General features: G+C 35.9%; 1 protein-coding gene across 1 annotated transcript; it reads right to left on the bottom strand.

Annotated features, from left to right (window-relative positions):
• Positions 1–26,908: 26,908 nt before the first annotated feature.
• LOC120122376 lies at positions 26,909–28,632 on the bottom strand. Its single transcript, XM_039141500.1, has 3 exons — positions 28,261–28,632; positions 27,538–28,024; positions 26,909–26,976 (listed from the first exon to the last, which is right to left on the bottom strand). Exons 1-3 carry the CDS (start codon positions 28,630–28,632, stop codon positions 26,909–26,911), a joined length of 927 nt encoding a protein of 308 aa, XP_038997431.1.
• Positions 28,633–72,089: the final 43,457 nt, after the last annotated feature.

Genomic DNA, 72,089 nt, shown 5'->3' with positions numbered 1-72,089 from the left:
CTTTGTGTGTACTAGTCCACTATAAACCAAGAACTCCTGAGCAGAGCATGAAAGAAGAAAAGAAAGGTGTGAATGGAAAAAGGAGAGCACGTGGGGTGTTTGAAAAAAATAATAATGGGAAAAAGGGGGAATTCATCAAGGTAGTCATCGAGGGATGGTAAGAACTTAACCTTGTTTTCAAGTTTCCATGTAGTTATGTTTATGTATTAATAGTTTCAGTAAGATTAATTTAGTCCTTACCTTGGTAGCTAAATATTAAATTGGATCCCCAAATTATTAATTAGATCCTAACAAGTTATTTTTTTATGGCGAGGGAAATTATTTGGATACGAGTTAGAAATTTTGATGGTATGGATCGTGAGGAAAATATTGGAAGTTGATTTCAAAAACGAGGGCGTTCAAATGGAATTTAAATGGTTGATCGATATGACACAGAAAATTGAGGTAATACTTTACTACCTCTTTATGCTTTATGGAACATGTTGATATTGGTAAATGCATGGATAAGATAATGTTGGTCACTTTTGTGGAGTTGAATAATTTATTCACTCGATATGAATGTGGTAGAAATTATGTAACTGAATACGGATCGAATGACTAATATAAGATATTGAAAGATTGTTAGGATTAAATTACAAGTTTGTGAATAGTGATAAAGAAATCAGACATGGATTTATAAATTATATTTTATATCATCAAGGGTTAAATGTTAAAGGTACTTGGATGGGAAATTATGAGAATACTTCGGTATGGTAAAAATACGAAATTACCCTTATATTGGAAAATGATAAGAATTATCCCTGGAAGTGGATTAATATATCTGAAAAGACATATTGATACGATAAATATATTGATGTGCATAAGAAATGATAATTATACTTAGAAATTATGGATAACCGGTTTTTAACCCCAAGAGGGTTTATGCAAGATACTAGAAGTGTGTTAAGAGAATTATTTCAAGATCAGAGAGTGTTCAAGAAAGCAATTAATCATAGGATATCTAAATTATATTATTTTCGTTAAGAGCTAATATCGAAATTATATGGTTAAGAAATTACGAAAATGCCCTTGAGAGATAAAATAGTCTAAATTGACCCTGAATGAGAAAGTACTTTGAGGTTTTGTACTTAACTCGATTAAGTACAAATTCAATTGTTAAGATCCTGTCTTTGTACAGAAAATTCATGATATTCCATTTGTAAAATCTGAGAAGACACTTGACCCGAAAATATTCGAATAATGAGTAAATACTTGAAGAGTAATTTATCGAGGGTATTCTGCTGTCAGAATTGTTCGAAAGGACTGAAGTAAATGATAATATTGAATAAAATAATAAGACCGGATGGCAGGAAAAGATTGAAATACTGTAGATCTGTAAAATGACCAAAATACCCCTGTAATGGAAATGACCCAAGAATATCACCAAGCTCAGGAATGATTGGATATCCTCGAGCTCTGAAATAAATGGAATAAAATTGAACACCAAAATTACCAAAATAACCTTATGGCCTAAACTAAGTAAATACCTTGGATTAATTAAGGAATACAAATAAGCATAGGTATTGGACTACCTTTAAAAGTTATGGAACACAACTTAAGTGAGCCGATCAACCTTAATAATATGTCAGTACCTGAACGACATAGATATTACTTGAATGCATGTTTGTCTACTCAAGCTTGGCTCGATGATAATTTTGGAAGTATTCAGCTCAGCTCAATTCTAGATCGCGTTAAGCACTAAGATTTGGATGTTTGTTCGATAAATCAACCACGAATACCAAATTGAATGAAACGAAAGTACAACATGTATTTGAAATTCAAGAACGTTTGAATTACTCTGAAAATCCCGAAGTAACTGGAATGCACTTGAATGCTAAATAAATTAAGTAACCTCAAGGACTAAGGATTAAATAAGTGATTTGGATGAATCTGGAAATGTTAATGAACATACATGATGTAATGTTCTTATGGATCATGAATTACAAATCAAGCACGTCAGCATTTCATGTATAGTGAAAGTGAACATGAAATAAAGACATTGGAAGATTTATTTAATGATGATTCCGAAGATAATATATGGACTAGAAATTATGGTATTAAAGAGTAAATATCCTGGAAGACAAATGAATTGACCAGTCGACATAGATTGTTAAGGTTCTGAATCTTCGTTGTTAAGTTGTTCGATTATCCGCTCAATTGATATGGATGTAAAAGATCCTGAATACCCTTCTGATTACGTACAACTTCTGAAAACGGTCCGAATAAGATACGATCCTAATAATTCACATTCTGAATAACTGATGATTCCGTCAGTTATTGAACTTTTCCAACAGTGATTCTAAATTCTGACATTCTATCGGTATACTGAAGATCCGTGTTTCTCTACTTGCTAAGATTATCCAGTACCTCCGAATAATAATTGTAAACCCTGGTGTGTTCCCTAATCATATAATTATTTTATCTGATTTTCAACTTGAATTCTGTTATGATACATGACCTGAATTCTGTTCTGATTTCTGATATGGATTCTGTTCTAATATCTGTTCTGAATTCTGTTTTGATTTCTGATATCTCCGTTTAATGACGGAAAAATGTTTTAATTGGGGGGGTATTGTTGAAGGAAGAATTTTTGCAGGTTCCTCGGCTTTGTGCTTAGGGCCTTATATGTTGTGTTGGGTTGGGTGTATGGTTCTGGGGAACCTACACATTATGTTGTGTTAGGATGGGGGTATATATATATATATGTTTTAAAAAGATCTGAAAAGTTACATGGTTTTTGGGAATACACTAGAAAACCTATTCTGATCTCTTGAACTCAATCATCCGAAATATTTCTCTGAACTGAAAGCTCATTGTTCGTTACCACCTGAAATATCAGTAGGATCTTTGCTCAGCATAGAAATCTGTACATGTTCGGAATCAATAAGGAAATATATATTTATCTGTATCTGCACGTTCATCAGCATCATCTGGTAGTTCTGTATTACTGAGCTTTCCAAAGCTCACTCTATTACTCACCTTTTCAGGTTAAAAGAATTGTACCAGTGCATCTATCGACTTCAGTAAGGGAGTTCGTCCGGCGTTGTTGCAGAGTATGGTACATGTGATTAGGGGGCATGTAATTGTATTTTGATTTATATACGAGTTTGGAAATCTGTTTTATTTTTAAATAGTGAAAACTGATTTTATAAGTTTACATGTTTTAATAAAAGTTTTAAATTTTCCGCTATTTTTACAGTGGGTCGCTCCGGTGGCCCTAATGTGACTTCTCGGATCGGATCGGGCTACCCGCATCGGTCTGGGGGGTTACACGAGACCTCAAGGAATAACAACAATTCCTTTACTACGGAGGTCACTGTGGTTCATACTAAATTACAATCATGATGATTTGGGGCCAAACAACTTTCCTATCACTCTTGAATCTAATATCTTCAAGGCTTCTTTAGATTTAATACAACTAGGTCTCTTGTATTGCTTCAAAGAAGCTTATTTGGACAAATAGTAATCCAATAGTGCCTCAAAAGTTCCTTGATTTACAACCCTAATCTCCAAAGGTGCAATTATATTTTCTTGCCTATAGATTTTGTATGTATAATGCAATGACTCTTCCATTCTAAAGCAACATTCCACCATTATCTTTGGGTCAAGCTCTTTGGAATGATTGCCTTCTTTTTGCTTGAGCTCCCAAAATAAGACATAGTGACCTGGTGCTGAGGAAGTGTTAGCATAGCTAGTGTACTCTGTTAACACCAATCTGAGTGGATCGAGAAGAGCCTTTGCTTCTGTCACAACCTTTAAGAGTTCTACTTCGCTTGTTTTTTCCTAATCTACACTTATAGCAACATTTTGCCTCTCCATGAATTTAAATTGAGGTGCATTATTGTGAAAACCAGTCACCATAAGAACATCTCCTACTTTACATCGATAATCCTGAATGAAAGGAATGAATATCATCAAACAAAATTTTATCATTAACTAACTAGTTATTGTATTAGGAACTAGGTTGTATAATGCAATATTAGAACATAACATGAGATTAAATGGTTTGGCTCACAATCTAATTTCGGAGGAGAAAAGTTTAAATGTAGAAGTTGTAACAAGTAATTCATAACGATAATCGGGCTTCACAAGTACAAGATCAACAGGCTCAATATCTTTACTGTTTCTTCTCTTTTCAATAGATTCACCGTGGTCATTCTTCTTTTGAAGGAATTCAAAGTAAGCAAAGTTAGGGAGGATTATTTAAGAGACATTTGCAGGTTTGCTTAGAGGTTATAAATTAATCCCACACTGAGCTTCAGAGCAAACATATAACGCTAAAACTAAAGGAAGCCCGTTGCAATATAACTCGAGTTCTGCAGTATAATGTCTCATAAGACACGTATATATGAAACCAACATACCTTTCTTTAGGCCATAGTTTTCTAATTATTTGATGAGTGTTATGAATCGGTAATTTTTTCTCGTTATTTCTTCAATCTTATGGATTTATTGCTGCTAATTTGGTTGCGTTATGCTTATTTTCGTGCAGGGCCTTACTTTCCAGAATTAGTGGTAAAACGGGCGCATTCTGCATTTTTTTATTTGGTCACGGCTGGATACATGGGCATGACTCTGGGAATGAAACGATATGACGTGGCAGTTTCTAAAAGGTCCAGTCAGTGACAGTTTTCTAGAAGATCTTGTCAATACGCCTTCTGGAAGATGGATGGGCAGAGTTGCATTAGGAGATTTATTTTAAAGTTTGAATTTAGAAAACATTTATCTTTAGAATTATTTTTATTTTTATTTTTTTGTTTATCTCTAGGTTTTTAGAGGTTATAAATACCCTCTTAGGGTAAGCCTAAAGAAACAACTTAGATTACAATTTTTTTCTCCTTTCTAGTTTTATAAAAGTTATCTTCTTTATTTTATTTTGTTTTTCAAGTTTTCAGTTTTTTTCTTTTATTTTTAAGCTTTGTTTTTAGAATATGCTAAGTATGACTTTTGTCATGCTTAGCTAATTTTCTCATAAGCCTAGAGCTGAAGCCATGACTCAATTCCAACGGGGGAATTGAAAAAGGCCATTAATAACTTCATAATATCTCTATGCATCTCGGCGCTTATTTTTCAAAATCAAAATAGTTTTCAAAATCAAAGATTGACTTTGGTCAATATGTTGTTGCGATTAAATGTGTGGGAGGAAGGATCGACTTATTGAAAGCACATTCGACTTCTTGGGAACACACTTGGCGAGATAGCCTTGCTAAGAGGGAATTGAGATCGGAATTAATGGTTATTGGAACAACAATCTGAGTCGGTCATCACGAACTTAAACGATAATTGATCTAAGACAATTTATGTTGATTAGATTAGTTTTCGAAGCTGGAATCAAAGATTGCCTTGGGTATTCGGTATACAAAATAGAGTCACGAGGATTGCTCTGTTAGACAAAGTAACCGACGTGAATCCTGGAGGGAAAATCTAATTCGATAATCTGAAGGAAAATAAGTCAAAGCGAGGCTTGAGGCTATTTTTTACCATATTCATTTACAATCCTTATTTTCTTAATTTTACTTTAAATTTACTTTATTTATTTAATCTCTTTTTACTATTTAATCTCATTTTACCAAACCCCCCCATTTTACTACTTATCTCCTGGTTTAAACCATTCAAACTTAAATTTGGAATTTCATAAGTCCCTGAGGATCGACCCTTACTTATCTTTACCACGTATTTCCTTGATTTATTAATTGAGAAGAAGGAATTTATTTTGACATCAAAATGACAGTTGTCAAATTGGCGCCGTTGTCGGGGATCGAACCCGGGTCACCCACATGACAGGCGGGAATACTTACCACTATACTACAAGGACGACAAGGTTTTCCCTACCTCCAAATTCTATTACTATATGGGCTCAAATTACTCGTCTTTTTCTTGATAGGGTTTTCCCTGCGGCGAAAGTAAAAACTACGAAGGAGAATACTTGGAATCAAGCAACTTGATGGAGAGTCACTCTATGACTACTGGGAGAGGCTTAAAAAGTTATGTGCTAGTTGCCCATAACATGGGTTAACAGACCAAACGCTCATTCAATATTTTTATGAAGGATTAACTCCCCTAGAAATGAAGACGATCAATACTACCATCAGAGGAGCCTTGGTGAACATGACTTCTACTAAGGTTAGGGATTTAATTCCCACAATGGCCGTAAATTCCCAACAATTCCGCACAACTAATGAACCTCCTTGAAGGGTTCATGAGATAAGTTCATATTCTCTAGAAAGTAAGATAGATAAATTAACTGAAGTAATCAACTCTCTTGTTGCAGGAAAGACAAGACCAAACAGATTATGTGAAATATGTGCATTACCTGATCATCCAACAGATGGTTATCCACTGATCCAATATGACACAACGGCTCAAGTCAATGCAGTCGAGAACTTTCCAGGACCTCCCCAAAGAGCTTATAATCCCTACGATAATACTTACAACCCAAAATAAAGGGATCATCCGAATTTCAGTTATGCTCAAAACTCATGGCCGAATCAAGGTTGTCAAGCGAGACCACCTCCACCGCCATAACTGCCGCAGAAGACATCATTAGAGTTAATTGTCGAGAGGTTAGTGCTTTCATAGGAAAAATTACAGATTCATACTGAAGCCCACTTCCAAGAGATAGACAAGCAGATGAGCCAACTGGATCAAACCATAGGACGCTTGGAATCACAAGGTAAACTTCTATTTCAAACCAAGGTAAATCCAAGGGAAAATGTCAGTGACATCACTCTTCGGAGTGGTATATTAGTGGCGCAACCTGTTCAAAAAGATGAAGCAATCTAAAAAAGGAAGAAGACTGTTGATTCATGATCCCAAAATAAAAGTGACAAAGAACAAATGGATCCAACGCCATCTCCCTATGATATGTCACCACCTTTTCCATCGATGTTAGTAAAAAGGGATAAACACTAAGGAGAAGGAAATACTATATGTATTTCAGAATGTGGAAGTCAACATACCTCTCCTGGAGGTTATCCGAAAGGTTCCAAGATATGCTCAGTTTCTAAAGGATCTTTGTACGACAAAGATGAAGCCTTCTGGGGTCGAGAAGGTGATTTTGGGAGAACATATCTCATCCATCTTGTAACGAAAGTTACCGTCGAAACTAAAAGACCAATGTATGTTCGCAATACCCTATAAAATTGGTAAAGTTGGGATAAAATGAGCCATGTGTGACCTTGGCACCTCTATTAATGTAATTCATCTCTCAATTTACAATATGGTTACTAACGAGCCTTTGAAGGATACAAAAATATCAATTCAGCTTGTCGACGATCGGTGATCTATCCGGAAGGACTCTTAGAGAATGTACTGGTGGAGGTAAATGACTTAATATTTCCCGCTGATTTTTATATAATTGACATGGAGAATTATCGCACAAGCACATCCTCTGATATCCTATTGGAGTGTATTTTCCTAAGTATTGCACGCACGAATATTAATGTAAGAACTGGAATTTTAACAATGGAATTTGACGGTGAGATCGTTAAGTTTAACGTGTATAAGGCAATGAGGTATCCTAAAAAACTGGAGAGTATAAATTTTGTTGATATAATTGATCATTTGGCTAATGAATTTTTAAGGACTAATTTTCCTTTGATCTATGCAGGGAGCTAGAACATCATGATGAGAACATATATTATGATTATACCAAATTAAATTTGATTTCCTCTAAGCCTAAAGTTTTACCCACTGTTTGGCAGACGCTTGAAGTTGAACTGAAACCGTTGTCGGATCACTTGAAGTACGCCTTCCTCGGGGAAAATAACACTTTGCAAGTAATCATATTGAAAGAATTGTCCAATGAGGAAGAAAAAGATTTAATAATAGTTTTGCGAGTACACAAGAAGGCTATAGGATAGACCATTACCTACATAAAAGGGTTAAGTCCATCTACATGTATACACAAAATTAAAACTGAAGAAGGCGCAAAACCGATACGTGAAGGCCAACGCCGGCTAAAATCCACTAATAATGGAAGTGGTAAAAAATGACATACAAAAATTCCTTGATGCAGATATTATATATCCAATTTCGGATAGTAAATGGGTAAGTCCGATACATGTAGTTCCTCAAGAAACAGGAGTTACTGTGATTGAAAATTCTGAGGGATAATTTGTACCAATATGAGTTTAGAATGGATAGAGAGCCTGCATCGATTACAGGAAGTTGAATTCATTAACCTGAAAATACCATTTTTTCTCTTCCATTCATAGATCAAATGATAAAAAGATTAGCCAGTAAAACTCACTATTGTTATCTCGATGGATTTTTAGGTTTATTCTAAATTCCAGTAGCACCTAAAGGTCAAGAAAAAACACATTCACATGCCCCTTCGGCACCTTCGCTTACCGACGAATGCCTTTTGGACTTTGCAATGCACTTGTCACGTTCCAAAGGTGTATGATTAGTATTTTTCTGATTATATTGAGAAAGGTATTGAAGTCTTCATGGATGACTTCACTGTTTACGGTAATTCATTTAATGAGTGTCTATTAAACTTGACAAATGTGTTGCGTCAGTGTCTAGAATTTAACCTTGTTTTGAATTATGAAAAGTGTCATTTTATGGTTGATAAAAGTTTAATTCTAGGCCATATTGTTTCTTCTAAAGGAATTATGGTAGACAAGGAAAAAACTGATATAATACGTTCACTTCCTTACCCCACTACGGTTAGGGAAATTCGTTCTTTCTTTGGTCATGCAGGTTTTTATCGCAAAATTCATTAAGGACTTTTCCAAGGTGGCACAACCATTATACGAGTTGTTATAGAAGGATAAAACCTTCAATTTCAACAAACAATGCAAAGAATCATTTGACATTTTAAATGAAAAGTTGGTTTCGGCACCCATAGTCCAACCGCAAAATTGGGACTTTCCCTTCGAAGTCATGTGTGATGCTTCGCATGGAAGTGTTGAAGCCGTACTCGGACAAAGGATCGGGAAATAGCCTCATGTTATCGCCTATGCGTCCTGTACCTTAGATTCGACACAACAAAATTATTCAACAACCGAAAAAGAATTATTCGCTATCATTTTTGCATTAGATAAATTTAGATCATATCTTCTTGGCACTAAAGTTGTTGTTTTCTCTGATCATACAACCTTGAAGTACTTGCTTAGTAAAAAAGAGGCAAAACCACAACTAATTCGTTGGATCTTACTCCTCCAAGAATTTGATTTGGAAATTAATGATAAGAAAGGATGTGAGAATTTGATGGTTGATCACTTAAGTCGGCTTCCAATCACAACAGTTGATCATCCCATTTTTGAGGAATTCTCGAAGGAAAACTTGATGATGGAACAGAAGTCAATACTTTGGTTTGCAGATATAGTCAATTACTTAACTATAGGTAAATTACCATCTGATTTGACGAGAGCCGAAGTAAACCATATTAAATGAGAATCCCATTTCTTCATTTAGGATGATCTTTATCTTTGGAAACATTGTTCAGACCAGGTAATTCGACGATGTGTTGCTGAAAGCGAGGTAAGCTCAATTTTAATTTTTTCATTCTTATTCGTATGGTGGACATTTCAAACCAAAGTAGATTGCTCATAATATTCTGGAATATGGTTTTTGGCCTCATATTTTTGTAATGCTTACTTGTTTTGCAAATCCTGTGATAATTGCCAACGTGCATGTAATTTGACTCGAAGAAACGAAATGCCTCTTAATCCTATTCATATATGCAATATTTGATGTTTGGGGACTCGACTATATGGGTCCTTTTGTTTCTTTGTTTGGAAATTGATATATCATTCTTGCAGTTGACTGTGTTTTGAAGTGGGTAGAAGCTAAAGCCACTCGAAAAAACGATGCCAAAACTACTATTCAATTTCTAAAGATAATATTTTCTCCAGGTTTGGAACATCGAGACTGATAATAAGTGACCGCGGTGCACACTTCATCAATCGAGTAATTGACACACTTATGAAAAAGTATGGAGTAAATCACAAGATTACCACGACTTATCATCCGTAAACGAACGAATAAACAAAAATTTCAAACCGTGAAGTAAAGACAATTCTTGAAAAAATAGTCAAGCCAAATCACAAGGATTGGAGCTTGAAATTGATTGATACATTATGGGCTTATCGAACTGCATATAAAGGACCTATCAACATGTCACCATATCGCCTTGTATTCGGTAAGCCATGTCATTTACCAGTCGAGCTGGAACACAAGGCATATTGGGCTATAAAACAATGCAATATGGAATTGGAAGCAGTTGGTGAAACACGAAAGTTACATATACAGGAACTAGAGGAAATCCGGAGAGATGCTTATGACAATGTTGGGATATATAAAGACAAAACAAAAGAATTCCATGATCGAAAAATTACTTTTAAATCTTTTTCTGTCGGACAAAAAGTTCTTATTTTTAATTCAAAGTTAAAACTTTTTGCAAGTAAACTTCGATCGAAGTGGAGTGGACCTTATACGGTAACTGAATTTTTTTTATCTTGGCACAGTCGAACTTAAAGATGATTCGGGTACTCAATTTAAAGTTAATGGACACAAAATAAATTCGTTTTAGGTGAATAGCCAGGTCTGCTTAATTAGATATCTCGAGCTAGAAGAACCTGTAGTCTGAATCAGGTTGTCGAGATAACGACGTTATACAAAAGCGCTTCGTGGGAGGCAACCCTTTATTTTTAATTCTATACATTTTTATTTTTATTTTTATTTTATTTCGATTGAGCATGTTTCATTTAATCTTTATTATTATTTTGCAGGAACCAAATGTTTTTAATCGAACTTAAACGATAGAGATTTGTGAAATTATCATTCAAACAGTGCCAACTTTTGAACCTCAAGAGCAATGTAAATAACGCAGAACAGAGGAACAAGGAAAAACACATGCACACCATTTCATTAAATGGTGCACGTTAGCGCAACTCTTTGAAGGCCGACACATGTTAGCAAACCTCATATGAAGTATTCCCCCATTTTTATTATCTTTCTGCCGTTTACCTCACTCTATCCCCTCTTTCTTTTATTTTGACTATACCCCACCCCTATCCCTATCTCTATCACTTCTCATTTTAATTTTAAACTCCCCTTATTATAATAAAAAACAATTTCACTCAAATTCAAACACTTCTACCACACACAAATTAAACTCCTTTTCCTTATTATCCAAAGCCGATTGTTTCTCCAAAAAAAAACACCATCGTCTCTTCCCTTTCTTACCGTCACCAGCCTTACCGAACCACTACGCTCATGCTAATGTTCTTCAACCCTTTACTCCACGATGGTGTGCACAAGAAACCAATCGGGCGACGTTATTGCTCCTCTGCCCGCTGTCCTTGGCAGACGTCGCCGCTTCAATGTGCCGGCTTTTGTCGTCATACCAAGTGACTTCGAATCCGTTCCAACACTACCTTCTGTTTGCCCGACGCGAGGCCGGGGCCACGCACCAAATGCTTTATCTTCACCGTATCACTCGATATTTACACCGATCACCTCGTAAGGCCTGGGCCGAGCACCTCTCACCCTCTGTCACCACGATGCTCCCTTTCTCCATCGTTTCAGTCAATGCCGACTGTAGGAACGTCACTATCTCATCCGCAACCGACGGGCTTCCCATCGTGTTAGATGTATTCGGCGGCATCGGACGACACTCTAGAGGTAAACTCTACTCTTATTTTGGTTCAACCTTTATTAATGTACCATCCTGTTTATGGTTTTATAGGGGATTTCAATACTAGTTTTCCACCCTCAGATCCCTCTCCTACGACATCAATCTCTCGGCAACAACCCGAGCAACATACTTTGCCAGCTCATTCCTTTAGCCCGAGTGATGTCCCTGCTCCTGAAAGTCCACTGCCTGCCAACGATAATCTCGAGCACAACCAACAGTGTCGGTCGTATATTGTCCATACTGAAAAAACTCTGGTAGGTTACTTGCAGTTCTCGGACGAGGAATTGGTACGTTTTGAGTTGGTAAGACATCATTCTTTCGTGTAGGGAAACATATTCCGACTCAAACTTTAGAAACCTTGTATTTACGTGAATTTTTCCATACTTATTTTGCTAACATTGGTTGGCCTTTATATCCTATGATTAATTGTGGCACGTTTTATGAAATTGTCTTTGAATTTTACGCTACTTTTAATTTTTCGCCGAATCATCTTATTAATGTTAATTCGCCCTATGTCGTTACATTACGATTATGCGAAAACTATTTTTCAATGTCTATTTTTGAATTTAATCTTGTTATGAGGTTCGTGACGGATGTCACAAATCCTGCGTATCTGACTACTTTGCTTGAGATTCCACAGGACTTCCATGCCGATATGGCCTACGAGATACTTACCCGCCTGGCTGGCCATACGTTTAACGCTCGCTCTACTCGAGCTTATCTTATCCACGACCTGACCTTGCGCTACATACATCGTTTCCTCGCCTACAATTATTCTGGCCGAAATGACTCATTTTCCTCGTTGAACCGAGTTGAACTTTTCTTTTTATGGTGCATGTTAGCCGGCTAGTTGGTGAACTTGGGATTTTGGTTTGCTCGGGCCTTTGAGATCGTTATTCGATCTAATCACCCACTAATCCTTGGCTCTTACATTTCTCATTTAGCCTCTCGCATCACTAATTTTAATGTTACAAGGTTTACTTATGCTTTTTCTATATATGCTTTGGATAAGCGATGCTTGGATTTGATGGGCTTACTTACTGGAACCCCGAGTGCACCATACTTTGTTCCACCTGATGTTCTCACTCCATATAGCGAGCAAGTTTTTGTTCGCCGTAATGCGCCACAACCGCCATCTATAGCACCTCGCCCGGACATGCAGTCACAAATGGATGAAGTCCACAACCGTATCCACACCATTGAGATTAACATTACCGAAATTCTTTCAAACCTTCATCCCAACGCCTCTCACCGCGGCCGTGGCCGTGGTCGACATTAAATATGGGGAATACTCTATTCTTTCTCTAGTATTTTAATTTTACTTTTTGAGGCAAAACGCTTTAAGTGAAGGGGAGTAGAGTCTAGGTTGAATTTTCCTTTGCTTATCTTTATGTTTTGATGCTAGTATGAGTTAGTTGGATTTGCAGAAATTTCATTGAATTCATTTGCCTTGTTGAATATTTTTTTGGAATGACATGCTTGTTTGGGAACACATAATTGTTTAGGTTAGGATGTTCATGATAACAAATAACATGAATTATGAATAAGTTAGATTTCTTGTGATACTCCATGATTTTATTGGTCAAAATGTGCTTAGCTCAATGTATGAAAATAATTTGGTAAGATTTGAGCCTTTATGAGCATATTTTTGCTCACATTTTGTTTGATTGAGTGTGTCGAATTTGACATTTGTATTCTAGAACCTACATTTTAAATAATGTCGAGAATACATATGAACATGATGCTTAAAAATGATTTGGGCACTTTAGGATTAACCATTCTGTTTTTCCCACTAAAATTGCCTACCCATGCATTTTCCCCTAGTTAACCACTTTTGAGCCCATTCTCATTTCTTTGTTTTCACCATATTCATAAACCCAAGCCTTTTAATTTTATCCCTATTTTATATCCTTTTTAGGGAACGTGAACAGTTAATTCGATGTATGCTCCATAAAAAAGAAACAATAGCAGTTTGAAAGAAAGAAAGAAAAAAAGAGAAGAAAGAAGCTGTTTGAGAAAAAAGGAAAAGAAAAGAGAAAAAACATGAGAAAAAAATGGAAAATGAAACAACAACTAAGAGGAAAAAAATCAAATGCCGAAAAGAAGTTTGTTGTTTGATAGTTTGTCTTTTTATCTTGTTGTGCTTAATGTTTTGATGGAGTTGAACTTGTTACTTGTTAGTTCATTGCCTTGAATTTTTAGCCATATATTTAGTCTTTTCCCAACCTTTACCTAAGCCCCGTTACAACCAATAAAGACCCTTTGATTTATGCATAATGTTCTCATTAGTAGTGAAGATTTGATTTACTTGAAGGCTTATGGTAATATCGTGTCGGTTCTGACATTGAGCGCTTCTATACCCCAAACACATTGAGTGATTTGAGTGAATCCCGGTAAGGTGTTGAGTTATGGGAATTGAGATTAATGAATGAATGAATGGATGTTACAATTGCATTTAACTTGTTCCAATTGGTGATATTTAATTGATTGATATCTTGACTTGAATAAATCTTGTGGTTTCTACCTTGCTTCCTTGAATGTGAAACTTGACAAAGAATGGTAAATGGAATTTTTGACTGATTTGATTATACCATTCTTGAGGACAAGCATGAGATAAGTGAGGGGTATTTTATGAGTGTTCTGAATCGGTAATTTTTGCTCGTTATTTCTTCAGTCTTATGGTTTTATTGCTACGGATTTGGTTGTGTTATGCTTATTTTCATGTAGGGCCTTACTTTCCAGAATTAGTGGTAAAACGGGCACATTCTATATTTTTTTATTATTTGGTCATAGCTGTAGACATGGGCACGACTCTGGGCATGATATGGTCTGACGTGGCAGTTTCTAGAAGGTCCAATTAGCGGCAGTTTTCTTGAAAATCTAGTCAGCACAATCTTTTGGAAGATGGACAGACATAATTTCATTAGGAGATTTATTTTAAAGTTTGAATTTAGAAAACATTGATCGTTAGGATTATTTTTATTTTAATTTCTTTGTTTATCTCTAGGTTTTTAGAGGCTATAAATACCCTCTTGGGGTAAGCCTAAAGAAATAACTCAGATTACAATCTTTTTCTCCATTCTAGTTTTATAAAAGTTCTCCTCTTTATTTTATTTTGTTTTTCAAGTTTTCAGCTTTTTCTTTATTTTTAAGCTTTATTTTTTTAAATATGCTAAGTATGACTTTTTTCATGCTTAGCTAATTTTGTCATAAGCCGAAAGCTGAAGTGGTGACTCAATTCCAATGGGAGAATTAAAAAAGGCCCTTAATAACTTCGGAATATCTGTCTCAATCTCTGCACTTATTTTTCAAAATCAAAACAGTTTTCAAAATCAAAGATTGACTTTGGTCAAGATGTTGTTGTGATTAAATGTGTGGGAGGAAGGATCGGCTTATTGAAAGCACAATCGACTTTCTGGGAACACACTTGGCGAGATAGCCTTGCCAAGAGGGAATTGAGATCGAAATTATCGGTCGTCACGAACTTAAACGTTAATTGATCTACGACAATTGATGTTGATTAGATCAGTTTTCGAAGCCGAAATCAAAATTGCCTTGGGTATTTGGTATACAAAATAGAGTCAAGAGGATTGCCCTTGTAAACAAAGTAACTGGTGCGAATCCCGAAGGAAAAATCTAATTCGATGATCTGAAGGAAATTGAGTCAAAGCAAGGCTTGAGGCTGATTTTTACCATATTCATTTACAATCCTTATTTTCTTAACTTTTACTTTAAATTGACTTTATTTATTTAACCACTTTTTACTATTTAATCTCATTTTACCAAAATCCCCCCATTTTACTACTTATTTCCTTGTTTAAACCATGATGAGTGTTCAGAATCGTTAAAATTTGCTCGTTATTTCTTCAATCTTGTGGATTTATTAATACTAATTTGGTTGTGTTATGCTTATTTTCGTGCAGGTCCTTACTTTACAGAACTAGTGGTAAAACATACGTATTCTATATTTTTTTATTATTTGGTCACGGTTGGAGACATGGGCATGACTCTGGGCACACGTGGTCTGATGTGGCAGTTTCTAGAAGGTCCATTCAGTTACGGTCTCTAAAAGATCTACTCAGCACGCCTTCTGGAAGATGGACAAGCAGAGTTGCATTAGGAGACTTGTTTAGAGTTTGAATTTTTAAAAAAACAATTATCTTTAGGATTATTTTATTTTAATTTCTTTGTTTATCCTTAGGCTTTGAGAGGCTATAAATACCCTCTTGGGGTAAGCCTAAAAAAACATCTCAGGTTACAATCTTCTTTTCTTTCTAGTTTTACAAAAATTCTCTCCTTTATTTTACTTTTCAATTTTCGTTTTTACTTTATTTTTAAGTTTTATTTTTAAACATGCTAAGTATTACTTTTTTCATGATTAGCTAATCTTTTCATAAGCCGAGAGCTGAAGTGATGACTCAATTCCAACGGGAGAATTGAAACATGCCCTTAATATCTTCGGAATATCTATTTCAATTTCTGCACTTATTTTTCAAAATCAAAACAGTTTTTAAAATCAAAGATTGACATTGGTCAAGATTTTGTTGCGATTAAATGTGTGGGAGGAAGGATTGACTTATTGAAAGCATATTCAACTTCCTGGGAACACACTTGGCGAGATAGCTTCGCTAAGAGGGAATTGAGATCAGAATTGATGGTTATAGAAGCAACAATCTGAGTCGGTCACCACAAACTTAAACAGTAATTGATCTACCACAATTAATGTTGATTAGATCAGTTTCCGAAGCCAGAATCAAAGATTACCTTGGGTATTCGGTATACAAGATAGAGGGACGGGGATCGCCCTTGAAGACAAAGTAACCAACGTGAATCCCAAAGGGAAAATCTAATTCGATGATCTAAAGGAAATTGAGTCAAAGTGAAGGTTGAGGCTGTTTTTACCATAACCATTTGCAATCTTTATTTTCTTATTTTTTTTACCTTAATTACCTTTTTATTTAAACTCTTTTATTACTTTATCATTTTTTTTATCAAAACCCCCCATTCACTATATCACGCATGGCATAAATAATTCAGACAAAAATCCAGAATTTTCTAAGTCCCTGTGGAATCGACACCCTTACTTCTCTATACTACATATTTCCTTATTTATTAATTGAGAAGAAGGAATTTATTTTGACATCGAAATGATAGTTGTCAAATTGGCTCCGTTACCGGAGACTTCGCCAAAGTTTCTAATTTTTTGTTTGCTTTTGATTTATGACCAGGACTAATCCGGCGCATTAGTGGAGTAGGACCCGGAAATCAAAGAAAAAGCTAGGAGACTTCACATACAGACGCTTCGGGAAAGAAGGAGATAACAATCAAATCCAGAATCTGAATCAAATTCAGGTGAATCTGTTAATACAGAACTGATTTCGATGGCCGATCCTACTATCCGAGAGTTAGCCGTAACACCCAATGAACAAGAGCTTTGTGCATCGATTTTCCCCAAGTGGAAACTCCATACCAGTTAAAAACCGATCTTATTCATCTTCTCTCTACATTCCATGGATTGCCAAACGAAAATCCACACAAACATCTCACGGAATTTCACATGGTCTGCTCCAACATGAGACCATATGGAGTAACCGAAGATCAAATAAAACTTAGAGCTTTTCCTTTTTACTTAGTCGATTCGGCTAAGGAGTGATTATTTTATTTACCCCCTAATTTTATTACTACATGGGCTCAAATGATTCATCTTTTTCTTGAAAAGTTTTTCCCTGCGGTGAAAGTAAGTGAACTACGAAGGAGAATACTTGGAATCAAGCTGATGGAAAGTAACTTTACGACTACTGGGAGCGGTTTAAAAAATTATGTTTTACTTGCCCACAACATGGATTAACTGAACAATCACTCATTCAATACTCTTATAAAAGATTAACTCCCCTGGAAATGAAGATGATCGATGCTGCCAGTGATAGAGCCTTGGTGAACATGACTCCTACTGAAGCTAGGGATTTAATTTCCATAATGGTTGCAAATTCCTAACAGTTTCGCATAAATAATGAACCTCCTCGAAGGGTTTATAAGATAAGTTCATCTTCTTTGGAAAATAAGATAGATAAATTAACTAAAGTCGTAAACTCTCTTGTTGCAGGAAATACAAGACCAAACAGATCATATGGAATATGTTCATTACCTGATCATCCAACAGACGATTGTCCACTGATCCAAGAAGACGCAACAACTCAAGTCAATGCAGTCGGGAACTTTCCAGGACCTCCCCAAAAAGCTTACAATCCCTGCGGTAATACTTATAACTTAGGATAGAGGGATCATCTGAATTTTAGTTATGTTTAAAACTCAAGTTCGAATCAAGGTTATCAAGCGAGACCACCTCCACAACAGCCACATAAGACATTATTAGAGTGGATTGTCGAGAGATTGGCACTTTCCCAGGAAAAATTCTATACTTGTACTGAAGCCAACTTACAAGAGATAGACTAGCAGATGAGCTAACTGGCTCAAACCGTAGGCCGCTTGGAATCACAAGGTAAACTTCCATATCAAATCGAGGTAAACACAAAGGAGAATATCAACTCCATCACTCTTCGGAGTGGTACAGTAGTGGCGCAACCTGTTCCATCAAATAAAGCAATTCAAAAAGAGAAGAAGACTGTTGATTCTAGATCCAAGAAAAAGAGTGACAAAGAACAACAGGATCCAATGCCATCTCCCTGTGACGTAGGACCACCTTTTCCATCAAGGTTCGTAAAAAGAGATAAACAAGCTGAGGAAAAGGAAATACTAGACGTACTTCGGAAGGTGGAAGTTAACATACCCCTCATTGAGGTTATCCGAAAGGTTATGAGGTATGCCTGTTTTTTTAAAGAATCTTTGTACGACAAAAAAAAAAGCTTACCGGGGTCGAGAAAGTGAATTTGGGATAGCACATCTCAGTCGTCTTCCAACGGAAGTTACCACCGAAACTAAAAGACCAAGGTATGTTCGTAATATCCTGTAAAATTGGTAAAGTTAAGATAAAACCATCCATGTACAATCTTGGCGCATCTATTAATGTAATGCCTCTATCTATTTGCAAAATGATTACTAACAAGCCTTTGAAGGACACAAAGATCTCAAAACAGCTTGCCAACAGATCGGTGATCTATTCGGAAGGACTCTTAGAGAATGTACTGGTGGAGGTAAATGACTTGATGTTTCCTACTGATTTTTATATAATTGACATGTAAAATGATCGCACAAGCACATCCTATGATATCCTGCTGGGGCGTCTTTTCCTAAGTACCGCACACATAAAAATTGACGTAAGAAGTGGAATTTTAACTATGAAATTTGACCGTGAGATCGTTAAATTTGACGTGTATAAGGCAATGAGATATCCTAATAAAGTGGAAAGCCTAAATTATGTTGATATAATTGATTCTTTGGTTGATGAATTTTTAAGGACTAATTTTTCCTTTGATCTATGTAGGGAGCTAGAAGATCATGATGAGAACATGTATTTTGGTTATACCGAATTGAATTTGATTTCTTATAAGCCTAAAGTCTTAACCTCTATTTTTCAGGCGCCCGAAGTTGAGCTAAAATCGTTGCCAGATCACTTGAAATACGCATTTCTCGGGGAAAATAACACTCTTCCATTGATCATATCAAAAGGATTATCTGAGAAGGAAGAAAAAGGCTTAATCACGGTTTTGCATCAACACAAGGAGGCTATAGGATGGACCATTGCCGATATAAAAGGGTTGAGTCGATCTACTTGTATACATAAAATTAGAACGGAAAAAGGCACAAAACCAACACGTGAAGGTCAACGCCGGCTAAATCTGCCAAAGATAGAAGTGGTAAAAAAGGAGATACAAAAACTCCTTGATGTAGATATCATATATCCAATTTCGGATAGTAAATAGGTAAGTCCGATACATGTAGTTCCTAAAAAAATAGGAGTTACTGTGATCGAAAAATCTGATGGAGTATTTTGACCAACACGAGTTCAGAATGGATGGAGAGTCTACATCGATTACAGAAAGTTGAATTCTTTAACTCGAAAAGATAATTTTCCTCTTTCATTCATAGATCAAATCATAGAACGATTAGCCGGTAAATCTCACTATGGTTGTCTTGATGGCTTTTCAGGTTTCTTCCAAATTCCGATAGCACATGAAGATCAAGAAATGAAGACATTCACATGCCCCTTCGGCACCTTCGCTTATCGACGTATGTCTTTCGGACTTTGCAATGCACTTGTCACATGCCAAAGGTGTATGATTAGTGTTTTTTTTCTGATTTTATTGAGAAATGTATTAAAGTCTTCATGGAAAACTTCACTGTTTACGATAATTCATTCAATGAGTGTCTATTAAATCTGAAAAATATGTTACGTCGGTGCCTAGAGTTTAAATTTGTTTTGAATTATAAAAAATGTCATTTTATGGTTGATAAAGGTTTAATTCTAAGCCATATTGTTTCTTCTAAAGGAATTGCAGTAGACAAGGCAAAAACTAATATAATACATTCACTTCCTTACCCCACTACGGTGAGGGAAATTCGTTCTTTCCTTGGTCATGCAGAATTTTACTATAGATTCATTAATGATTTCTCCAAGGTGGCATAACCATTATGGGAATTATTACAGAAGGATAAAGCCTTCGATTTTGACCAACAATGCAAAGAATCATTTGACATTTTAAAGGAAAAGTTGGTTTTGGTACCCATAGTCTAACCGTTGAATTGGGATTTTCTTTTCGAAGTCATGTGTGATGCTTCGAATGGAAGTGTTGGAGTCATGCTCGGACAAAAGATCGGGAAGAGCCTCACGTTATCGCCTATGCGTCACGTACCTTAGATTCCGCACAACAGAATTATTCAACAACCGAAAAAGAATTATTTGCTATCATTTTTGCATTAGATAAGTTTAGATCATATCTTCTTGGCACTAAAGTAATTGTTTTTTCTGATCATGCAGCCTTGAAGTACTTACTTAGCAAAAAAAGGCGAAGCCTTACTCTTCTAAGAATTTGATTTGGACATCAAGGATAAGAAAAGATGTGAAAATTTAGTGGTCGATCACTTAAGCCAACTTCCAATCTCTACAGTTGATCCTCCCATTCGTGAAGAATTCCCGGAGGAAAGCTTGATGATGGGGCAAAAGTCAATGCCATGGTTCGCAAATATAGTTGATTACTTATATACATGTAAGTTACCATCTGATTTGACGAGAGCCAAAGTAAATCATATTAAAAGAGATATCATTTCTTCATTTTGGATGATCCATATCTTTGAAAGCATTGTTCAGACCAGATAATTCGACGATGTGTTCATGAAAGTGAGGTAAGTTCAATTTTAATTTTTTTGTCATTCTTATTCGTGTGGTGAACATTTCGGACCGAAATGGACTGCTCATAAAATTTAGGAATGCAAATTATTTTGGCCTTATATTTTCTGTGATGCTTACTTATTTTGCAAGTCCTGTGATAATTGTCAACGAGTATATAATTTGACTCGGAGAAACAAAATGCCTCTTAATCCTATTCATATATGCGAAATATTTAATATTTGGGGACCTTACTATATGGGTCCTTTTGTTTCTTCTTTCAGTAATTGTTATATAATTCTTTCGGTAATTTCTAAAGAATTATATTTTTTCTAGGTTTGGTACACCAATAGCGATAATAAGCGACCACAACACACAATTCATCAATCGAGTAATTGAAGCGCTTATGAAAAAACATGGAGTAAATCATAGGATTGCCATGGCTTATCATCCATAAACGAACGGACTAGTAGAAATTTAAAATTGTGAAGTAAAGACGATTCTTGGGAAAATAGTCAAGCCAAATCACAAAGATTGGAGCTTGAAATTGATTGACGCTTTGTGGGCTTATCAAACTACATATAAAGGACCTATCATCATGTCACCATATCGCCTTGTATTCGGTAAGCCCTGTCATTTACCTTTCTAGCTGGAACACAAGGCATATTGGGCGATAAAGCAATGCAATATAGAGTTAGAAGCGGTTGGCGAAACATGGAAGTTACATATACAGGAGCTTGAGGAAATCCGGAGAGACGCTTACGACAACGTATAATATATAAGGACAAAACAAAAGAATTCCATGATCGAAAAATTGCTTTTAAATATTTTTCTATCAGACAAAAAGTTCTTTTTAATTCAAAGTTAAAACTTTTTGCAGGTAAACTTCGATTAAAATGGAGCGGACCTTATACGGTAACTGAAATTATTTCTCATGGCTCAGTCTAACTTGAAGATGGTTCAGGTACTCGATTTAAAGTCAATGTACACAGAATTAAACCGTATTGTGTGAATAGTCAAGCTTGCCTAATTGACGATTTCGACTTAAAATAACCTGTAGTCTGAATCAGGTCGTCGAGCTAACGATGTTAAACAAAAGCGCTTTATGGGAGGCAACCCATTATTTTTAATTCTGTTACATTTTCAATTTCAATTTCAAGTTATATTTTGATTAAGCATGTTTCATCTATTTTTTTATTTTGCAGGAACATAATGTTTTCAAACTTAAAAAATGAAGATTTGTGAAATTATCATTCGAACAGTGCCAAATTCAGATACCAGGAGCAATGTAATGACGTGTAAGCAGTGTGGTACCGATACCCCTCATACAGTATCGATACCGTAGAAAACAAAATCGAAATAAGGTAATGATACCCTCAGATGGTATTATACTACTATATAGTGGTATCAATACCCCTCTGATGGTACTGATATCGTTGACTCCCTACGGCGCACGTTAGCACACTTTTAAGGAGATCGACACACGTTAGTAAAACCCAAAAATTTCCCCCTTTTTGTTATCTTTCTGCCGCCCCCACTTCCCAATTCTTTTTTCTCTTCCTTAACTTTGACTATAGACCCCACCCCTATCTCTTTCACTTTACCTTTTGATTTTAAACTTACCTTTACTTCATAAAAAACAAAACCCCAATTCTACTGAAACCCAAACACCCCCCACGCATAACAGAAGTAAAACTCCCCTAACTTCTTCAAGCACTTCCTTCATTCCCCAAAAACACACCATCATTTCTTTTCCGCTCCTCACCGTCGTTAGACTATCGAACAACTACTTCCTTCCTAACGTGCTTCAACCTCTTCTTTTAATGATAGTACGCACGAGAAACCGATCGGACAACATCAACGCTCCTCTGCCCACCGTCCTTGGAGTACGTCGCCGCTCCAATACACTGGCGTTTGTTGAGGTGCCAGTGATTTCGATTCCCTTCCACCGCCATCCTATGTTCGACTGATGTAAGGCCTTGGCCGAGCCTCAACATCGCCATATCATTTGACATTTCCACCGACCGACTCGCTTCGCCCCGGGCTGAGCACCTATCACCGTTTGTCACCACCACGCTCCCCATCTCCATTGTTCCACTTAATTCTGACAATAGCAACATCATCGTCTTATCCACAACTGACGGGTTTCCCATCATATTCGATGTATTCAGCGGCGTCGGACAATACTCCAGATGTAAACTCAAGTCCTTTTTCGGTTCAACCTTTGCTAATGTACCATCCTATTTATGGTTTTACAAATGACATTACTACTGGTTTTCCACCCCCGGATCCCTTATCTCTAACATCAAGCTCTCGACAGTAACCTGAGCGTTCTGCTTCACCGAACCGTTCCCCTAGCCCAGATGATGCCCCTGCTTTTGAAAGTCCACAACCTGTCCATGAAAATCTAGAGCGCAGCCGAAGGGGTAGGTCATACGTTGTCCTTACCGAAGAAACACTGCATGGATATTTGTAATTTTTGAACGACGAATTGGTACTTTTCGAGTCGGTAAGACATCTTCCTTTCCGCATAGGTAAATATATTCTGACTCGAACTTTAGAAACTTTGTATTTACGTGAGTATGTTCGTGTATATTTTACTGCCATTGGTTGGAATTTATATCCGATGATTAACTGTGGAATGTTTTATGAATTTGTGTTTGAATTTTACGCCACTTTTAATTTTTCGCCACATCGTCTTCTTAATGTCAATTCACCCGATGTCATTACATTCTAACTATGCGAAAGTTATTTTTCATTGTCTATATCAGAATTTAATCTTGCTATGAGGTTCGTGACGGATGTCATAAATCATGCGTATTTAACTGATTTACTTAAGATTCCGTAGGATTTCGATGTCGATATGGCCTATGAGACTCTTACCGACTTGGCTGGCCACACGTTCAACGCTCTCTCAACTCGAGCTCATCTTATCCATGACTTGGCTTTGCGCTACATCCACCGCTTCCTCTCCTATAATTACTCCAGCCGGAATAACTCCTCCTCCTCATTGAGCAGAGTGTAACTATTCTTTTTATGGTGCATGATAGCCGGCCAGCAAGTGAACTTGGGATTTTGGTTTTCTTGGGCCTTTGAGATCGTTATTCGATCCAATCGCCCACTTATCCTTGGCTCTTACAATACTCATTTAGCTTATCGCATCGCTAATTTTGACGTTACACGTTTTACTTATGCTTTTTTCCACATATGCTTTGGATGAGGGATGCTTGGATTCAATGAGCCTTCTTGTTGGAACCCTGAGCGCACCATACATCGTTGCCCCACAACCACCACCTGCAGCACCTCGTTCGAATATGTAGTCTCAAATGGATGAAGTCCACAACCGCCTCCATTCTATTGAGACGAACATTACTGAGATCTTTTCCTATCTGTGTCCCAGCGCCTCCTACCGCGGCCGAGGCCGTGGTTGACATGAAATCCGGGGAGTACTCTATTTCTTCTCTTGCACTTTAATTTTAGGTTTCCAGGCAAAACGCTTTAAGTAAGGGGGAGTAGAGTGTAGGTTAAATTTCCCTTTTTTTATCCTTATATTTTGATGCTAGTATATGTTGGTTGAATTTGCGGAAATTTCATTGAATTTCTTTGTCTTGCTGAATATTTTTGGTATGCTATGCTTGTTTAGGAACACATGATTGTTTAGGTTAGGATGTTCTTGATAGCGAATAGCATGAATTGTGATCAAGTTGGTATTTTTGTGATATTCTATAATTTTATTTGTTGAAATGTGCTTAGCTGAATGCATGAAACAATTTGGTGAGATTTGAGTCTTTGCGAGCATATCATTTTTTCTCTCATTTTGTTGGATTGAGTATGTTGAATTTTAAATTGGTATTCTAGAACCTACATTTTAAATACTGTCGAGATTACACATGAACATGATGCTTAAAGATGATTTGGGCACCTTAGGAATAACCATTCCGTTCTCCTCACTAAATTGCCTACCCATGCATTTCCCCTAGTTAACCATTTTTGAGCCTATTCTCACTTCTTTGTTTTCACCACATTTATAAACTCGAGCCTTTTTATTTTTATCTCTCTTTTCTACCATTTTCAGGGCAAGTGAACAGTCAATCCGATGTATGCTCCAAAAAAAGAGAAAAAAAGAAGCATTTCAAAAGAAAAAAAAAGAAGCTGTTCGAAAAAGACATGAAAAAAGGAAAACAAAACAACAAAAATGTGAAAAAGAAAAAAAAATAAAATGCATTTCGAAAGGAATTTTGTTGTTCAATAGTTTGTCTTTTTATCTTGTTGTGCTTAATGTTTTGATGGAGTTGAACTTGTTATTTGTTAGTTCATTGCCTTGAATATTTAGTCATATTAATTAGCCTTTTCCCCACCTTTACCTAAGTCCCGTTACAACCAATAAAAGACCCTTTGATTTATGCATCTTGTTCTCAATATAGTAGTGGAGATTTGATTTACTTGCAGGCCTATGGTAATATCGTGTCGGTTCTGACATTGAGTGTTTCTATACCCCAAACACATTGAGTGATTTGAGTGAATCCAGGTAAGGTATTGAGTTATAAGTATTGAGATTGATGAATGAATGGATGTTATAATTGCATTTGTCTTGTTCCAATTGGTTATGTTCAATTGATTGATTTCTTGACTTGAATAATTATTGTGGTAGAAAGGTAAATGAAATTTTTGACCAATTTGATTATATCATACTTGAGGACAAACATGAGATAAGTGAGGGGGAATTTGATGAGTGTTCAGAATCGTTAATATTTGTTCATTATTTCTTCAATCTTGTGGATTTATTACTACTAATTTGGTTGTGTTATGCTTATTTTCGTGCAGGTCCTTACTTTCCAGAACTAGTGGTAACACGGGCGTATTCTGTATTTTTTATTATTATTTGGTCACGGCTGGAGACATGGGCATGACGCGGTCTGACGTGGCAGTTTCTAGAAGGTCCAATAAGTGAAGATCTCTAGAAGATCTACTCAGCGCGCCTTCTGGAAGATGGATGAGCAAAGTTGCATTAGGAGACTTGTTTAGAGTTTGAATTTAGAAAAAAAAAACAATTATTTTTAAGATTTTTTTATTTTAACTTCTTTGTTTATCCTTAGACTTTGAGAGGTTATAAATACCTTCTTGGGGTAAGCCTAAAAAAATCTCAGATTACAATCTTCTTTTCTTTCTAGTTTTATAAAAAAAATTCTCCTTTATTTTACTTTTCAATTTTCGTTTTTTTACTTTATTTTTTAAGTTTTATTTTAAAACATGCTAAGTATGACTTTTGTCATGCTTAGCTAATCTTTTCATAAGCCGAGAGCTGAAGCGATGACTCAATTCCAAAGGGAGAATTGAAACAGACCCTTAATATCTTTAGAATATCTCTCTCAATCTCTGCTCTTATTTTTCAAAATCAAAACAGTTTTCAAAATCAAAGATAGACTTTGGTCAAGATTGTTGTTGCGATTAAACGTGTGAGAGGAAGGATCGACTTATTGAAAGCACATTCGACTTCTTGGGAACACACTTGGCGAGATAGCTTCACCAAGAGGGAATTGAGATCAAAATTGACGGCTATAGAAACAACAATCCGAGTCGGTCGCTACGAACTTAAACGATAATTGATCTACGACAATTGATGTTGATTAGATTAGTTTCCGAAGCCGGAATCAAATATTACCTTGGGCATTCGGTATACAAGATAGTCACGGGGATTGCACTTGTAGACAAAGTAACCGATGTGAATCCCAAAAGAAAAATCTAATTCGATGATCTAAAGGAAATTGAGTCAAAGCGAAGCTTGAGACTGTTTTTACCATATCCATTTACAATCTTTATTTTCTTATTTTTTTTACCTTAATTACCTTTTATTTAAACTCTTTTATTACTTAATCATTTTTTATCAAAACCCCTCATTCACTATATCACGTCTGACATAAATAATTTAGCTAAAAAGGTCTAAAATTTTCTAAGTCCCTGTGGAATTGACCCCTTGTCTTTTGTTCCGTGAGGAGAGCCGAAAGTCCCTGCAAACAAAAAAGAAACAGATATGGAGACAGTGCACGCGTCTCCTTGTCTGAGACCCCTTTTAGGCTTGAACAAGTCAAAAATTTTCCCATTAATTCGCAAACAAAAAGAGATTGATGTAATACATGACATGATGAGTCGAATGAAATTGGCGTCGAATCCTAATTTTGGCATAACATGTTCAATGAAATTCCATTCCACTCTATCATATGCTTTCTCCATATCGAGTTTAATAGCATCACCTTTATTAGAGCCGTTTTTGAAACCTTTGAGGTAGTGGAATAATTCATGTGCAACCAAAAAGTTATTCGATATTTTCCTACCTGGAACAAAGTTTTTGACACAATCTTGTAGATGATCGAGTAAAGGCTTATCGGCCTAAAATTTTTCTTTAACCTAGGACAATCAATTTTAGGAATCAGTACAATGACAGATTGGTTTACAAAACCAAAAGACGACTGACCCCAAAGAAGACTTAAGCAAAGGGAAATAACATCATTACCAAATAACATCATTACCATTAATGTTCCAAAATTTGTGGAAAAAACAATCTGGCATACCGTCTATACCGGGGGCTTTGTTCGGATTGATTTGTGAGAGGACTCTACGGACTTCCTCGGCTATGTACTCCTTGCAAAGCTCCGCGTTCATCTCCGGAGTAATGCACCTATCAATCACGTTCAAGATGGTAGCATCCGGTTCGTTGTTGGACGATTTGAAAAGAGTGGTAAAGAAGTCTATTGCGACGTTAAAAATTCCTTCAAGCTGGTCAACCCAAATCCCATGCTTGTTTTCGATTCCAGCCACCCAATTCCTCTTTTTCCTTCCGCTGGCTCTAGCATGAAAAAACTTCGTATTCCTATCTCCGTCTTTCAGACAAGAGACCCGCGATCGTTGTGCCCAATACATCTCCTCTTTGTCCACGATATTTTTGAGCTCTTTCTTTGCTTCCCAAAGGCTTTGGAAGTTGGTGGGGGAGATGGAGGCTGTGTTCAAACTTCTAATAACATTGCGTAGCTCTTTCTCTCTCTTCCTTTCGCTTTCATTCTTTTATCCAGCTGCCACGACTTTAAGCAAGAACCAACCTCTAATATTCTGTTCCATGCAGAGCCATTCGAGTTATGACATTGATCTTGCACCAGATTGCCGCATTCAGGATCATCCGCCCAGTATTTGTTGAACTTAAAATAGTCATTCCTTCCTTTTTTAGAACGATCGATAAGCAGCCCTTAGGAGTCAATAATAATGGCAGCATGGTTTGAGGAGGTGGTATGCTCAGTTACCACCAAGAAGGACTGATACATGGAAAGCCATGGGGAGGAAGCCACGAAACGATCGATTCTCTCCCTAATATGGTTGGTAACAGTATGTCCAGTGGACCATGTGAACCAGCCTCTACTTGGTTTTAGATCCCATAAGTCGCATCCTCTGAGCGCTTCTCTAAAGTTTTTCATATCCGAGGCGTTCCTTCTTCTTCCTCCCAGTTTTTCATTGGCAAAGAGAATTTCATTGAAATCTCCACCAACTAGCCAAGGAAGTGGAGAGGCCGACTTGATTCGGTCCAGCAAAGAGCAGTTTTCATTCTTCCTCGATCGCACAGCACCCATAAAAACCTGTAAAGCGAAAGGATTCAAGTTGGCAAGTGACCTCGACATCAATGTGAGAGTTTGAAAAACCAATAAGATTTGCTTGCATTTCCTCCTTCCACAGTAGAACCAGTCCGTTGTAGTCGTTTGTTTTCTCCACGACAAAACATTCCTTCATATCCAGTGACAGATTCAAAAATTTAAGAATGAACTTAAAAATAATAGGTATGTAAAAATTGTATTTTTTTTTTATTTTTTCCTTAACACATTAAACTAAATTTAATCACATTTTCAAAATAATATAGGGATGCACTTGATTCAATGGGACTTAGTGCATCTGGCACTGTTTATATCTAGTTATTGCGCAAGTTTTTCCGCTTTATTTTTCCAAAGACGTGACTCGTTGAAGAACACCATTTGGGGACTTTTGGCGGAGGTAAGTCTTAGTAGCTCACGAATTGTCGACAGTTCCTAAGCCCTCGACAATTCCATCCGATGATGATCATGGCTCTCGACGGGGCTGCTCCGCAACCTTCGTCATTAGGGTAGGCGAGATACTTTGGCCACTCGCCTGAGTGGCCGGGTCTTCTTCCTCCGATAGTATTCCTTTGCGATAATTTTTGGGGGGTAAAGCAGGAGGTTGTTTCATTTGTACCTTGGAAGGTTCTTTTTGTGCTGCGTCTCTTTCTGACATTTCGTTTGCCATGCTTCCCATTTCCACTGTGTCCGGAGCTAGTATCCGATATATTAGCATGGTTTCCCCCATTGTCTTCAGCAGGAGTTGGGTTGGGTGTTAGCTCCTGTATGTCCTTAGCGATGTTTTGTTTCAGCAGTGGGATCAACGCTCGGCATGTCTCGTCTCCTTCCTTTATCTTGGCACATAATTCCTTGGTCGTGGCACGTTCAAAACCATTGTCTTGTGGTTTCTGGCTCTCGTCATTTGACTTCTCCTTTATCATCTTGCTTGAGTTTGTGATGCAGCCCGAGATCTCCTTCCCAGTAGAGCTGTCTACAATGACAATACCACGTTTCTTCCCTGCACTGTTGTTTGGTTGACCTTTGCTGGGAAAGCTTTAAGCCACTCATCGTAAGGGGTTAGATCCTTTGGTTCGTTCTGTTTGTTTGGGCAAGTGGTTGAAATGTGACCTATGATGCCACGGTCAAAGTAGAAAGAGGATAGTCTTTAGTATTTTAGGGGGCAAGTACGTGGTTGGCCATCGCTTTTAACTCCCAAGTTGACGCAGCGGCGAAGGGTTCTGTTCACGTCAATTTCAATACGTACACACAGATATTCTCCCATGCGCCCTCTCTAATTCGTAGATCTACTGCGAGGACCTTTCCTATAGCGTTTCCAACCTGCTCGCCTATTTCCCGGGTCATCCATCCCAGAGTAACGTTAAAGACGGGGATCCATATGTTTAGTCCGGAAAATCATAATCATTCAAGCTTAATGAGGGATTGAAATCCTTCAGGGATAGGAGATCTCCGTCGAAGCTCCACGGTGTCCGTTTTAGAACCGCATCCTTCTCCTCTGAGGAGGTGAACTTAAAATGAAAGAAATGTTTCTTCAGACATGTTGCTTCCATTAACTTGGCCAACCCCCATAGTGACCTGAAAACTTTCAGAACAACATCTCCATCAGCAGGTTTGGTGGTGAAGAGCTGGGTGACCACCAACCCTTTACAGTGTGTTCCTCAGTTGCTGGGATATCGGTTGCAGGAATAGGCTCAACTATTGTCGATTCCGCTTCAGCGAAATTCAGGTCATCCATTAGGTGGAGGACTTCGTCAGCCATGTGTTTTTGGTTAGGGGGCGGTTTGAGGTGAAAGTTTAAGTTGTAAGTGGAGCTGCTGTTGGTTCGAGGATTAGGGTTTGTGTGAATGGGAGAGTTTTGGTTCCGCCACCTTCGTATTCCAGAGTATTGTCCTTGTAACTGCATCTTGTGTTTTGGTGTGTGGTTAGCCGGTATCTCTCCTTGGACATTGGTTCACAGTTCGGGCTTCTTGCTTTGATCAGATAGTTCCCAACTTTGGTCTAACTGGGAAGCCATTGGAATCCCGGTTTACTTAGTATATATGCTCCATTGTTTCTTGCTTTTCGTCCGATGTCTGTAGACTCCTCTACCACTCTTCTTCCATTTTCCAACCACGAATCGTGATGTGCTATTACTATAACAAATTTTCTATATGACGTTAGGTGTATCGTCGCAAAACATATTATAATGACATTTTTTTTATTTTCGTCATATTTATTGATTAATGATATATCTTTTGTGACAATTTAAAAAATGATCATTGATTTTTGTCACTATATGTTTGGTGACAAAATCTTCTCACCAAATTCTTTGGTGGGAAACCTTTTAATGACATTTAGATAAAATAAGGACGTTGTAAAATCATCTCCAATGAAAAAACATGTATTAGAAACGATTTAATATAATGATGATTGAATTTGAATTAGTGGCGTTGCACATTTGTCACTAATAAGTTTTATTCAAGACAATTTAATTTGTCATTTTTTATAAGACACTAAAAGTGACATTTTATTATTGTCACAAAAAATAGTTTTAGCACGATGAAATCAATTATTTGAAACTTGTTTTATCTCTCTTTTTTATATAACAATTTTTAAAAATGCCATGAAATTATGTCAGTTAAAAATAATATAATCTAACAACCTTATTAAATAATGCAATTTATAGAGTTTTTTGTATTTTTCTATTTTATTGTCATTATTCTATATTAGATTATGTCACATTCAAAGCCTTTTTTATAGTAAAACATAAAATAATAAATCGTTAAAAATAAATGAGCAGATGATTTTTTATATATTATTATACTTTTATGATTTTCATAATGTTACATCAAAGTGTTTAGAAAAAAATAGATGTTTATACTTGATCATAGAAATACCCATAAAATTTTATAAAAATATATGCCAATGATAAGAAAATTTGTTGTGATGTATCCGAAAAAGAAAATGTGCATTAGACCGGAGAAACTTGTTCAGTGCACCAGACCGAGTTACTATACGAGCTGTGGATGTGCTGTATATATTTTCTAAATTTGGGGTGTGGAAAGGTGGCGGTTTGTGGACGTTTAGTACTTCCATTTTAACGTGGACGTTTGACCTTGGGGACTCCGGGAATTGGTTTTCCAGGGTTGAGCCATGGCACAGGGTGACCGAGGGTTGAACCTGTTGGGATTGATTACCAAGAGTTAACCGAGTAGACAAACCAAGAGAGAGGGGAGAAAATTTTCTCTCACTAGCCATTTTTCCTCTTTTTTTATAGAAAACGTTTTTACATACGTTGTAAAGGTACTTTCTATGAAAAAACACTTGCTAATGATACGACACAATCTTTGGATTATAAGGACGGAGCTATGTTAGGGCTTAAAGGGGCTCTGACCCTATAAAAATTTTATATATCGGATAAATTTAAGTTTAATAGTATTTTAATTTATATAAAAATAAGTATTCAATTAAAAAATGTAAAAATTTATTAAATATTTAATTAAGTAGGAGTCAAACTGAAGAAGGATAATCTCATATTCTCAAATTGTTTTGTCTAATAACAATTTATGTTATTATAAGTTTAAATATTAGACAAATTAAATATTTTCTTCTAAATTTTGAGTTTAAATATTTAATAAGTCATTATAATTTAAAAATATAATATTTCATTCCCTATTAATATTTAATTCTGGCTCTGTCAATTGGAAGAGACTTCAGGTATAAATCACCTTATAAAACTTAAAACTCATATAGTTTTATAATTATGTTAGTGGTTTAGAGTTTTAATTTTTAATGATTAAATTTAGAGTATAGGATTTAAAAAAGTCCTTAAAATATTTTTTTTAATCTTTAACTTATTTTTCATCAAAATAAGTTCTTGAGCTATCAATTAAAGTCCAAGACCACTAACTCAATTGTAAACCAGAGTGGTAATAAGTTTAGGTATTCTAATATGAACAATAAATTAGTCAACCTACGAACACATAAAGTCCCAAAAATATTTCAGTTTTTGTATTTAAACCATAACTTATTTTCTCTCTCAAAATAAGTCTGTAATGCGAAAATTAAAGCTCTAAACCATTAAATCAGTTGTGCATTGTAGCAGTAGCAGTTAAGAGTGAACTAAAAATAAAAGATTTAGTGTTCATGGTTTGAATTATTTAATATTCTTATAAAATACCTAAACTTATCACCACTTCGGCTTCACGAATGAGTTAGTAGTTTAGGACTTTAATTTTTAATTATTAAATTTAGGGTTAAACTTTTAAAAAAAATTCCCTACGATATATATTTTTAAGGATTTATTTTAACAAAAAAATGTTATGGATTTACATTAAAAAAAGGCATAGTTTAGAGAAAAAAATTAGTTTAGCATTTTTATTGAGGATGTTTAGGGTTTATTAATCTATTAGGGTTTTGGGAATTGTAATTATATTTTAATTATGATAAAAATATAATAACATATAGATTAATTGTATAAATTATATAAAAATATATATGTTTAGGGTTTATGATTGTTAAAGGTTAAAAGAATAAAAACCCTTAAAATACATAAAATATAAAATAAAGTAATATAAACTTATAATAGTGCACAATTATGGTTCACAGTTAAGAGATGATAAAATAGATATATAATTTTTTTCTGTTGTGACCTAGGTTTTTATATTATCCATATTATTTAGGTTCTTCAGTCATCTCTCTATGATATTCATATCATTATGATTATGGGTAGATTTGGACAAATTGAAGACGCAACTTCGAATCCGATAGAATTGTAGAACAAGTTTGAACCTCATTCAATTCTTTTTAATTACCTATCGAGGAAACTCATATTTGTATACCTTGAACACTTGCAAAAGTCAATATAAAAGATCAACATATATTTTGCAATTGATAGTAACATGTGAACATGATGCTATTTGATAGGTGGTTAATTTAGCTATTATTTTGTCTCTAATTTCCTCTTTGGTTGTTAGTTTTTGTGGTTGATTTGTTCTTTTTAATTCATTTTATGTGCAGGACATTAGATTCTAGAAATTACACTAAAATGAAAGAATTCTATAATTTTATTTATTTATTTATTTATTTTTGGAGTCAAGATTAGATTAGTGAGCATGAATCTGGGCATGACGCATCTGACGTGGCGTTAAGTCAACAACTTCCAGAAGGTCAACTCAGCGCTTCTAGAAGAACGAACGAATCAATCGCATTTTTGAAATTCGAATTAGGAATTATCTCATGATTTTAGGATTTAATTTGAATATTTCCAAGAATTATCTTTAGGAATTATCTTTTCATTATTTTGGGATTTAGAAAGCTATAAATACCCCTTAGGGTAAGTTTGAAAACACATTTAGATTTACCTTTCTTCTTTGCTTTGAGGTTTTATAAAAGTTTTCTTCTTTTTTCTTTATTTTTCAAGCTTTTTATTTTTATTTTTCAAATGCTAAGTATGATTGTCATACTTAGCTAATTTTCTAATAAGGGAAAGGGTTGAAACGATGACTCAATTCCTATTGTGAGAATTGAAAAGAACCTAAAATACATTTGGGTTATATTCTCAATTTTATGGAAAATAGGATTGGCAATTGGCATTTCCTTAAAAATCAAAATGCTTTTAAATAAAAAAAGTCGATATTGGTTTGGACGTTGTGTTGGTTTAAAGTTGGGAGGAAGAATCAACTGGTATCAAGTTCGACTTCCTGTGAACACACTTAGCAGAGATCCGCTAAGGGAAATTAAGATTGGACTCGATTCTCATTGAGACAACATAGTCCGAGTTGAGTTTTCTCAAAACTTTAAAATTGAGCTAGCTCTGATGACGATAATCATAGTTTGTCCACATAAGGACTGGAATTTAAAGATAGCTTTTGTATTATCGATTTACATGAGAGAGAAACAAGTTACGCAGGCTAGGTTCTGTAGACTGTAACCGATATTAATCCGAAGTGAAAATCTATTTCGATGATCGATTGGAATTAAGGCAAAGTTAAAGCCTGAGGCTGACTTTATCATAAGTGAATTCTTATCTTAGTTTATTTTCTAAATATTTTTATTATTTTATAATTTTTCAAGATAAAATCCCCCATCTTATCTTATATTTTACCAAATCTAGAATAAAAAAGCCTTCTGCATCAGAAACTCCAAAATCCCTGTGGACTTACCCTTACTTCTCTTTACTACTCTTTTATTTATTTATTTATTCCGTTATGAGGGATGATGAATTAAGGTTCATGGAGAGTGAATTGGGAATTAAAAATAGGGATCTAGGGATTGAGCAGAATTGGGAATTGAAAAATGAGTTTGAACTAGGTTTAGGGATTCAAAGGGGTTTAGTGGTTATGGTTTGAGCGGGTCAGCAAGTTGTGTGCCCAAGTGAAGAGTCCATTGCAGATTATATGATTTGAAGCCAGGATAATCGATCACCTATAAGAGTCAGCCATTACCATTAGAATCTATCCAATATAGTGGTACATTTGTTAGCTAATATTTGGAGTACTATGTGAATATATAAAACTTGTACCCAATCCTCAAGGATTTTTCATGTTGAATGAAGTAAATATTTTCTAAATTGTCTTAATCTTTTATCTTTTTTTAACCTAAATTTCTTTTAAAAATCCCAAAACATAATAATTAGTATCCAAAGCCAGGTTATTTTGATCCAAAAGAGAAGAAATTTTTTCCAAACTGGGTAAAACAAGGAAGACACAAAACAATGGCTCAAGATGATCCATCGCCGTCATTCCTGCTGATCAAGAAGGTCCTCGGGGGAAGAGAAGATTCCAACCTTGTGGCTTCACCAAAAACATGATTCAGAGTAGCATATGCAAGCCTTGGAGAGAACAACAAATGGGACTAAAGTATGTCTCCAACAACTTTTGGGCTTGATGCAGAAAGCTGGAAATGACTCTGGGAACTCTTATCTGGTAAAACCACAACAACCCTTGCTCACATCTCTGAATAAAGCAGCAGGAAAGTTGCCCTTACAAGTAACAATCATTAATGACCTTGAGAAGTATTCATTTCAACCAGGGCAGTAAGGAATCCTAGCTTTGAAACCTCCCTTTCAACATGATCCTAATCAAGGACCTTATGATGCTCTTAAGATGAAAATAGGGGGCAACACCACTGAATCAGGGGAACAATCTACATTTTAAGGTCAATCATTCATGGAAAAACATTCCAACCAAACAAATTATGGTATGTTTATTCCTAAGCCAATATTAGAGCTTCAGTTTTTTAATAGTAGCAATCCAGCAGTTGGATTAGGAAATGTAATAAATACTTTTCTATTTTTGTTGTCCCTAAATTTTAAAAATTAGAAGTAGTTTCTATGTATTTCACTGGTAAGGTTGAAATATGGTTTGATAATTATATCATGAAGAAGAACAAATTTATTTGGCATGAGTTTGTTGCTGATATGTGCCATATGTTTGTTGATAAAGAGAACATTGATGCCATTGATGAGTTTAAGAAGTGAACAAAGAAGTCTTTTATGGAAAAGTATGAAGCACAGTTTCAGGAACTGATAACTATGTTAAAAGGCTACTTTTAAGGCATTTTTCACTTAAGTTATTATTTGTTTAAGGGTATACATAGGTCATTTTAGATGTACGTAACTGCATATAATTGTATTTGTGGCGGTTGTGTTATTTTATTTTATTAAGGTGTTGAATGAGGAGGAAGATGTGTTTTTTAGTGATGTGTAGGAAATAACAAGCAAAAAGGGCGAGTTGGGAATGAATGTCGTGACATCACATGTTGTTGAAGCATATTGAAATGCCTTGGCATTTCTGGCGTAGAAAAGGACAAAAGGATATTTTTCACAAAATGATAATTGTCAAAGCACGTGTCTGCTACTTGTAACCGCCTGAAGGGGTCCACTGCCACTTGTAGAGATAAACTTCACACCCAAGGAATGAATTTGGGGGTATGATGGGTATTTTGAGTGAAACATTTCCATGAATACCCTTAGATATTTTTATTATAGAAGGACACCGCACAAGAGAAAGATAAGAGGGGTTACTAAGCTTGAAAAATCATCATCTTATCCATTTTTTTCTTCCTCCATTTTTCTTAGTGTTCCTCCATTGGTGAAGCTCGAGGAAATGGCGTAAGAATCTGAGAGGAGCTCACGCTATAACCATTCATGGTGGTTTGAGGAAGTGTCGGCCGTACACACTAAGTGTTTTCTTCTCCAACCTTTGTTCCTTTGTTAAATATTGAAAACTTATTTGGGTTGTTTGGTTGAATGAATTATTGAATATTTTCCATGGTTCATTCAAACCCCACCATGAACTAAGCTATATTTGGTGGGGCTCATTTTATGGATGCTTGAAAACTTTGTTTTAATGGTTGATTAATGTTTATCTTTTGATTTTACTTGTTTTGTTTATGTGTGCTTCATTTTCTAATATTGTAGGAGGCATGAGAGTTTCCATTTCTTAGATGAAGAATAGATGTTCGAGAGAAACCTAGCCATTGATTCTTAACTGTTCGAGAGAAACTTGAGTAAGATTAACATAAACAATGGGATATAGTTAATCATTATAGCCTAATCCCTTAGTACTTGAGAAAGATTAAGCTAGGATTTCAATAACTAAGATGGGTAGTGAATCATCAATAGTGTAGGCTTCCATAGTTGAGACTGAGAGAAGATACAATGGCATTCTATTTTGTTATGTTCTTATGACTAGAGATAGCGAGAACACTTTTAGCAAACTCCGTCGAGCAAGTAAGGCATTAATAGACTAAATCAACTAGAGAGATAAGTTTTCAGCTCCTTAAGTGTCTCCCCACCATTCATTTCCGAAGTAGTTTCCTGTGTGAGGATTATCAAGTTATTCCATTTATTTGCTATTTTTACCATTTTACGTTGCTTCGACATTTTATTTTTACTTATTATAAACTATTCTCTTGCCACGCAAAAAAATTATCTTCCTACTTCACTTCACACTTTTCTTTCCTCGGTAAACTTTTTCTATATGTCCATACCATTTGTCACTGCATATTTTCCTTGTTTATATCATTAGACTTAGATATTTAGGGTTAGTTAGGGACACCTATTTCTAGTTGTAACAATTTTTTAAAAGCCCTCCAATCTTTTTGGAGATGATACTCACTCATCATTTTATTACTTATTACGATTTTGTATACTTGCACATCAATTACGTATAATTTATAGTACTCACAACACACAACAAGTTTTTGGCACTATTTTTTAGGATTGACAATTGGTGTTTTTAAAAGTTTTGTTATAACATTATCTTGTTTCTTTATTATTTTTTTATGGATTTATTCTCTATTTTTTTACCCTTTTCAGGTGTTGTGCGGTTGCATGACTTGTAGAACTCCCAAGGAACCATTATCTCATTTTGAACCTGAGATCGAAAAAATTTTCTGTAAAAGAAGAAGTGTTCAAGGAGCTCAAAGAACTATATATGAAGTTCAAAATGGATTGGAGGAACCTAAAGAATTAAATGTCATGGCAAATAAAAATGCAAAGAATGATGCAAGACCACGAACTATTAGAGATCACTTAGCTCCCACCTTGGATGACCTGAAACCTACTATTATAGCTCCTAAGATTTAGGCAGCCCACTTCGAGCTCAAATTGGTTATGTTTGACATGTTGGACTTGAATGGACAGTTTTGTGGTACTCCTTATGAGGATGTATGGCAACATGTTCAAGCAGTTTTTGAGGTATGTGACTCTTTTCGATAACAAGGTGTGCATAAAGATGTGCTGAAATTGAAGTTATTTCCATATTCTTTCGAAGATTATTCCAGGGGATGGCTTAATGGACTGCTTCCGGCTCGATAAGGTCCTGGGTAGACTTGTGTAAAAAACATTTATGGCATAATCCACTGAATATGAACAACCATCTTAGGAATGTCATAGCATCTTTTTTCCAAGACGACGAATGATCTATGTATGAGTGATGGGATCGATACAAAAGTTTTATTTGCAAGTGCACCAATCATGGATTCCAATACTGGACTTAAGTTGTGATGTTCTACAATGGAGTCAACGCACCCACTCGTATGATGTTGGATGCCTCGACGAATGGTACTCTGCTTGACAAATTACCCGAGGAAGCATTTGACATTCTATATAGGATTCCCAACATGCTTATCAATTCTTATTTTCAAGGCTTGGAGCTAGACGAAAATTATCTGGGACATTTGAGTTGGATACTAAGGAATTTGTGTCCACTCATTTTTCTGCCATGACCAATATGTTGATAAATTTGAAATGATCAAGTGAGGTGAAAGAAGTGAAGGCATGCAACTCAACATGTCTATTATGCCATGGTAATCACCATGAGAGCGAGTGTCCGACTAATCATGAGTCCATCAACTATGTAGGAGACTATAATCAAGGTAATAATAACCCCAATTCTAACACCTATAATCCTAGATGGTGTCAGCATCCAAACTTCTTTTGGAGATAAGGAGCCAATAATGCTAGTCAGCCCACTAGGAAGCAGAACTTCAGCGACTCCTAAGGTGTTCAAACGAATATGTTATGGTATAATTCTAACGAGGGAGTGCTATCTTCATCCAACACAAGTTCTTTGGAGGCCACAATTCAAGATTTTCTAGCAACCACAAAGATCATGTTGCAAGACCATACTATGTCCATAAAAAACCAAGAAGCCTATTTACACAATCAATGAGCTTTGCTTTAAAGCCACAGCTAATATCTGAGGGCCTTGGAGGGTCAGGTTGGCCAAATTACCACGACATTACATTCTCGCCCATAGGGAAATCTACCTAGTGATACTAAAGTCACTAAAGCATAAGACAAGGAGCATTGTAGTATATTCCCCTAAAGGAGTGGCACTCATATCTACAAAAATACTAAGTTGGGGGGACACTCGAAGAACCCAACTATGAGATTGTGCATAAAGAATCTCAATTGCAAGAGTACTCACCTTCGATGGAGAACAAAGTTGAAGGTTCAATAAGTAAACCCAATGATGGCAGACAAAATAATGCCACGACAAAAGAAAAACCCCCACCAGTAGGAGTTGATGACCAAAGGAAAGCTGCAGAATTTTACCATGGCAATTTTTCACGCACTGGTGATTACTTGAAGCTCGATAAAGAAAACAAATATGAGCTTAAGGATATTCCATAAGAAATGAGTCAGCCTAGCTTACTCACAGCTAAACCAAGTATGAAATTTGAACCTTTGGATTTCATTGAACTTACTCCTCCTAAACCCCAGGTAACTGCCCATCTGTCTAGGCTAGAAATTCTGAAAGAATTAAGGAATAAAATGGAGATTAAGGAAAAACTCCCCAATGAGAAATTATTATTTGTCGTGGCAATTTAGTGGTATACTTACATTGTCAACTGACATTGTTAATTTTGTGGTATGATTGATAACTCAGTAAAAAAACTATGTTTTTTTGTCTTTTTACTTAAGTTATTGTGTGTCTAAAAGTTGTTTTCATAGCATTTTAGTTGCATTTAGGTCATATTTGCATGTGGTGGATAAGTTTTGCTTAGGCAATATTTATTTGGATTAGAGGAAGGTTCTTTGTTGGTTGTGCTGATGCAGTAAATAACTAAAGAAGAATCTCTTTGCCGAGATAAAACAATTTCCCGGGGCTAGAGGAACATAAGAAGACGACAGTGAGGAACATATTTTTCTTGCCGAGGCAAGATTTATCTTACTGATCTGACGTGGCTCAATAATTGCTAACGTCATTTTCCCAGCTTCACCCTCACATGTAATCTTTCCTTCATTAAGGAAATTAACCATTTCCAACCGTTATATCATTCAATAAATGGTTAAGTCAATGAGGGTATTTAGGGAATTTCCAAGGACACAAAACCCTAGAAATTCCCACTATAAATACTCATTATAGTTCTCCAAAAAAAAGACAATCAAGGAGAGGATTTACCCTAGGCTTGGAGTAAGTGGCTGCAGCACCTTAATTTCCACCATTCCCCTACTCGACCGTCCTTTGTACCCTCCATAGTCGGGCTTCATCGAAGCAGTGACGAGGACCTCAAGAGAGGCCGACTGTTAGAGCAGACATGGTGGTGGTTAGAATATCACGGAAGAGCTCTGTTTGGGAGTGTTTCTTCCTTTGTTCTTAATTTTCATTTCGCTTAAAGTGCTTGTACTAATTGTTTAACTTTGGATGATATTTTCCGCACCATGAACTGATTTACTTGGTGTTGGTTATTGTTTTGATGAAACATTATTTGAATGTTAATGAATGATGAAGTTTTCTTATGCTTAATGTTGTTTTGTTCATTGTTTTAATATTTTTTCTTGACACTGTAAGAGCTTTTGAGAGATTGCATGGTGCCTCGGTAAAACATTCCTAGACTTTGTAAGAACTTTTGAGATATTGCCATTTTTCTAGGAATAGATGTCTGGAGTTAAGGTAGATCTACATGAACAATGTAATTAATCCTAGACGGTGAGATCCTAATATGCCTTAGAGATAAAGAGAGGGTTTTATTCGACTAAAAGGGGTAACTACTTGAGTAGGATAGGCAAAGACTACAGTTTACGCTGAGGGGTATTGCCACAACAACAGTTTGACAAATCAAGGGTTGTAGTTCACGCTGAGTAGTATTTTCGTAGCAACCATCCTTGAATACTCTAGTAATCCTGTTGGGTAGCCTAAGCATAGGGCACTAAATTATCCTTAGCGTGAAATTACTTCTCGCCATAACAAAACCAACCTAAGTGCTCCCTAAGAAGCCTGATTGTGTAAGGTTTTTCCTGAATATATTAAACTCGACGTTTTTACTTACCTTGACAATTATTATTTGTTTACTCTTTCAAATTTTCCTTGCCTCAACCAAACTTTTCTGCACACATTATTTCACAATATTTCTTGCCTCAACCATACTTTTCCATATGGTTATATATATTATATACTAATTGTTTTCTGTTTCGACAAGAATTTTAGGACTAGCTTGTGGCATCTAGTTCTAGTTGTAGCAAAACATAAAAAATTCCCACCAATCCCTAAGGAGACGATAACTCAACTCACTACTATATTACTTGCATTGATTGTGTACATTTGAAAAGATTTGATTGCCTTAGAATATACATTCACAAGCGATCAAGTTTTTGGCGCCGTTGCCGGGGATTGGTAACTGGAGGAATTTTGATCATTTCTGCCATAGCAAAATTTTATTTTATTGTCACATTTTCTTTATTTAGTTTAACTCGTTTGTTTTCTTATTTTTTTTGTAGGTTTTTATCGTTGCATGGCCTAGAGATCTTCTGAGGCACTTTAATACCATTGGACACTGAGATCAAACAATCATTCAAACAAAGGCGACATAACCAGCGTGCCAGAGACTATATGAATCGATTGCAGTATCAAACTGACAATAATATGGAAGATCAGGCAAATCCCGATGTCATAGCAAATAACATTCCCCAAAATGGTGCAAGGCCATGAGCTATACGAGATCACTTAAATCCTATTCTCGATGATATCAACCTTGGAATTGTGGCACTGGAAATACATGCAACTCACTTCGAACTCAAACCAGTGATGTTTAACATGCTCAACTCCATCATTCAATTTGGTGGCTCGCCTAATGAAGACGCTAGACAACATGTTTGTGCTTCGTTTAGGCAACAAGGAGTGCACGAAGACGTGCTGAAGCTTAAATTGTTCCCCTACTCTCTACGTGACCGGCAAGAGCTTGGCTTAGTAGAGTCCCTTCTGGATCAATAGAAGATTGGGCTGACTTATGCAAAAGTTTTTTGATTCGCTGTAACCCGTCCAATATGAACACCCAGTTTCGCAATGACATTGCAAGTTTTCACCAAGGCGATGATGAATCTATGTATGAGTGCTAGGAAAAATATAAAAGTTTTCTTCGCAAGTGTACTAACTACGGATTCCACGAATGGACTCAAGTCATGATGTTTTATAATGGAGTTAACGCACCTACTTGTATGGTGTTAGATGCCTCGACGAATGGAACTTTACTTGACAAATCACCCGAGGAAGCCTTTGATATCCTCGATCGAATAGCTAATAATGACTATCAATTCCCGTCTGCAAGGCTTGGAACCTCCAGAAGAGTGGCTGGAGCATATGAACTTGATGGTAAGGATTCAGTTTCTGCCCAACTTTCAACTATAACAAATATGTTGAAAATTTTGCAGTGTTCCAATGAGGTAAAAGAAGTTAAGACAACTAGCTCAACATGCATCTTTTGCCACGACAATCACCATGAGAGTGAATTCCTAGAAAACCATGTGTTCATCAATTCTTTGGGAAAATTCAACAGAAGTAACAATAACCCTTACTCGAATACATACAATCCTAGATGGCGACAACATCCAAATTTTTCGTGGGGTAATCAAGGTAACAACAACAACAATCATGCAGGCAATTTTAATAGGCCACAACAAAACATTTCTAAACACTAAAGTTCGCAACATCAATAGATGCCTTGGTAAGGTAACAATAAAGGTAATTCATCTTCGTCAAATTCTAACTCCCTTGAAACTTCACTACAGAAATTTATGGCCTCGACAAAAGACTTCATGGCTTCAACAAAGACCTTGATACACGAACACGCATCAATAATCAAGAATCAAGGCAATCTGTTGCAAAGGAAAACAACTCTATTACCAGGCCATAGCTCATCATTGAGGGAATTGGAGAATCAAGCGGGATAAATTGCCACAACACTACATTCTCGCCCAGAAGGAAGTCTCCCTAGTGAGACTCAGGCCACTAAGCCTCATGGAAAGGAGCAATGCAGTGCACTCACATTGAGGAGCAGTATCCAAATTAATCTTGATGATAAGTTTGGAAGGGAGAAGCAAGAAATTTCTTGCCAAGGCACCACACATAAAGAAACTGAAGATCAAGCTGAAATTGTTGAACAAGAAGAACTGCTAAGGAGAAACAAAAGAACGAGGGTTCACCAAGTCATCACACTAATGACGAAAAATTATTTGCCAAGGAAAAAGTTTCTTCACCATTTGCAGTGGATAAAGTCAGATCTCCACCACCCTTCCCTCAGCGGTTGAATAAGCATAATCACGTTATCCAATTCAGAAAGTTTGTTGATGTCCTTGACCAGCTACATATCAATGTTCCATTATTTGAAGCCATTGAACAGATGCCTTCTTATGCCAAAATTTTGAAGGACATTGTCACAAAGAAGAGAAAGGTGGAAAGAATAAAAATTGTATCCACAGCAACAAAATATTATTCAACAATGAGTAAACTTTCGCCAATGCAAAAAGATCATGGCAGCTTTGTAATACCATGTTCCATCGGTGATAAATATGTTGAAAGAGCTCTTTTTGAATTGGGGTCCATATTTCTAAAGCTTGGAATGGGCAATGCTCGACCAACCACGTGATTTTACAACTAGGTGACCGGTCACATGTTCGTCCCGAGGGAAGAATTGAAGATGTAATTATTAAAGTGGACAAATTTGTCTTTCCAGTTGATTTCCTCATTCTAGATTGTGAGGCCGATGAAAATTCACCAATTATTCTTGGATGTCCATTCTTAGCTACAGGGCGTATTTTAATAGATTGTGAGAAGAAAGAATTCACAATGAGGGTGGCAGATCAAAGCGTCATGATCAATGTCTTCAACACTCTAAAATATGTTGATGATTCTGAAGAATACCATTACATTGAAGGGATTGATTCAATGGAAGAAGTTAGAATGGAAAATTCTGGCCAAGGGGAATTTTTACATATTGATGAGTATGACAATCTATGCCAAGACAAGGAAGAGTGTAAATTTTTTTGCCAAGACGATGTTTTACAATATGAGGAACACAATAATTTTTGTCCAAGAGAAATTTATCTGAACAAGGTATACAAAAATATTTACCTAGGCAAAAGTTTTTTGATTGAAGCAGATGAGCGATATACTGAAGACAAAGCAAGTATGGAGTCTAAAGATGATTCATTGGAAGTGGAACAGTCTAGTTTACTTTAAGCTAGACCAGGTATGATATTCAAACCCCTTTATTTCAATGAATTTATTCCTCCAAAACCTTCACTATAGCATGTACCTACCTTAGAACTTAAATCGTTGCAATCACATTTGAAATATGTTTATCTAGGTAGTGATAAAACTTTACCAGTTATAATTTCTGCTAGTCTAACACCTGAATAAGAGGGAAGTTTTTTAAAGGTTTTGTCACAACACATAAAAGCTGTCAGGTGGACTATGGTAGACATAAAGGGAATCAGCACTAAAATATGCATTCATAAGATCTAGTTAGAAGATAACCATAGCAACTCTGGAACCACAAAGGATACTTAACTCGATAATGAAAAAAGTGGTGATGAAGGAAATCATAAAATGGTTTGATGCTGGGGTGATCTATCCCATATCTGATAGTTCATGGGTCAGTCCAATTCAATGCGTGCCGAAGAAGGGTGGCGTGACCATGGTTAAGAATGAGAATGATGAGCTTTTGACTACAAGAACCGTCATGGGCTAGCGGATTTGTATGGATTACAGAAAGCTCAACAAGGCGATGAAGAAATACCACTTCCCTCTTCTTTTCATCGATCAAATGCTTAATCGGTTAGCAAGCAAGGTATTTTACTGTTTCCTTGACGGATATTCTGGATCCAACCTGAATATCAGGAGAAGACCACATTCACCTGTCCTTATGGTATATATGCCTTTAGAATGATGTCGTTCAGACTACGTAATACTCAGGCAACTTTTCAGAGGTGTATGATGGCCATTTGCTCAGATATGGTGGAGGATTTCATGGAAATATTTATGGGTGACTTTTCTGTCTCGGGCTATGACTTTGACTGATGCTCGACAATTTATCTAAAGTGCTGAAGTGATGTGAGGAGTCTAACCTTGTGTTAAATTGGGAGAAATATCACTTTATGGTGATCGAAGGAATTATGTTGGGACATAAAATTTCTCGCCGAGGCATCGAAGTTGTTAAAGCCAAAGTGGAATTAATTGAGAATTTGCCTCTACCCACCACTTTGAAGGGCATACGAAGTTTCCTAGGGCATGAAAAATTCTACAGGAGGTTCATCAATTACTTTTCAAATATTTCAAAGCCTTTATGTATACTGCTTCAACAAAAGAAACCATTCCTATTCAACGATGAGTATCTCAACGCGTTCACTGATCTGAAGTAAAAAACTTACCTGGGCACCAATTGTTGTGCCACCTGACTGGGATGCCCCGTTTGAACTGATGTTCGATGCAATTGACTATGCTATAGGGCAGTGCTAGGGTAAAGAAAATTTAAAATCTTCCATGTCATCTATTATTGTAGCCGTACCCTTAATGATGCACAATTTAATTATACCACCATTGAAAAAGAACTGTTTGTCTTGGTATTCTCTTTTGATAAGTTTAGGCCACATCTTATAGGAACTAAAGTCACTGTGCATACTGATCACTCCACCATTAAATACTTAGTTAATAAAAAGATGCAAAGCCTAGGCTTATTAGATGGATATTATTTCTCTAAGAATTTGATTTAGAGATGAAGGATAGAAAGGGTACTGAAAACCATGTAGCAGATCACTTGTATAAGCTAAAGAACAAAAACATTTGCCATAACTTGAAGGATATTCAGGAGGATTTCCCTGATGAGAAAATCTTATTTTTTGCGGTAGTGTCGTGGTACGCTAACATAGTTAACTTTCTTGTTAGTGGTGTTATGCCTCCAGATTATCTAGCCAAGGCAGGAAAAAAATTCAGACATGATGTACGCCACTATTATTGGGATGACCCATTCCTATTCAAGCAATGTGATGACCCATTCCAATTCAAGCAATATGATGACCCAATAATTCACAGGTACGTCCTTGAAGAAGAACATAAGGAGATCATATTTCATTGCCATACATCCCCATGTGAAGGGTACTTTGGTGGTATGAGGACTACTGCAAAGGTCCTCCAATCTAGTTTTTACTTGCCAACCTTATTAAAGGATGCGCATGACTTCTATAAGTAATGTAATCATTATCAGTGCACTGGTAGTATATCAAAGAGAAATGAGATGCCATGACAAAGTATTTTGGAAGTTGAGCTCTTCGATGTATGGGGAATCGATTTTATGGGACTTTTCCCATCATCATTTGGTGATCTGTACATACTCTTGGCGGTAGATTATGTTTCCAAATGGCTTGAAGTTGTGGCCACACCTCGCAATGACTACAAGACTGTGTTGAATTTTTTTTCTAAAATATATTCACACGTTTTGCAGCACCACAAGCAATTATCAACAATGAAGACTACAAATTAATTGTCAAGGCGATGAAAAGATATGGGGTGCGCAACAGGATTGCCACGGCATATCATCCCTAGACTAATGGGTAAGTTGAGGTCTATAATCGCAAGATCAAGTAGATTCTTGAGAAGCTTATCAACCCAAGGAGCAAACATTAGTCGCCAAAGCTTGATGATGCACTATGGGCATACCGAACAACATTAAAAACACCACTCGGAATGTCATCATTCGAGCTAGTTTTGTAACCCCCATAGAACGATAAGGGTAGCCAAATCCGATCTGGGGTATAACATTTGGGCCACCGGAGCAACCCACTATAAAAATAGTAGAAAATTTAAACTTTTTATTGAAATGTGTAACTTATAAGATCAGTTGTCACTATTTAAAAATAAAACAGATTTCCAGACTCGTATATAAAACAAAATACAATTACATGCCCCCTAATCACATGTACCATACTCTACAACAACGCCGGAATAACTCCCTTACTGAAGTTGATAGATGCACTGGTACAATTCTTTTAACCTGAAAAAGTGAGTAATAGAGTGAGCTTTGGAAAGCTCAGTAATACAGAACTACCAGATGATGCTGATGAAAGTATAGATACAGATAAATATATATTTCCTTATTGTTTCTGAACATTTACGATTTTTTTATGCTGAACAGAGATCCTACTAATATTTCAGGTGGTAACGGAAAATCATCTTTCAGTTTAGAGAAAATATTTTGGATGATTGAGTTCATGAGATCATAATAGGTTTTCTAGTGTGTTCCCAAAAACCATGTAACTTTTCAGATCTTTTTAAAACATATATATATATATATATATATATATATACCCCCATCCCAACACATCATAATATGTAGGTTCCCCAGAACCATACACCAACCCAACACATCATATAAGGCCCTGAGCACAAAGCCGAGGAACCGCTAAGTAAGGCCCTGAGCACACAGCCGAGGAACCTCCAAGTAATCTTCCTCCAACAATACCCCCAATAAAACATGTTCCGTTAGTAAACAGATATATCAAAAATCAAAACATAATTCAAATCAGGTATCATATCAGAATCCAAGCCATGTATCATATCAGAATCCATGTCAATATCATATCAGAATCCAGGTCAAGTATCATAACAGAATTCAAATTTGAAATCAGATAAAAATATTCATGTAATTAGGGAACACACCAGAGTTTATAGGTATTATTTAGAGGTACTGTATCAGGTAGAGAAACACAGTTCTTCAGTATGTCGATAGAATGTTGGAATTTAGAATCACTATTGGAAGAGTTCATTAACTGACAGAATCATCAGTTATTCAGAATGTGAATTATCAGGATATTATCTTATTCGGACAATTTTCAGAAGCTGTACATAATCAGAAGGGTATTCAGGATCTTTTACATCCATATAAATTGAGCGGATAATCGAACAACTTAACAATGAAGATTCAGAACCTAAACAATCTATGTCGACTGGTCAATTCATTTTCCTTCCAGGGTATTTACTCTTTAATACCACAAATTCTTGTTCATATGTCATTTTCGAAATTAACGTTGAATAAATCTTCCAATGTCTTTATTTCATGTTCACGCTTTCACCATATCATGAAATACTGACGTACTTGATTTTGTAATTCATAATCCATAAGAATATTACATCATATTTGTTCATTAACATTTCCAGATTCGTCCAACTCACTTATTCAATCCTCAGTCCTTGTGGTTACTTAATTTATTTAGCATTCAAGTCTATTCCAGATACTTCAGGATTTTCCAGAGTAATTCAAGCGTTCCTAATTTTCAGACACATGTTGCACTTCCGTTCTATTCAATTTGGTCTTCGTGGTTGATTTTTCGAACAAACGTCCAATTCTTAGTACTGAATGCGATCAAGAGTTGAACTAAGTTTAATACTTCCAAAATTTATCCTCGAGTCAAACTTAAGAAGACGAACATGCATTCCAGTAATATATATGTCATTCAGGTATTGACATAGCTTGAGGGTTGATCTACTCACTTAAATTGTGTTCCATTAATTTTAAAGGTAGTCCAATACCTATGCTTATTTGGATTCCTTAATTAATCCAAGGCATTTACTTGGTATAGGTCATGAGGGTATTTTGGTAATTTTGGTGTTCAGTTTTATTCCATTCATTTCAGAGCTCGAGGATATCCAATCATTCCTGAGCTTGGTGATATTCTTGGGTCATTTTCATTACAGGGGTATTTTTGGTCATTTTACAGATTCAGTGCACTTTAATCCTTTTCTTCCGTCTGATCTTACTATTAATTTCAGTCTTATCATTTATTTCAGTCATTTTGAATAATTCTGACAACAGAACACCCCCGATAAATTGTTCTTCAGGTATTTACTCATAACTCGGATATTTCCGGGTCAAGTGCCTTCTCGGATTTTACAAACGGAATATCAGGAATTTTCCTGAACTAAGTCAGGATCTTAACAATCAAATCCGTACTTAATCAAGTTAAATATGAATCCTCAAAGTATTTTCTCATTCAGGGTTAACTCGGACTATTTTACCTCTCAAGGGCATTTTCGTAATTTCTTAACCAGATAATTTCGATATTAGCTCTTAACGAAAATAATTATAATTTAGAGATATTATGATTAATTGATTCCTTGAACACTCTCTGATCTTGAAATGATTCCCTTAACAAACTTCTAGTATCCTTCACAAACCCTCATAAGACTAAAAACTGGTTATCCACATTTCCTAATCAAAACTAGCATTTCTTATGCACATCAATAATTTTTACCGGATCAATATGTCTTTTCAGAGATTACTAACCAACTTCCAGGGACAATTCTTGTCATCTTACAACATAAGGGTATTTTCGTAATTTTACCCTACCAGATTATTCTCACAATTTCTCATCCAAATACCTTTAACATTTAACCTTTGATGACATAAATTATAAGTTGCAGATACAGGGCTGGTTTCTTTATCACTAATCACAAACTTGTAATTTAATCTAACAATTCCTCAATCTCTTATATTAGTCATTCGATTCGTAATCAATTATAGAATTTCTACCACATCTTATCAAGTGTATAAATTATTCAACTCTACCAAAGTGACCAACATTATCTTGTTCATGCATTTATCAATATAAACATGTTCCATAAAGTATAAAGAGGTAGTAAAGTATTACCTCGATTTCTGTGCAATATTGATCGACCATAAAAATTCCATTCGAACGCCTTTGATCTTTAATTTAACTTCCAATAATTCCTTAGATACATATCAACATAAATTATATCAGAAACGGAGCTTAATTGCGATACACGGATCGAATCGGGTGATAAATCAATGAACAATAGCTTACCGGGTTCGAATTTGGTGAAACAGACTTCGGATTCGGATTCAGGACGTCGAAAGCATAAAATATGACTTTTCAAAAATTTGAAATTTCGGGTCTGAATTTCGAAAAACGGACTGCGGAATCGGATTTTGAACGTCGAAAAATGTCAGGATAGGTATACTCGGTCAAAGTCAAAGGTCGTTTAATGCCCAGTCAAAGCCGGTCAAAGTTTTGGTCAATAGTGGTCAACGGTCAACGGGTCGGGTCCGGTCAACGGGTCGGGTCGGGTTATGACCGGTCAAACCGGTCAACTATGCACCAAAACCGATCAAACCAGTCATTTGGACCATCCCCACGCGCAGTGGCGGCGCGTGGGGGTGCGTGGGTACTGTTCTGGTAGCGTAAAATTCTCAGAAAAATTTCTAAAAATTATTTTGAGTGATTTCGAGATACTTATAAAGCTCGGTTCAAATTTTTGAACGGCGGAGAGCTCGATTTCAACAAATCAGAAACTTTGACCGCTTCATCTCCTCACGCGCCACCGTCGCCGGAGAAAAGGGAGGACACCGGTGGACTCGGAACGGCACAAGGAACACGATGGTACAGGAGGTGTCGTAAATGGATGACCCGATCGTCGCGAATCGATGAAAAACCAACTAAAATTTGGTTATTACCGACAATAATTTCGACTAAAATTAACGACAAACGGCGACGATTCATGACGAAAGGTTTGAGGGGTTTTGTTCCTCGCTCGACAACGAACACGATGGTGGTTTCGGCTCGTCGATCGTAGGTCGGACGGCGAGTAGATCGGAGTTAAAAGTTAGGTCAACGGGAGAGGAAAATTAGAAATCATTCTGCAGAACTTGCCTGCGCACGGGGGTTTATAATTCTCCCAAAAATAAAAAATGGTTAAATCATGAGTTTAGCCACTGAACTTCCTATATTTCTTAAAACGGTCTGCCAACTTTGAAATCTTACAATTTAATCCTCAATTTTCTTCCAAAAATACCAATTAAATCTACCAATTTATAATTTCTTAAATTTAGCCCCTAAATTGGGGTATTACAATTCTCCTCTCTTTAAAAGAATTTCGTCCTCGAAATTCATTCATGTCACATAATTATAGAAATGAAACTTCCATCAACTCTTCCATATCTTCGAGTAGCTTTTATAGAAATACGGATTATCCACTAATCCTTAACCAGTTTAGTATACATTCTTATCAGAACTCTCTCTCATTTCAATAAAAGAATCTGAAAGAAAATTTCCTTGAGTAATCAATTTAGTCTTGGTCATGAGAATAGGCTCATAAAGCAGTAGCATATCCCAATTTCATTTCTGGAGTCGAGTCAGCATTTCTCGGATAAAAAACTCTTACATGGCTCATGAGATACTTTACAGCGTTTAGATAGATGTTACTGGTATTCGTTTTTGTACAAGTATAGCCTTAATGGATAGAAACTTTTGTTTACTCGCTACAGATAGGGACTCAGCCATGGAGTTCCGGTTCAGAGAGGTACGATTGTAGTCTAGGGACATGTACTGATCAAACATATTTTGACATTCGACCGGCCGGTCTAACTTGAAAAGTTTGACTCAAACCATAGCTCTGATACCACTAAATGTAACCCCCATAGACCGATAAGGGTAACCAAATCTGATCCGAGGTGTCACATTTGGGCCACCGGAGCGACCCACTGTAAAAATAGCGGAAAATTTAAAACTCTTTATTGAAACGTGTAACTTATAAAATCAGTTGTCACTATTTAAAAATAAAACAGATTTCCAGACTCGTATATAAAACAAAATATAATTACATGCCCCCTAATCACATGTACCATACTCTGCAACAACGCCGGAAGAACTCCCTTACTGAAGTCGATAGATGCACTGGTACAATTCTTTTAACCTGAAAAGGTTAGTAATAGAGTGAGCTTTGGAAAGCTCAGTAATACAGAACTACCAGATGATGCTGATGAACGTGTAGATACAGATAAATATTTATTTCCTTATTGTTTCTGAACATTTACATATTTTTTATGCTGAGCAGAGATCCTACTAATATTTCAGGTGGTAATGGACAATGAGCTTTCAGTTCAGAGAAATATTTTGGATGACTGAGTTCAGGAGATCAGAATAGGTTTTCTAGTGTGTTCCCAAAAACCATGTAACTTTTCAGATCTTTTTAAAACATATATATATATATACCCCCATCCTAACACATCATAATGTGTAGATTCCCCAGAACCATACACCCAACCCAACACATCATATAAGGCCCTGAGCACAAAGCCGAAGAACCGGTAAGTAAGGCCCTGAGCACACAGCCGAGGAACCTCCAAGTAATCTTCCTCCAACAATACTCCCCCAATAAAACATGTTCCGTCAGTAAACGGATATATCAAAAATCAAAACATAATTCAAATCAAGTATCATATCAGAATCCAGGTCATGTATCAGATCAGAATCCATGTCAATATCATATCAGAATCCAGGTCATGTATCATAACAGAATTCAAATTTGAAATCAGATAAAATATTCATGTAATTAGGGAACACACCAGAGTTTATAGGTATTATTTAGAGGGACTGTATCAGGCAGAGAAACACAGTTCTTCAGTATGTCGATAGAATGTTGGAATTTAGAATCACTATTGGAAGAGTTCATTAACTGACAGAATCATCAGTTATTCAGAATGTGAATTATCAGGATATTATCTTATTCGGACAATTTTCAGAAGCTGTACATAATCAGAAGGGTATTCAGGATCTTTTACATCCATATAAATTGAGCGGATAATCGAACAACTTAACAATGAAGATTCAGAACCTAAACAATCTATGTCGACTGGTCAATTCATTTTCCTTCCAGGGTATTTACTCTTTAATACCACAAATTCTTGTTCATATATCATTTTCGAAATTAACGTTGAATAAATCTTCCAATGTCTTTATTTCATGTTCACGCTTTCACCATATCATGAAATACTGACGTACTTGATTTTGTAATTCATAATCCATAAGAACATTACATCATATTTGTTCATTAACATTTCCTGATTCATCCAACTCACTTATTCAATCCTCAGTCCTTTTGGTTACTTAATTTATTTAGCATTCAAGTCCATTCAAAATACTTCAGGATTTTCCAGAGTAATTCAAGTGTTCCTGATTTTCAGACACATGTTGCACTTCCGTTCTATTCAATTCGGTCTTCGTGGTTGATTTGTCGAATAAACATCCAATTCTTAGTACTGAATGCAATCCAGAGTTGAACTAAGTTTAATACTTCCAAAATTTATCCTCGAGTCAAACTTAAGAAGACGAACACGCATATCAGTAATATATATGTTATTCAGGTATTGATATAGCTTTAGGGTTGATCTACTCACTTAAATTATGTTCCATTACTTTTAATGGTAGGCCAATACCTATGCTTATTTGGATTCCTTAATTAATCCAAGGCATTTTCTTGGTATAGGTCATGAGGGTATTTTGGTAATTTTGGTGTTTAGTTTTATTCCATTCATTTCAGAGCTCGAGGATAACCAATCATTCCTGAGCTTGGTGATATTCTTGGGTCATTTCCATTACAGGGGTATTTTTGGTCATTTTACAGATTCAGTGCACTTTAATCCTTTCCTTCCGTCTGATCTTACTATTAATTTCAGTCTTATCATTTATGTCAGTCATTTTGAACAATTCTGACAATAGAACACCCCCGACAAGTTATTCTTCAGGTATTTACTCATAACTCGGATTTTCCGGGTCAAGTGCCTTCTCGAATTTTACAAACGGAATATCAGGAATTTTCCTGAACTAAGTCAGGATCTTAACAATCAAATCCATACTTAATCGAGTTAAGTACGAATCCTCAAAGCATTTTCTCATTCAGGGTCAACTCGGACTAGTTTACCTCTCAAGGGCATTTTCATAATTTCTTAACCAGATAATTTCGATATTAGCTCTTAACGAAAATAATTATAATTTAGAGATCCTATGATTAATTGATTTCTTGAACACTCTCTGATCTTGAAATGATTCCCTTAACAGACTTCTAGTATCCTTCACAAACCCTCAAAAGACTAAAAACTGGTTATCCGCATTTCATAATCAAAACTAGTATTTTTTATGCTCATCAATAATTTTTACCAGATCAATATGTCTTTTCAGAGATTACTAACCAACTTCCAGGGACAATTCTTGTCATCTTACAACATAAGGGTATTTTCGTAATTTTACCCTACCAGATTATTCTCACAATTTCTCATCCAAATACCTTTAACATTTAACCTTTGATGAAATAAATTATAAGTTGCATATACAGGGCTGGTTTCTTTATCAGTAATCACAAACTTGTAATTTAATCTAACAATTCCTCAATCTCTTATATTAGTCATTCGATCTGTAATCAGTTACAGAATTTCTACCACATCTTATCGAGTGTATAAATTATTCAACTCCACCAAAGTGACCAACATTATCTTGTTCATGCATTTATCAATATAAACATGTTCCATAAAGCATAAAGAGATAGTAAAGTATTACCTCGATTTTTGTGCAATATTGATCGACCATAAAAATTCCATTCGAACGCCTTTGATCTTCAATTCAACTTCCAATAATTCCTCAGATACATATCAACATAAATTATATCAGAAACGGAGCTTAATTACGATAAACGGATCGAATCGGGTGATAAATAAGTGAACAATAGCTTACCGGGTTCGAATTTGGTGAAACGGACTTCGGATTCGGATTTAGGACGTCGAAAGCATAAAATTTGACTTTTCAGAAATTTGAAATCTTTGATCAAAATCAAAGTCAACGGGTTTGACTGTTAATTTTGAAGTCTTCGGGTCTGAATTTCGAAAAATGGACTGCGGAATCGGATTTGGAACGTCAACAAATATCAGGATAGGTATACTTGGTCAAAGTCAATGGTCGTTTAATGCCCGGTCAAAGTTTTGGTCAACAGTGGTCAACGGGTCAACGGGTCGGGTCGGGTTATTACCGGTCAAACCGGTCAACTATGCACCAAAACCAGTCAAACCGGTCATTTGGACCATCCCCACGCGCAGTGGGGGCGCGTGGGTATTGTTCTGGTAGCGTAAAATTCTCAGAAAAATTTCTAAATATTATTTTGAGCAATTTCGAGATACTTACAAAGCTCGGTTCAAATTTTTGAATGGCGGAGAGCTCGATTTCAACAAATCAGAAACTTTGACTGCTTCACCTCCTCATGCGCCACCATCGTCGGAGAAAAGGGAGGACATCGGTGGACTCGGAATGGCACAAGGAACACGATGGTGCGGTAGGTGTCGTAAACGGATGACCCGATCGTCGTGAATCGATGAAAAACCAACTAAAATCGGTTATTACCGACGATACTTCCGACTGATATTAACGACGAACGGCGACGATTCATGATGAAAGGTTTGAGGGGTTTTGTTCCTCGCTCGACAACGAACACGATGGTGGTTTCGGTTCATCAATCGGAGGTCGGACGACGAGTAGATCGGAGTTAAAAGTTAGGTCAACGGGAGAGGAAAATTGGAAATCATTCTACTGAACTTGCCTATGCACGGGGTTTTATAATTCTCCCAAAAATAAAAATTGTCAAATCATGAGTTTAGCCACTGAACTTCCCGCATTTCTTAAAACGGTATGCCAACTTTGAAATCTTATAATTTAATCCTCAATTTTCTTCCAAAAATACCAATTAAATCTACCAATTTATAATTTCTTAAATTTAGCCCCTAAATTGGGGTGTTACAAGTTTATATCAAGGTGTACCATTTACCCATGGAATTGGAACACGAAGCATTTTGGGCCATCAAGAAACTAAATATGGATGCACAACTTGCTGGAGAAAGAAGATTGTTGGAGCTGAATGAAATGGATGAATTTAGAGCTCTACGTATGAAAATGCTCGCCTTTATAAAGAAAAGACAAAAAAGATGACATGACAGAAAAATTTTGCCTAGCCAATTTTTTCCTGGATAACAAGTACTGCTCTATAATTCACGCCTCTAGCTATTTCAAGGCAAGCTAAAATCTAGATGGTCAATACCGTTCATCATGCATCAAGTCCATAGCCACGGCGTAGTAAAAATCAAGAACTTGGATGATGATTCAACCTTTAAGGTGAATGGTCAACGACTAAAGGCGCACAATGGAGCACCCATCCTACGTTATAAATCGTCTTCGTTACTTCACAATGCCGAAGAGTTTGTCCTTCTTCCAAGAACAAATTTTGTTGCGTAGGCAACAAAATTTTGCAATTTCTACATAAATAATCCGTTTTTATTCCGCACGAGTTATATACTTTTATTTTATTCTCTATTTTTATTTCTTTTTACAACAATGATACACGTGGCAACATGGGGTTTATGCTCATGCATTGGAGGAGGAAAAACCCTAGAATATTTGTTTTGGCGACACTTTTGAGAGGGAAAACATTTTTTTTCCTTTTTATATTACTTTTAGTCAAATCAAATATCTTCCAGATTAATGCAATATCACTTTTCCCTTATTGGATGACTATCCAGCTTAGTTGGTAGAGCAAAAGGTTCTCAACCTTGAGGTCGTGGGATCGAGTCTCCCATGGAAGGCATTTCATAATTTGGAGGTCTTCTACGGAAGCTGCTCTCAACCTGGTGTTGGGGGCAGCCTACTATCTTACCTCCCCCTTACCCCATTACATATGGGAACAAGGGACAACCATTTAATCTTCCCTTATTGATTTACTGTTTTACCCCTAAAAAACCACTCATTTCCCAATTTTTCCTCCAAAACCACCAACTTCCTCTTTCTCTTCACCGTTCACTCCTTTTCAACTCATTCTTCTTGAACTTTTCTTTCCTTCGATTTTATATATATTTTCACCAAAACCCTCTATTACTACTATCAAAATCCTTTATTCTTTCCCTAAATCTGTCACAGCAAACACTATGGCCCGATCCAAGAAGAATCCAGGCGCCTCCACATCCTTTGTCGTGGCTTCAAGATTCGAGCATTTCCAAACCGCCGAGACTGAGGTAAAGTTCAAGGCCCTATATAAACTGTATGTTTACTTAGTGGACAGCTTTGTCTTCCCGGAGGCTGGAGATGAACCCTTTGGACTGGAGGAAATAGACATCGTCCGGAAGTATAAGTGGGAGAAATTCGCCTGGCACCCAAAGGAGGTGGCACTGGCAATGGTACGAGAGTTTTACGCCCACGTAGGCTACTCATCCCATTACACTATGTATGTTAGAGGGAAATCCATCCGGTTCACTCCCTCAACTTTAAACCTCTACTTTAAACTCAATAAAGTAGATGATTAACATAAAAAATGTCTTACCAAGGTAGATCAAGAAACATACAATGGTATGATGGAAGCTTTATGTTTCGGCTGGGCAAAATTTGAAGGAAATGTACCCAGCAGTAAGCATGTGGATCACTAAGCCCTTAAGCTAGTCATCAAACTGTGGAATTATTTTTTGTAAGGCAAGTTGATGCCTACCTCACACAACACGATAGTGTTGGTGAGGCGATTGATGTTGATGTACTCTATCATTTATGGGCGTGCGATCAATGCGGGTGAGATAATTTTTGAGCAGATTCACGAGTGTGCAAACAAGACTCGATGTAACATTCTTTTCCTAAATTTGATAATCAATTTGTGCAGGAAGAAAAAATTCCGTGAGGAGCCTTTCGAGGACTTTATCAAGTTGAAGAAAGGAATCACCAAAAAGAAGGTGCTCGAATTTATGAGTTTTGATGACAACACTCCACACAAAGGCTTAGAGTGAGGAGCAAAATAAGTTGTTGCGATAAGAATGGCAGTCGTGGTCACATCCACTAGGGAGATGCAAGAGCAGTTGAAGCGTCTGTAAGGTCACATCCAGACCTTCTTCAAATATATCAAGGATCGGGATACACAAATAAATATTTTCTTTATGAAGCTACTCCCGATTACCAATGAGGATCTACTGTCTTTTACGAATGAAATCTTACGCCAATTAGTCCCTATAGATGGCAATACATTTCATGCCTTGTCATAAAATGTTCCACCCGAGTCCCCCATAGATGTCAATTCTCTTTCCATACATGTCTCCTACATCCATGCAGAAGGCCAAGGCGAAACAGATGAATATCTCAGCTCCTCCTCCTTTTCTTCCAAGAACACTTGAGAAATCCCTCTAAAATTCTTTGATGATGATGATTTTAACCCAATCATTAACCAGCCTACTTCAGAACAAGTATCTGAACAACCCTCATATCTCAATGTTGAACCAGCTCTTGACCCTGAAGTAAGCCAAACTCAAGACGTCTTTGATGAGCTCTCGCACACCGAGGATATACCATCACCGACTAGTCCCCTGAGTAAGCAGCGTTGTCTCAAGCGCTCAGCTGGTCGTCTTTCTATGTCATCTTCTTCTTCGCTTCCTTTAGGATATACTGGATCTGAAATCCCCTCATTTCAAATGACACAGAACTCGTTCATCCAGTCGAGCCTCTCCACCACAATGAGGTAATCTTTCTTTAATTTTCATTTGCATTCTCATTTTAGAGCACTTTTCATTACATTCGTATTCATGCATTGAGGATAATGCATCTTCAAGTTTGGGGGAGGTGTTGTACTACGTGCTTAGTTTTTGCATTTTTTATAATAATTGGTTGAAAAATTTGTTGTCATGGCATGAGTTTCATTAGCATAGTTGTTGGAAAAAGTTGATGATGCCCGATGATGAAAGAAAATTTTATTGCCTAGGCCAGAATTATTTTACATGACTGTTAAAGGCTAGAACCAACCTTAGGACTTGACTTTTTAAACGATTGTATGTTTTCTTTGCTTAAGGTGCTTAGAAATTTATTAGGAAAGAACATTTTGCTCTTCGTGGCATTAAATGTTTGAAAGACTAATTGAACTCCTTCATGTTTTGAATTGTATTGAATTACCAAAAAAAATACCTCGACATAACTGTAGAGGGACACTCCTCTATGTGTAGGCATAACCTGGAAAACTTCTTAAATAAATGGTTTCCTTAGAATATGAGTGAATGAAAGTAGTCACAGGATGATTCTACCTGACTAGATCGGGGGTGGAAGGTTTTCTCCCTTTCTCCCTTAAATTATGCTTAAAAAAAGTTAAAGTTACATGTTGAATAAATAGGAGTGAAACTATACTTGATGAATAATTTGATGCAATGGCAAAACAGAAGCGTTTACTTATGAGTTTACTAACTAACTTAAAGCATATATTGCTATACAATCACGCACACACAATGACAAAGAATCCTGACCTAGGAAATGTACTTGACTTCTGATACAGTCTACCATGTTGAGGCTAAACTTTTTTATGAGGGCTAAAATTTTAAACCACATGATTACCCTAATTTTTTTCTTTGTCATGACAATTTATTTCTTTACTACTTATTATCCATTGCTTGAGGACAAGAAATAGCTTAAGTTTGGGGTATTATAACTCCATAAAAAGACTATTTTTTGTCTTTTTACTTAAGTTATTATGTGTCTAAAAGTCTTTGTCATAGAATTTTAGTTGCATTTAGTTCCATTTAAGTCATATTTGCATGTACTGGATAAGTTTTGCTTAGGCAAGATTTATTTGGCTTAACTGATGCTACTGAGGAGGAAGGTTCTTTGATGGCTGTGCTGATACAGGAAATAACTAAGGAAGAATTTATTTGTCGAGACAAAACAATTTCTCGGGGCTACAAGAACATAAAAAGACGACAGTGCGGAACATATTTTTTCTTATCGAGGTAAGATTTATCTTGCAGATCCGACGTGGTTCAACAACTGCTAAAATCATTTTCCCAACTTCATATTCGCGTGCAATCATGCCCTCATCAAGGAAATTAACCACTTCTAACCGTTATATCATTTAATAAATTGGTAATTCAACGGGGTATTTAGGGAATTTCCAAGGACACAAAACCCTAGAAATTCTCACTATAAATACCTCATTATAGTTCTCCAAAAAAGAGAGACAATCAAGGAGAGGATCTGCCCTAGGCTTGGAGTAAGCGGCTGCAGCACCTTAATTTCCACCTTTCCCCCACTAAACCGTCCTTGGTGCCCTCCATAGACAAGCTTTATCGAAGCAACGACCAGGCTCTCAAGAGAGGTCGGCCGCTGGAGCAAGCATGATGGTGGTCAGAATGTCACGACAGAGCTCTATTTGGGGATGTTTCTTCCTTAGTTCTTAATTTCTATTTCGCTTAAAGGGTTTGTACTGAATGTTTATCTTTGGATGATATTTTCCGCACCATGAACTGTTTTACTTGGTGTTGGTTATTGTTTTAATGAAACATTATTTAAATGTTAATGAATGATGAAGTTTGCTTATGCTTAATGTTGTTTTGTTCCTTGTTTTAATATTTTTCCTTGACACTGTAAGAGCTTTTGAGAGATTGCATGGTGCCTCTATAAAACATTCCTAGACTTTGTAAGAGCTTTCGAGAGATTTCTATTTTTTTTAAAAATATATGCCTAATATCGAGAGAGTTAGGGTAGATCTACGTGAACAATAAAACTAAAACGGGATGGTGAGGTTATAATCTATCTTAGAGATAAGGAGAGGGTTTCATTTGACTAAAAGGGGTAACTACTTGAGTAGGATAGGAAAGGACTGCAATTTACGCTGAGGGGTATTGCCACAAAAACATTTTGAAAAACTAATGGTTGTAGTTCACACCAAGTAGTATTGCCGTAGAAATCGTCCTTGAATACTCTAGTAATCTTGTCGGGCAGCCTAAGCATAGCGTACTAAATTATCCTTAGCGTGAAATAACTTCTCGCCATAGCAAAACCAACTTAAGTGCTCCGTAAGAAGTCTGATTGTGTGAGGTTTTTCCTGAATATATTAAACTCGACGTTTCTACTTGCCTTGACAACTTTTATTTGTTTACTCTTTCAAATTTTCCTTGCCTCGACCAAACTTTTCTGCACACCCAACTTAACAACATTTCTTACCTCAACAATACTTTTCCATTTGATTATATCTTCTGATACTAATTATTTTCTGTTTCGACAAGAATTTTAGGACTAGCTCGTGACATCTAGTTCTAGTTGTAGCAAAACATTAAAAATTCCCACAAATCCTTGAGGATACGATAATTGAACTCTCTACTATATTACTTGCATCGATTGTGTACACTTGCACAGATTTGCTTGCCTTAGCATATACACTCACAAGCGATCACTGACTCCCTTAGTAATAGCATAAAAATGTGTATTAAGTAAAAAAGGGAGTATAAATGTGCTTAATGAATGAGTAAATGTCTTGGAAAAACAAGGGAACTTAATTAGAAATTGCCTAAATTCATTAATTATAAACTAGATACAATCACACACATACACAACCATAAAGAATCTTGACCTAGGGAAAAGTACTTAAATTCTTGATATGTCTCGCATGTTAAAGCCAATTTTTTTTAGGGTTGAAATTCAATTTTTGTCTTGTTGTCCTATTGTTGAAAATTACCATGACATTTTGATTGTGTTAATTGTTATCCATTGCTTGAGGACAAGTAATAGCTTAAGTTTAGGGGTGTGATAACTCCGTAAAAAACTACTTTTAAGGCCTTTTTTCACTTAAGTTATTATTTGTTTAAGGGTTCATATATGTCATTTTAGATATATGTAGCTGTATATAATTGTATTTGTGGTATTTTATTATTTTATTTTATTAAAGTGTTGTATGAGGAAGAATGTGTGGTTTTTAGTGATGTACAAGAAATAACAAGTAAAAAGAGAGAGCTGGGAAGAAATGTCGTGACATCACACTCTACTGAAGCAGATTGAAATGCCTTGGCATTTCTGGCGTAGAAAAGGACAAAAAGATATTTTCACAAAAGGACAGTTGTCAAAGCACGTGTATACTGCTTGTAACCTCCTGAAGGGGTCTACTGCCACCTGTAGAGATAAGCTTCACACACAAGGAATGAATTTGGGGGTATGATGGGTATTTTGAGTGCAAAATTTCCAAGAATACCCTTAGATATTTTTATTGTAAAAGGACACCACACAAGAAAGAGAAAAAAATGGTTACCAAGCTTGAAAAATCATCATTTTGTACATCATTTTTCTTCCTCCAATTTTCTTTGTGTTCCTCCATTGGTGAAGCTCGAGGAAAGGGCGTAAGCATCCAAGAGAAACTCACGCTAAAGCCATTCATGGTGGTTTGAGGAAGCGCCGTCTGTGCATACCGAGTGTTTTCTTCTCTAACTTTTGTTCATTTGTTAAATATTGAAAACTTATTTAGTTTGTTTGGTTAAATGAATGATTGGATATTTTCAATGGTTTATTCGAACCCCATCATGAACTAATCTACATTTGGTGGGGTTCATTTGATGGATTCTTGAAAACTTTGTTTTAATGGTTGATTAATGTTTATCTTTTGATTTTACTTGTTTTGTTTATGTGTGCTTCATCTTCAAAGATTATAGGAGGCACGAGAGTGTCCATTTCTTAGATGAAGACTAGATGTTCGAAAGAAATATAGCCATTGATTCTTAAGTGTTCGAGAGAAACTTGAGTAAGATTAACATAAACAATGGAATATAGTTAATCACTATAGCCTAATCCCTTAGTAATTGAGAGAGACTAAGCTAGGATTTCAACAACTAAGAGGGGTAGTACGCCATCATTGGTTTAGGATACCATAGTTTAGACTGAGAGGAGATATCGTTACATTCTATCCTGTTAGGTTATTTTGACTAGAGATAGCCAGCACACTTTTAGCAAAATCCGTCAATAAAGTAAAGCATTAGTAGACTAAATCAGCTAGAGAGATAAGTTTTCAGCTCCTTAAGTGTCTCCCCACTAACCATTTCTGATGTAGTTTCCCATGTGAGGATTATCAAGTTATTCCATTTATTTGCTATTTTTATCATTTTACATTACCTCGACATTTTCATTTTTACTCATTATAAATTGTTCTCTTGCCACGACAAAATCTATCTGCTTACTTTACTTCACACTTTTTTTACCTCGATAAACTTTTTCCATCTATTCATACCATTTGCCATTGAATATTTTCCTTGTTTATATCAATAGACTTAGCTATTTAGGATTAGTTAGTGACACATATTTCTAGCTATAGAAATATTTTAAAAGCCGTCCAATCCCCGTGGAGACAATAATCACTTATCACTTTATTACTTTTTGTGATTGTGTATACTTGCACATCATTTGCATATAATTTATAGTACTCACAACACGCAACAGGAACTTTAACCTTTCATCCTTCAGATTAATCCTGAACTAGGGGAAGAATATTTTGTTACCAGTTTTTTGAGTGCCTAAAGGAAGACATTAAGCATAAAGTCAAAGTCTTGGAGCCAAATAATGTAGTTGAAGCTGGATGAAAAGCAAAACTCTATGAACTATCCTTGGAAGTAGAAAATAGGAGGTTTAAATATGCTCAAAAGCAAACACTGACAGAGTAGAATATTAATTACAAAGCACCTATTGCTCCTATGAATTTTTCCTGTTAAAGGAAATCATGGTGTAACTCAAGGGAAGCATTCTTTAATGGAGTATAGAAGAGCACACAATATATGTTACAAATAAGGTAAAAAATTTACTCATGTGCATCAATGTAAGGTTAGGAAATTAAATTAATGGAAGAGGAAGAAGATGATTCCAAAAACAAAGATGACAAAGAGGAAGAACAAGAAGTGATGGAATGAGAAGATTTGGGGATTTCCATCCATATGCTAATAGTCAATGTAGGTACTACTACATTGAGAATACAAGAAATCATTCAAGGCAAACCACTCAGTATTTTGGTTGACAGTGGGAGTACACAGAATTTTGTGACTCCTAAATGGGCTAAATAAGGAACTGAGGTAGTGCAGACCCAATTCTTAGCAATAATAGTGACTAATGGGGAAAATTGTTTAGTATAGCTAAAAGAAACCAACTCATTTTGAATATACAAGACTATGAATTCATACATGATTTCAGGGTATTGAGTTTGGGAGAAAGTGATATGGTCATAGGTGTTGACTGGTTGAGAGAATTCAGCCTAATTGAAATGAATTTCAAGACTATGAAACTGAATTTTTTTAAGGATGACAAAGAAGTACTCATTCAAGGAAATCAACATATAACCGTTTTTAAATCCAAGACATGAGAGAAATTTAAAATATTAGCAGAGAAATACAATGATTTGATAGGGGAAATATATTTGTCGAGTGATAAAAAAGTTAATTACAGAGTGCCACCTAAAATTCACCCTTTGTTAGATGAATTTAATGAGATATTTCAAGAACCAAAGGGAATGCCCCCGGTAAAGAAACAAGACCATGCTATTGTCATCAAATCACATGCCCAACCAGTGAATTAAGATTTACTCATCACCACAAAGCAGAAGTGGAAAAGCAAATTGCTGAGATGTTGTAATCCTCAATCATTCAAATTAGAAAAGCCCCTTTGTTGCACCTTGCTTATTAGTTAAAAATAATGATGGCTTCTGGAGGTTCTGTGTGGATTACAGGGAATTAAATTCTTTAACCATTAAAAATAAATTCCCTATTCTTATAGTGGATGATCTGTTGGATGAAATGCATAGACCTACTTATTTTTCAAAGATTTATTTAAGATATGGCTATTAGCATATCAAAATTAAACATGAAGACATTCCAAAAACTGCATTCAACACCATGGTCATTTTGAATTTAAGGTGATGCATTTCGGCCTTACAAATGCTCCTGCTACTTTTCAATCACTAATGAATGATTTATTCAGTGACTTTCTAAGGAATTTTGCTCTTTTTTATGATATTATGGTATATAGACTTATATTGTAAACTGATCTTAAGCATTTGAAGATGGTGTTAGAAATCCTATGGAAAAATAACCTCTATGCTAAAAGAAGAAAGTGCTTCTTTGGTCAGCAGTAAGTATAGTATTTGGGACAACTGATTTCTCCTAAAGGAGTGGCTACTGACCCTTCAAAAATTACTACCATGTAGAATTAACCGCTACCAAAGAATTTGAAAGCTTTGAGAGGCTTTTTTGGGCCTCACATGGTACTACAGAAAATTTGTAAAAGGTTATGGTGAATTTAGTAAACCTTCGACAAATATGTTAAAAAAAGGCTTTTCATTGGTGTCTTGAAAGATAGACTGCTTTTGAACAGTTAAAGAAAACTATGTGCCAAGCTCTTATCTTAGTCATGCCTGATTTCACAATGATTTTTTATTTTGAAACTGATACCAATTCCAAATGTATTAAGGTAATACTTTCTCAAGATGGAAGACCTATTTCTTATTTAAGCAAAACATTAAGTCCAAGACATGTTGATCTTTCAATATATGAGAAAGAATACCTAGCAATCCAAATGGCAGTTTCTCATTGGAGACATTACTTAAAGAGTGGTAAATTTATTATCAAAACAGACCATGAGACCTTGAAGCATCTGTTAGAGAAAAAACTAATAACCAAAATTCAGAAGAAAAAAAATGACTGACTAAACTGATGGGGTTGGATTACAAGATACAATACAGAAAAGGCAAACATATCACTGTTGCTGACACCCTCTTAAGATAGCAAAATGGCCATGGAAGAAATTTTATAAATGGGGGTTACCTTGATAACTCCTATGTGGGTGAAGGAAGTGGAACTTAGTTACTCTAATGATATCATGGCTAAGGAGAAATTTCCTTTAACTACTATTTCTATAAATGTTTATTTAAAATGAAAAATATAGAGGGAAGCAATGTACTACAAGGACATAATCTACATTGGAACTAATGAAAACCTTGGAGAAAAACTTATTCAAGCTTTACATGAATCTTCACAGGGGGTCATTCGGGCATTCAAGGCACCTACCAAAGACTTAAGCCATATTTTTTTGGCCTGGCTTAAAGAAATTGGTTGCTACTCATGTTTAAGGCTGTGATATTTTCTAGAGAACAAAGGCTAAATATGCAGCTGAACCTGGGTTACTAGGACCATTTCCTATTCCTCAAAATGCATGGGAAGTCATTACAATAGACTTCATTGAGGGTCTCCCCAAATCTTTAAAGTTTAATTGTATCTTAGTAGTGGTGGATAAATTTACTAAGTATACTCATTTTATTGCTTTGGCTCATCCTTATATAGTCTTTGAGGTTACTAAATTATGTTTGGAACAAGTTTATAAATTACATGGTCCTCCTAGAATTGATATTTTTGATAGATACAGATCCTTTACTAGCTCGTTTTGGCAAGAGATGATGAAACAACTAAGTACTACAACATTATTTAGTATTGCTTACTATCTAGAAACTGATGGTCAGACAGAGAGATTGAATCATTGTTGGAACAATACCTACAATGTATATGTTTCCAGACACCAAGTAATTGGGCTAAGTCGCTTGCACATGCTAAATGGTGGTAAAATACAAATAACCATACAGCTCTGCGTATCACCCCTTTTAAGGAATTGTATGGGTAGAAGCCACCTACTGTGACTGGTATGAGGAGTCAAAGGTGGGTTCAATTCAAGAGTTAATGAATAAAAGACATTATCTACAATAATTACTCAAAGAACAATTGCATAAGGTTGTGAACTGAATGAAACAAATTGTAGATAAAAAGCGTACTGACAAAGAGTTTAACGAGGGAGATGAAGTTTACCTGAAGCTTCAACCCTACAAACAAACCTCTGTAGCTTTGAGAAGAAACTTACAATTGGCTGGTCATTACTACGACCCCTACAAGGTTAAAACATATGTGGGTAAGGTGGCTTACAAACTTGAATTATTGAATACAACATGAATCCATCTAGTTTTTAATATCAGCTTGCTTAAGAAAAAAGTAGGAACCTAGGGAGTTACCTCGCAAGACTTTCCAAAGATGACTTCAAAGGGGATGATGAAAGTTTATCCTGCGATCATTTTGGATAAATGAATCTTCAAGAGACAAAATTGAGTCGTGACACAACTATTGGTGCAATGGACGAACATGGGACCAGAAAATGCGACTTGGGAGGGTTTTTCGATCCTGAAGGGTCAATTTCTGGATTTTGATCCTTGGGGACAAGGATCCTCTGCTGGGGTCATTTTCATGAGGGATGATGAATTAGGGTTCATAGAGAGTGAATTGGGAATTAAAAATGGGGATCTATGGATTGAGTAGAATTGGTAATTGAAGAAAGCTTGAACCAGGTTCAAGGATTCAAAGGGGTTCAGTGGTTTTGGTCCAAGCGGGTCAGCAAGCTATGTGCCCAAGTGAAGAGCTCATTCTAGATTATATGGGCTGAAGCCAGGACAACCCAATCACCTGCAAGAGTCATCCATTACCGTTAGAATATATCCATTACAGTGGTACAATTGTTAGCTAATATTTGGACTACTATGTGAATATATAAAACTTGTACCCAATCCTAAGGGATTTTTCATGTTGAATGAAGTAGATCTTTTCTAAATTCTCTCAATCTTCTATCTTTTTTTAACCTAAATTTCTTCTAAAAATCCCAAAACATAACATATTCATTTTGAGAAGAAACAATTTATTTGACAGTAAAATGACGCTCGTCACTATGACATGACGACGTGGATACTTTAGAGCTTGAAAGAAGTCACAATCAAACCACTTTTCTTTTAGATTCATCGTTGAAGAGTTTGCTTCAATCCTTTTAATAGGTCATGACTAGGGATTGGTATGGGTCGGGTCGAGTCAAATTTTTTGTTAACCCGGCCTGACCTGAAAATTATACATCCTCCACCCGAACCCGATCCAACCCGAAAAATATACACCCTCCACCCGACCCTCCATCTGACCCGATCTTTCGAGATAAAATCCGAACCTGGCCCAGCCCAAAATAATATATTTATTAAAAAATATATTATTTTTTGTTCAATAAAAATAGGGATTTTAATTGAAATAAAATAATATAGATAGGGGTATTTTGTAATTATCCCTAAATATAAAGGTAAAATTATATGTTTTTCTTGGGTCAGATCGGGTCGGGTATTTTTCAACCTAAACCCAAACCCAAGTTGTCCCGAACACAACCTCTAAAAAAACTCGACCCGAACAAGAATTTTTTTTAAATCTGACCCAATCAGATCGGGTCGAGTCGGAACCCATCGGATTCGAGTCCTATGCCTATCCCTAGTCGCGAAATCTTTGAAACATGGAATGATTCACATGTATGAGAAAAAATTAAAACCAACATCCCATTAAGGCTTTAACTTTCTTCTGTAAGTCTGAAACTAGTTTTGGGTGAAATTATGATTGTTTTGCACCCATGTAAGGGCTTGTACCCTGAGGTTTATAAAAAAACTTACCCAAAAGATAATATGTTATTTTAATCGGGGCAGTTATAAACAAATAGCGCTTCTCCTTTAAGGATGAATTAATAACCTTAGTGAAGTTGATGGTTATATGACTATACCAATATCGTTATCATATGTATTTTTGCATAGTTCTTTCTTTATGGGTTTGATGTATTCGTAATCGCGAGGATTTTTCGCATTCAACTCTTTTAGCATGTACTCAAAACTTTGGAGAAAAAGTTTGTAAGCTAAGAAATAAGTATTAGTTAGTTAAATATAACAAAATGATATTGTTTGAGAGCTGAAATGAAAAATGATGCATACTTATACGCTAACAAGTTTTCGTTCATTGCCCTTCCTAAATTTTCCATAGCAGTTTGATGCAATATGTTAGACGTAAAAATGGTGTTGGATATTTGGAGGTTACCACATGTTTCTTAAAGATTAGATTATTGTTTTGATTCGAATTTCTCGATCTAAAATGATGCATATATCATATTTCTTCACAATGTGCAAGCATAATTTTTGAAGAAAAAGGCCCAAGACTCTATATCTTCCCCCTCAACATGGGTAAATGCAATGGAAAAAATATTTCGAATATCATCTTGGACAACTACCAATAATAAAACTTGTTTGTATTTTCCATGCAAGAAGGTGTCATCAATTTGGAAAAATAATTTGTAGTATTGAACAACATTAATGAATTATGGATAAGTCCGAAGAGGTTGATAAAATTAACACTCTTTGAATCACTCTATCATTATAGTACGAGAGACGATTTTCAAAATCAATAAATTTCCCAAGGTTAAATTTTTACATCACTTGGAACTAACTTAGTAGCTCGTTGCAAGAAGCGTCCCACTTTCCGTACACTTTCGTAATAGCTTTATCTTTTTTCATCCATGTTTTTTTGTAAGGGGTGGTGTAATCGTATTGTGATGGTATAACAACAATCAATACTGAAACAATTACCTTGACGCTTTCTTTGACTAGGGTCATGATGGTTGCGCAAATGATGCTAGAATCCAAGTTTTGATTATCCTAAACAACCTCTTTTATACAACATGTATAAAGTTCGTTGTATCTTATTATTTTCCAAATGTTGTTATTCCTCTTCTACTTTGATACATGAATTATTCAGTTACATATGTCATTACACTATGCATAGTGTTGTCATTTCTCATTATTGGCTCATTTGACCATGAAGAGAACATAATTACATCTGTCATTGCACTACGCATAGTGGCAAACACATTTCTCATTATTGGCTCATTGTGAATTTTTAAATTGGAAACTCCACTTCAATATATAACTCTCCGTTAGTGAAAATAATTAATTTCATCCTAAATTAAGCATATTAGGAAATTATGATTCATGCATTCCTTTAAAGTCCACTATGTGTATTTGTGTTCGTGGTTCATTTTGCGCCCTTGGAAACTTCGTCTACATCGTCATTAATTAACTAAGTCCATATCGAATTACGGTCATCATGGCTCAATGAATAAACATATCTCAACACTACCGGCACCCAACTCACAAAGTGGTTCTTCTAGTGATAGAATAACTATTTGTTTCATTTGTCATATCATAAATAGATATATAGATAGATTCAGGTTAAATGTGGTAGCACAATAATACCTCCCAACTGAATTAGAAGACATATCACCAAAAGGATTATAAATGGACTGTTATGTTAATGACATTTTGATGTTGAGATTGAAGAAGCTAGCAAATGAATACTTACTCATTAAACTTGAATAAATATTTGTATATGGATTATACGTTGATATACCTCCGTCGAGACCGTACACAGCAACTAATGAATGCCTTCCTATCAAAGTAGACGTTATCCCTCAATCAAAAATTTCCATTAATGATATAAAATTATTACAAAATTTTTTAGTTGGGGTTTCAACTTCATCAGCTAACCCATAGTGAGAGATATAGGACCTTGAAAGAACCTAGTAACTTAAAAAATTATGCATATATCTCTACATGACTTGTAGAATATTTATTGTGAGAATCGATCATCAAATTGCCGTTATCATCATTGGAAAGATGGAATGTTGTATAATTTAGTTGAACAATTTCAGTTAGGAATATATATAACAACAAATAGCCTCTTTTATTATTTCCAACACAAACTTTTAAATAAATCTTCGTAATCAACTCTTCAAGAATTATTTTTTCATTAAGGGATATAGTGAAAGATTTCTCTGATTTGAAAATATATCTGATTTCAATTTCACGAAGTTACCCAACATAATAAATAATAATAGAAAAATGACTCATGATTGTGAGAGATGAGAATTAAAGAGTTTCAGAGAGCAGAGCTTGAGAGTTCGAGAGAGTAGAACCAGAGAGTTTGGCAGTGTATGTATTAAAATGAAGAGACCAAACATATATATATATATATAACACCACCTAATTTTTAAATTTTAAAAAATGAATTGTTTGTATTCTTAAAACATGGTGGCGATGCAGATAATAATTACAAAAAGGGGAAGAAATTCTTGTAGAAAGCATCTTCCATTTATGCATAGAGTCTCTACATCACCTGTTCACTTTGGGTGTGCAAATAATGGTTCTCCTCATAGTAGTATACACCCATTTGACTTCATGTTTGATGGAATGAGACACGGCTGTCAGAAATGATTAGACAATATTATCATTTAGCGTATCTCTACAATAGAGGGGATCTTCTTGTGAAAAGTTCTTTCTATTTATACAGAGAATCTTTGTATCAGCTATTTACTTTAGAGTGCAAATAATGACCCTTTGTAGAGGGAATAGTCACCCATTTTGCTCTATGATTGATGTGATGAGATATAATTGTTATAAATGACTAGGCAAGATAGCCAGACAGTGCAAAATGAGAAGAGTTTCTTGTGAAAAGCACCTTCCATTTATACAGAGAATCTCTACATCACATATTCATTTTAGGGTGAAAATAATGGTCATACGTAAAGGACTATTCACCCATTTGGCTCCATGCTTGGGATGAAACACAACTGTCAAAATTGACTAGACAAGATGATCATATTGAATATTGATCCTGAAAGAGTAAAAATTCTCATAAATCTTCATAAAGAAAAGGTGTTTTGAAAACCTCCTCCAGAAGGATTTCTTAAACTAAATATTGACGTTGTTGTAACCAGAGTTGATTCGAGGGGTGGTGTAGAGGGATTTTAAGGGATAGTGCCGGGTTTTTCTTAGCTTTGTTTTTTGAACAAGTTGAAAGAGATCCTCCGATTCTGGCTGAACTGCTAGCGGTTGAGAAAGGGCTTGAGTTATTCTTCAGTAGGAGGTTCGACGCAAGACTCGCAGTAAAAAGTGACTGTAAAATCGTAGTGGATTCGATTCTTCACCCTAAGAAAAGCCATCTGTTGTTCTCGACTAAAGTGCAAGCTATTGCTAAAATCATGAGTGAGAATAATGTGATTGTTCAACACATTAATAGGGTATGTAATAGTGAGGCAGACTCCTTAGCTAAAAGGGGTATAGGTTGATTAGTTAGTAATTGGATTTACTGAGTGAGGGTTGAAAAGGGTATGTCGTCTTTCTTTAAATTAGGGGCAGCTAGTAGTTTTGCGTTTTAGAATTGTTGTAATCTCGGCAGGTTCATTTTTATTAATACTTATATGTACT

Source organism: Hibiscus syriacus, unplaced genomic scaffold (genome assembly GCF_006381635.1).
Source record: "Hibiscus syriacus cultivar Baekdansim isolate YM2019G1 unplaced genomic scaffold, ASM638163v2 tig00110387_pilon, whole genome shotgun sequence".
Lineage (NCBI taxonomy): Eukaryota > Viridiplantae > Streptophyta > Magnoliopsida > Malvales > Malvaceae > Hibiscus > Hibiscus syriacus.
This window is presented reverse-complemented; position numbering and strand designations above follow the sequence as displayed.

What these genes read in the sequence shown, in the direction of transcription:
- LOC120122376 (XM_039141500.1), bottom strand. Translation starts at nt 28,632, where the DNA reads ATGTCGAGGTCACTTGCCAACTTGAATCCTTTCGCTTTACAGGTTTTT. An exon ending in TGTATCAGTCCTTCTTGGTG is followed by an intron (nt 28,025 to 28,260) that starts GTAACTGAGCAT and finishes GCTGGATAAAAG; the next exon opens with AATGAAAGCGAAAGGAAGAG. An exon ending in CAAAGCCCCCGGTATAGACG is followed by an intron (nt 26,977 to 27,537) that starts GTATGCCAGATT and finishes TTTTGTTTGCAG; the next exon opens with GGACTTTCGGCTCTCCTCAC.